This window comes from Mercenaria mercenaria, chromosome 18 (assembly GCF_021730395.1).
Source record: "Mercenaria mercenaria strain notata chromosome 18, MADL_Memer_1, whole genome shotgun sequence".
In the NCBI taxonomy this organism is placed as follows: domain Eukaryota; kingdom Metazoa; phylum Mollusca; class Bivalvia; order Venerida; family Veneridae; genus Mercenaria; species Mercenaria mercenaria.
Window position 1 is genome coordinate 15,814,112 of NC_069378.1, and position 52,381 is coordinate 15,866,492.

A 52,381-nucleotide genomic window follows, 5' to 3' on the forward strand; every position below is an offset into this window, starting at 1 on the left:
GACATTCATTCACTTTAATTAGTGATGCCGATGCACTCGAACATAATTACGCGAATTCTAAGTCGAAGCCACCTGCAAGACTTGAACGTTGGAAAATGAAACTACAAGCTTATGATTTTCGTGTGAAATACAGATCTGGAGAATCAAACATGTCCGATTATTTAAGTCGACATCCAGATGCTGCCAGTTCAAAACAGTCAAAACAATCAAAACATGCGGAAGAACACATCTCATTCGTTGCTCATTATTGTTCCAAAGGCAGTAACAATGAAGGAAATTATAAGTGCAACGCGCGATGACAGTGATTTACAAACAGTCATATTAAATGTCAAAAGTTCGAAGTGGAAAAAATCGCAAAACAGTGTAATTGATACATTTGCAAGATGCAAAAATGCTCTGACAGTAGTTTATCTTGAAGATGGTGAAGTATTACTTCATGAATCAAAGCTCGTGATACCAAAATCATTACAAGATAAGGTAATTAATATAGTTCATGAAGAACATCAGGGTATTGTGAAAACGAAACAGCTATTACGCGAAAAAGTATATTTTCCGGGAATAGATAAGCAAGTCGAAAAGAAATGCAAAAGTTGCATACCATGCCTTGCTGCAACGAAAACAAATTCGTCAGAACCATTGAATATGATTGAAATAACGGAATATACATTTCAGCATGTTAGCTTGGATTTTGCAGGACCTTTTCCGAATGGGAAATACCTACTTGTTCTGATAGACGAATATTCAAGGTTTCCAATAGTAGAAATTATTAACTCAACCTCTTCAAAGACAGTCATTTCTATATTGGACAAGATATTCTCAGAATTTGGAATTTGCGAAGTTCTAAAATCAGATTATGGTCCGCCAATGAATGGACACGAATTTGCACAATTTGCGAATTATATGGGATTCAAACATAGAAAAATTACTCCATTATGGGGCGAAAGTCTATACGAATTTCAAGATATTGTGTCTATACAGATTTGAAAGTCGTAAAATCTGTACGATATCGTGAAAGTAATTATACTGCATGGAATCATTATACTGTTTTCATTTTCATGATAAATACATGTTGAAATTTGGTATTTAGAATTTAATTGTTTTACCAAACAAATAAAATAAAAAGAGTGCATTACTGCAAAAGGTTCCTGACCACCATTTTTTTCTGATATTTTGTCTATACAGATTTAAGTTGTCTCTTTAAACAGAAAAATATGTATACAGTATGTATAATATTGTATCATTGAACTTGAGAAGACAAGTGTCTATAAAGATTTGACAAGTCTCGTCGTTTATACTGATAACTGACCTGTCCTTAAATGCGTCTATACTGATTTGTAAGGTATTGCAAAGTTATATGTACTATATTTCATCCTGTATGATGTGTCTATACAGATTTCACTAGACTTATCTGGGTATGTCTGTACAAATTCGACTATATCTCACTCGGTCTGATGTGTCTATACCAATTTGACTATATTTCACGCCAGTATGATGTATCTATACAAAATTTGCTATACTGTGTGATATGTGTCTATAGAGATTTTGACCAGACTTCACCTCAGTATGATGTGTCTATACAGATTTTGACCAGACTTCACCCCGGCATGATGTGTCTATACAGATTTGACTAGACTCAACCATGTATGATGTGTCCATACAGATTTGACTATACTTCAACCTGTTATGATGTGTCTATATAAATTTAACTATACTTCACCCTGTATGATATGTCTATACAGATTTGACTATACTTTCATCCGTACAAATATGCCCAATCTTCATCCTGTATGATGTGTCTATACAGATTTTGACCAGACCTAACCCTGGTATGATGTGTCTATACAGATTTGACCAAACTTTAACCCTGTATGATGTGTCTATACAGATTCGACTCTACTTCACTCTGTATGATGTGTCTATACAGATTTGACCATTCTTCAACTCTGAATGATGTGTCTATACAGATTTGACTCTACTTCACTCTGTATGATGTGTCTATACAGATTTGACCATTCTTCAACTCTGTATGATGTGTCTATACAGATTTGACTCTACTTCACTCTGTATGATGTGTCTATACAGATTTGTCCATTCTTCAACTCTGTATGATGTGTCTATACAGATTTGACTCTACTTCACTCTGTATGATGTGTCTATACAGATTTGACCATTCTTCAACTCTGAATGATGTGTCTATACAGATTTGACTCTACTTCACTCTGTATGATGTGTCTATACAGATTTGACCATTCTTCAACCCTGTATGATGTGTCTATACAGATTTGACTCTACTTAACTCGGTATGATGTGTCTATACAGATTTGACTCTACTCCACTCTGTATGATGTGTCTATACAGATTTGACCATTCTTCAACTCTGTATGATGTGTCTATACAGATTTGACTCTACTTCACTCTGTATGATGTGTCTATACAGATTTGACCATACTTCAACCCTGTATGATGTGTCTATACAGATTTGACCATTCTTCAACCCGGTATGATGTGTCTATACAGATTTGACTCTACGTCAACTCGGTATGATGTGTCTATACAGATTTGACTCTATTTCAACTCGGTATGATGTGTCTATACAGATTTGACCATACTTCAACCCTGTATGATGTGTCTATACAAATTTGACTCTACTTCACTCTGTATGATGTGTCTATACAGATTTGACCATACTTCAACCCTGTATGATGTGTCTATACAGATTTGACCATACTTCAACCCTGTATGATGTGTCTATACAGATTTGACTCTACTTCATTCTGTATGATGTGTCTATACAGATTTCACCATTTTCAACTCTGTATGATGTGTCTATACAGATTTGATTCTACTTCACTCTGTATGATGTGTCTATACAGATTTGACTCTACTTCAACTCGGTATGATGTGTCTATACAGGTGTGACTTTACTCCACTCTGTATGATGTGTCTATACAGATTTGACCATTCTTCAACTCTGTATGATGTGTCTATACAGATTCGACTCTACTTCACTCTGTATGATGTGTTTATACAGATTTGACCATTCTTCAACCCGGTATGATGTGTCTATACAGATTTGACTCTACTTCAACTCGGTATGATATGTCTATACAGATTTGACTCTACTCCACTCTGTATGATGTGTCTAATAGTATACAGATTTCACTTTACATCAATGGATATTATGATGTGTCTATGCAGATTTGACTTTTCTTCCATCTGTACAAATTTGCCTAATCTTCTCCCTGTATGATCTGTCAATAGAGATTTTGACCAGACTTCACCCTGGTATAATGTCTCAATACATATTTCACTGTTCTTCAGTCAGAATGATGTGTCTTTACAAAAGTTACTATAAACTCCATCATGTACAGTGTGTCTATACAGATTTCACTAGTTAGACTTCACTCAGAATATGTCTATACAAATTTGATTTTACTTAACATTGTAGTATATATCTATACAAATTTTACTATATTTCAACCTATATGATGTGTCTATACAGATTTCACTGTACAGGGTTTTTTTCTAGCTAATTTGGGAACATAGCCTATAACCCCAAAATTGGGAATTTTGATGCGTAAATGTTTCGAATTGGGAAATATTTAGTCCCATAGGATATAGTTAAGATGTGTTTAATTAAGCACTTTCTCATACACTTGTTTCACATTGTACAACCTCTTTTAACATACTTCCATTACAAAATTGTCCATAATTTGGTCAATGTTTGTGCAATTTTGATGAAATATTTTTCAGAATGTAGATTGGGAATTTTTGCACTCATTTGGGGAAAAATACATACTTTTTGGCATTGGGAATATAGCCGAATAACGGCTATAAAAACGGCCGAAAAAAAATCCTGCTGTACATCAATGGATATGATGTGTCTACACCAATTTGCCAAAGTTTCACCCTATATGATGTCTCTATACAGATTTGACTATACTTCAACCTGTATGATGTGTGTAATGTTTTTGTGGGTTCTTAATAGGATATAATCTTGTATAGTCATTAGACTAGAAAGAAACAAGTCACTTTGATAGTTACTAAATCTATTCTAATTCTAAAATTCAACAACATAACAAATATATTGGTATCAGAGAGGCAGTTACAGTAGGCGGGGCTTATCATAGCAGTGGGCAGCTTGCTGACCAATAGTCTTAATACATTACAATGTGTCTATACCAATTTGCGTATACTTCATGCTGTATAATGTGTCTATAAAGATTTGACCAGACTTCACCCTGGTATGTGTATACAGATTTCACTGTACTTCAGTCAGAATGACGTGTTTATACAAAGTTTACTATACTACACCTTATATAATGTGCCTAATAGTATACAGATTTCACTAGACTTCATCCAGAATATGTCTATTCATTTGACTTTACTTTACACTTTACATTGAATTTATGTGTCTATATATACAAATTTGACTATATTTCAACCTATATAATGTGTCCATACAGCCTTCACTGTACATCACTACTGGGTATGACATGTCTATACCAATTTGCCTGCATGGACTTCACCCTGTATGATGTGTCTATACAGATTTTGACCAGACTTCACCCCAGTATGTTGTGTCTATATGAAATTTACTATACTCCATCTTGTACAATGTGTCTATACAGATTTCACTAGACTTCACTAAGAATATGTCTTTACAAATTTGATTTTACTTTACATTGTATTATGTGTCGTCTATACAAATTTTACAATATTTTAAGCTATATGGTGTGTCTATACAGATTGTACTGTACTTCACTCAGTATGATGTGTCTATACAGATTTGACTATATGTCAACCCTGTATGATGTGTCTTATACCAATATGCCTAGACTTCACCCTCAGGTATGATGTGTCTACACCAATTCCTAGACTTCAACCTGTATGATGTGTCTATACAGATTTTGACCAGACTTCACCCCAGTATGAAGTGTCTATACAAAATTAACTATACTAAACCTTGTACAATGTGTCTATACAGATTTCACTAGACTTCACTAAGAATATGTTTATACAAATTTGATTTTACTTTACATTGTATTATGTGTCTATACAAATTTGAATATATTTCAACCTATATGATGTGTCTATACAGATTTCACTTTACATGATGTGTCTATACCAATTTGCTTACACTTCACCCTGTATGATGCACATGTGTCTATACAGATTTGACTGTACTTTTTACTTGGTATGATGTGTCTAGACTAGATACAGATTTCACTGTATGTTTGTTTTTCTTTTAAATTTAATTTAATGTTAGACTGACAGAATTATAGGTCATATATCAACTGAAGATGTTTATGTGCAAATAAAGTTCTGTCAATGTGCATAGGGCTTCTTGCTAGGACTTGAACCTAGAATTCTTACAAGAGTAAGTGTGTTTCTTTACACTACAAGAAGTGATCCCTTAGCAACAGAGACATGTATTAATTTAAATATTCAATATTACATGTATGTAATCCTTCATAAATAGACACACTTACTATAATTTAATACTAAAACAATTAAATTTGATGAATTGGTATCCCCCGCCGAAAGGGCTTGTGGTGAGGAATGGCAAAAAATATATCCGACAAAAAGTTAAGGATGTTACTAAGAAGCAAATAATTTCATTAGTCAAAATCATTTTAACAGAAAATGAATGTTTTTTTAGGAGGGGGAGGAGGGGGAGGGGGGGGGGGGGGGCGGCACGGGTGACAAGGTGAGGGTACAAAATTTCACATGTTGATTATAAATATTGATGGAAAATTAAAAATGATGAAAAACAAATTGGTTGGGGATGGGGATGCATGATCGGGGGTGGTGGGCAAGACTGAGTGGAGAGTGAGGTGGAGGAACGGTACAACTTTGCATGCTGATAAATATTCATGGAAGATTTGAAAAGAAATAATAATAAAAAGGAATGATTTTTTTTTGGGAGGGGGAGGGGGTGTGACCAAGGCAAGGTGGTGACCAGGTGTGGGTACAAAACTTAACATGTTTATAATAAATGTTCATGGAAAAGAATGAAAGAAGTTTAATGAAATTCTACCAATTGGTTGGTTTGTTATGTACAAATCTGTAGATTTTTAAACAATTAAAGGGCAATAACTCTAAGGAAAATTGACCAATTGAAAAAATAAAATGACAGGCATCATTGAAGTATGTTGGTTCATATTTATTTCAAGTTTCATGAAATTCTACTAACTTATTACTAAGAAATGGCTATAGACGTGGATTTTTCATTAAATCAAGGGCAATAACTCCAAGGGAAATTGACCAATCCAAAAACAAAATTTGACGGGCATCATCGCAGTATGTTGGTTCATGTTTATTTCACGTTTCAGAAACTCTACCTGCTAGTTCCTGAGAAATGGCTGTGGACGGACGCACGGACGCTCGGACTGACAATGCCATTTCAATATCCCCCTCCCGATTTCATCGGCGGGGGATAACAAACAGTTAACGCCTGATGGCCTTTTGGCTGGATTTTCCGAATTAGATGGTAATGAGTTAAAGTTCTAAAGTTTCAAGGTCCTAGGTGAAATACTTGTACAGATATTGAGTGCAAACAATTCTCAATGTTTAGATCACAGCAACCTTTGACCAAGTGACCCAGAAATCTATAGAGGTCAGGTAAACATCTAGAACAATATACGTATGAAGTTTCAAGGTCCTACTGGAAAAATGCTTGTCCAATTTTGAGTGGAAACCATTTTCAATATTCAAGGTTTCTTGAAGCTTGGATACGGTAAATAGTTGTTGAGACAAGAGCTGACATAGGAGACAGCACGCTCGACTAGTTCGATGCTGGATAGTGAAACTGGGCACATCTGAGGAAGCTGGAGCTATCACGGGAGTGTTTAATGACTCAAATGGCAGATGAAGATGTGGCACAAAATAGCATGAGTCTGTGTCAAAAATATTTAGTAATAAGAGAGATGAAGATAAAGTGTATTAAAACGCTAAATAAGTATAATTCTAAGCAAAAGAGGGCATAATCCATGAAAAATGTGTGCAAGGATTATGCACCTTGTGTCACATGATGTGGGTGATAATGTGGAACAATCATTTTAAGTCTGAATTAAATTCATTTAGTTATAACTGAGATAGAGTAAAAGTGCACCAAACCTTTAACTTAAAATTTCAAGTAAAAAGGGGCATAATTCATGAAAAATTTGTGCCAGAGTTATAGACCTTGAGACATATGATGTGGGTAATGATGCTGAACAATTATTTTAAATTTGAATCAAATCCATACAGTTATAACTGAGACAGAGCGAAAGTGCACTAAAATTTTAACCTGAAATTCTAAATAAAAAGGGGGGTAATTCATGAAATATTGGTGTGAGAGTTATGGCCCTTGTGCCAGATTATGTGGGTGATGATGAGGAATAACTATCTTAAGTTTAAAGCAAATCCATCCAGTAATTACAGAGATAAGGAGAAAAAAGAGAAAGTGTAAAAAAGTGAATGAACAAAAAGGTTTAAAAAAAGGTTAACATGAGACTCATTATCCCATCCATTCGCCCAGAGAGTGACTGCAAACACATTTTCTTTGAACAAATCATCAAAGATAACATGCGCCTCGCCCATGGCTCGATCTCACCACCAACCAATCCGTAAATCTGCACTCATTCTATTGAGCTATTAAAGCATCTGGGCTATATATTATTGTTTAAACCATATTAAATATATTGATATAGCAAAATTGTAGGTAAATACATACGGAAATGAATAAAAAATAAAATGATTCCATAAACTCTCAGCAGTTGTCATTATTTATATACATTAACTTATACATGTATACTTTGATTGGTAACATGCTAAAAAAATAAACTTACTGATTTCACTTAATTTCAATACAAATTTGTTACTCAATAGAAATTTATCTTTAAGATTTCATTTTCATTGATGTTTAAGGAACTCAATAACAATGACTTTTCTGTAGGAGTAGTAAATTATTTTGTCAAACACCATCTTGTCGCTGCCTTTCAAATATCAGTTTTTGTATCACGGTCTAACAGAAGTCCAAAATTATGAAGGTGCATTGGCAGAAATGCGAGTGTACAATCGTTTGAGATTCTACAAAATATCCCGTAATCATATAACTGCTGTTATAGACGCAATAAAACAAATAAAACAAATAAAACAGAATTATTAATTGAGCTTTTGTTGTCAACGCGTCCAGCGTACATTGGACAAACAATACAGTATTTGTAAGTAAGACCTAACGATCCAATATGTAAAATACTGCACGGACCTCAGTTTTGGCGCGCTTCGGACAGACCATTATTTACAGATTGGATAGTTTCCGTCTTATATCGTTGAAATTGGCTTCTGTATTGATAACATATACAGCTTATGTACCGCTTGGTAAAGATATTATTGTTAGTCATAGCTTGAGTAAAGCTCAACAGAATCCTCAGGCGCGTTGCGAGGCATCAGGTATTGGAAAAGCGCGAGACATTGACGGGGTGGGTATGGGAGGGGTGAATTGCAAATTGCACCCTAAATGACACTATTTCCTTGCAAATAGATACCATTTAACAAATTATATCAAGACGTTATTTTACCAAGAAGTTCTATTTTAGCATTGCTTGAAATAATTCTAAAAGTCACTGAAATTTCAAACCGTTACATTGTCTTACAAACTGAAGGCATTCCTATTATTTGTAAAATGGAACAACAGTATCAATAGCTTAAAATGAACATAGCTCAAGAGACTTTTGACCAAAAACCACTTTGGAAAGCCAAAACTTCGTGGAGGATGAGTCATTTCTAATGTATGACAGATAATCTGATTAATCTGATTATTCGTTTTAGTTTTTATCCTATCTCGAGGTTTAGGAATCGTTTAATTTATCACCTAGACTTGAATTACTTCACAAAGTATTATATTCAAGAAAAAAAAACAGCTTTTGATATATTATCTGATTCACAATTATTTTTGACTGCGCTCATCCAAGGCACAACTGCACTTTTTGGAGATTATTAGATTGACCGGTGCCTCAGAATACGCCAGTTCTGCTGTACTACCAACTGAGCTTATAGGTATGTCCTATACGTGTATCTTTATGATAAATCCTTCCTCTCTAGCAAAATGTGCATTTGCTACCATTTTTGCTACTATTTTCTGTCCATTTCCGTATCAATATAAAATCTACTCTTTTTGAATTCCTATATTACTACCCACTCAAGAATAAACTGGTTGAGGACCACCAAATCCGGACGACCACCAAACCGGACAGTTTCGTAGCTGCTAAATTTTGCTGTATTTTTAGCAATCTTTTATAAGTCAAACACACATTTGATTTTTAACAATGATGTGGAATTATATCTGACAAAAATAACTTATTGAGGAGGAAATTTCATTTTTTGATTTCGTCATTCATACTGAAGCATGAAACTATCATGGGGGATTTGGAAATCCGCACTGCATTTCTTACTATCATATAGCAGTTTTCCATACAAAAAAATCTGAATAAAATTTATATCTTTCAGGCCAATAATGAATACTTTGACTCATTTTCACATTACATATCAAAATGTCATCAGTACAGAGGTTCCTATAACAGTTGTAAAAAAACTGTCCAGATATATGGTACTGCCAAGCAGTGAAAGTAAGTAGTTTAGTTGACCCTACATTCGGCCCTGGAAAGGGCATTAGTCATTCGTTAGGGGTAAACAAATTAAGTCTTCTTCTTGAGGGTGCACCTAACTATGTTCATGTGAAATTTCACAGTTGTAATGAAGGAAATGAAAGAGAAAATGGCGAAAAACCTCTAAGGGCGTCCGGTTGGTGGCTCCTTACCAGTAAATGTCTATATATTGAAAATAACGCTAAGTCTTGCAGTTCCAATGCCTGATCTGTGTAATATTGATTTCTGAATCATTTCGTATTAAAACATAATACCTACCTACTTTGTTTGGAGAAGTTTCACCCTAAACAAAGAGTTTTGTCTTACGCATTATTTTTTCACAAAATATCTTTCCTAGTACACCAAATTGGTTTGAATTAAAAAAAGAGAGAAATGTAAATAAATGTATACACGATCATGGTCTCTGAGGACAAAGTACAGGCATGGTCCCAATTATAGATGGAAAAAAGTGCTAACAACCAAGGGCATCCAGTATAGAAATAGAACTCGGCCAGATTACATACTTTAGCCCGGTTCATTTCTAGTACTTGGGTGAGAAGGTAACTTAAATTTTATAGACAGCACAATAACATACTATCTGCAGCAGTTAATTGTTTATTTGCAAAATATTCATCAACATTCTATGTACATGTGATAAGTTCAAACTAACAAATGGGTAACATGTTGTATTTATCAAATTAATCATACCTGTTTACCGTCTTGCAAGACAAAGAGCTAGAAAGCACATAAATCAAAGGTAGTTTACATCACAAGTCTCTGGTATATGTATAATGTATAAAGCTGAAGGAAATTCCATTTAAAATGACAGGACAGACGAAGGGAAAAATGAGATGAAACATTCTACAAATATCTGAAAGAATACAATGCTTTGAGCTTTACGTTATTTCTGCTGATACATTCAGACATTTTTCATTAAAACATGGAATAAACAGAACAGCAATGATTATACATGTACCAACTCATGGCAAGAAAAATAACAATGATGTCATAAGAAAAAAATGTAAATAATAATGAAATATAGTGTCAGAGAAGTTTGAATCTATCAAACATAGATAAATATTTTGTACAGATTTGTTGATGTAACAATTTCTTTGCTGCACTGTTTAATATTTCTATAACGTTCTCGCCGTAACAATGTAGACATTATGCAAGAAAGTTTGTATGATTGTATGAAAATTATCAGACACCTGAAGCACAATGACTGTTACATTTTTTTCAGTAACTGCAGAAAGGTTACAGCATTACCAAATGTTTGAAAACGCAACAGTAAATACAAGAGCTAACTGAAAGCATGCTAGTATAGCTTAAATGCTTGGAGTTTTTTTTATTCATATTAACGCAATTAAGAAGGCAAGCGCGAATATGTCGGATAAAAGCTGTTATGAAATTGTACTTTTCTACTCTCGAAAAACGTTTTTGACGAAGACAATGTATAAAAGAAGTTCCACATATAGATACGTGTATGAAGTTTTTCATATTCCATTACTTCTCATCAACAGTCTTGGTCATACCTAGTCTACTATTATTTTGCTTGGTAGCGTTTTATGCTTGTGAAGAAATATCTTCATGGTGAGATAGTAGTGCAGTGATATGGGAAGCACGCTGTTAATATTTGTTCATAAATCCAAGACGAATGTTTGGACGCTGAATTTCGAACTGAAATATACATAAGAATGTTACGTATAAGAAACAAGTGTAAAATAAAACAGTTGCGTTTACACTGTCGCTTTTCTGGAGCAAGTGGTGTAAATTAATGACGCTTTCATGCACAGCTTGTACTGTTGCAAAAGTCCTTTAAAATGAGAATTATGAAATAAGTATATTATGATGAGGAAACGAAATACATTTGTAATAATGACAAGTTTGAAGAGAGGGACATCCAGCTATGTGATTAATTGCAAATATTGTACAGTAAACTGTAAAATTGTACATCTTTATTTTCTGTTATCAAATAGCATGTCTTTTCATTAAAAAAAGGTCGTATTACACATGTACAATCAATCACTTTACCTGGTTTACTATTAATAGAATCTATGAATAAGTTGACGCCTTATAAAAATGTAACTACAATGAAAAAACCATTAGCTACCTTATCATCATAATGCAGTTGATTACTTAAACACATAAGTTGTTTTATCTTGTATAATGACTTACAACAAATACATATATATATGTAAGACATATGATAAACATGTTTTAATGTAAGGCATCTTGTGTATTTAAAAATTGTAAAATATATTATACGACAATGTGATTTTGGTAACACAGGGTAATTCTCTTTAGCATTTAAGGTGAAACACAAACAAGACATAGTTGAATGGTTCTTTTCTATTAAATCGGAAGAAACTTCCTGCCATATATCCTGCAAATTGTGCTAAAATATTGCTTGTGTCTAAACTTATAAAGATAATGCGGTAATTTTTGTATTGATATTAAACGCGTTAATTTCTTTTTGCAATTTGAATTTGTTTAAATGAAACATTGTAAGTAATTCTGCAAATTTTGTAACGAATTTGAAGACTAAGACCATACTTCCTAAGTTGCAAATATCTAGATTCATTTTGGTGTTAAATTGACACAACCTTTTAGCAAATGTAGAATAAATAAGTCTTTCAAAGATTTAAAACGCATTCTTACAGAATATACTTAAAGGAATACAACGATATTAATCTACAAATCTTATATTAATCTATAAATGCATATTTCTGAAAAGCTCCACCGAACGAAAATACGTATTTTGTAAAAGTAAACTTTTTTTGTTCTTTTTATACCTTTGATTCCGTATCAATGTTGTCATAAACAGACGGTCCTGCTGAATGACTGCTGTACGTTGATCCATCCCGTGCTCTTGATACTGGATATATATAACTTGAAGGCTGGTATATGTATGTCTGCAACGAATGTTTAAATTTCACTACAGTAATGGCGATTATACGGACTGAAAGTTATATAAGAAATACAATTATACGTATATTACAAATGTACATAAATTCAACAAATAAGATTTAAGAATATTATATTTTTGCAATCACTATCAGCCTGACCCTAACTGTACAAACGTATATAACTACATCTGACAAGGAAATATAGAATGTTTATTTATATCGGTTATTCTGGTGCAATGTAATAATTTTGTGAAACGTTAATTGAATGAGGTGGAAAATAAGAAAGACATAAATTTTATTTATTTTTATTTTTATTTTCGCACCGACACAATTTTATGTCATATGGCGACTTCCAAGCTTTAATAGTGGAGGAATACTCAAGGTGTCCTTCCGTGCATTATTTCATCACGAGCGGGCATCTGGGTAGAACCACCGACCTTCTTTAAGCCAGCTGGATGGCTTCCTCTCATCAAGAATTCATTGTTATATATTTAGCCATTCACGACGAAACTAGTCTGTGACTTTTCTATTTAAATTTAAGAAAATCTAAGCAAGCTTGAGAAGTCATTTTACACTTTTACGATATATATATATATATATATATATATATATATATATATATATATATATATATATATATATATCTGTGCGTGCTAGAATTTCTCTTGTGTATTTTGATGATTTGTTCACATGAATTATCTCTATTTGTAATAATGTTTACTGCGGACTTGCAGCCTCACGTATGAGAAAGCTCATTGTAATAATAAATTCAAATACTTCTATTAATGCACAATGTCTATAAATTCATTGTATCCTCGTGATCTAGTTAATATTTAGAAAGAATATATAGCTTCTCTTTCCCAGTCAATCAAAAGTATTAAAATGTCAATGTTAGACACACAGTTCGTGAGACGTACAGATCGTACGTCAGAAATCAGTAAAACTGAAAATCGTAACATACCGCCAATTTTGTTTTGCAAATGACGAGACATTAATAATCGTCGTTTTTATGTTAAAACGTACTTCTTATTGTCATAGACTACACTAAATATATCAACAAGATGTCCAAATGGTCCTAAAGTGTGTACCTGTGGAGGTCCTTGACCTCTAATAAGTGAACCATCTGAACAAAATGGAGAGAGGTACAAGCAAGGATGTTATAGAAAAGGCAGATGAAGATCCATCAAGAGGCTAATGAGACAAGGTGTTGATTTTTTTCCCGTTTTAAAAACTGAGAGATGACCATATAAGGATGCTACAGCCAAATAAGGCAATGATCCATTTAATAATTCATAAGAAGAATTTAAGCTCTGGTGGTCACTACAAGGGACAAACAAAAACACTTAGGAAAGATGACCACACAAGGACACCAATTTAGATGAAGACCCATCATCTGATTCATAAGAAGAAGTCGTTTAAAGTTTTTTTTTCTAATTTAAGCGCTAGTAGATAATAAAATCTGTTAAAAGATCCTTTGGAAGCAAAAACTGCAACCAAGAAGAATAATAGCAGACTCGGTTGGATTGAGTCTGTTCATGAGAGGTAATGACATGTGCAACACCTCTCACGCCCCCTAGCACCGACTTAAGCGGAACTCGTTTACACATATAAAAAAGGCCAAGAAGAACCACTTAATCAAAAATTTGAGAGACGACTATATAAGGATGCTACAGACAAAATGAAACGAATATCTATCGTCTTTTTTTTTTGAGGTCATTTAAGTGTGTTTTTTTTCTATTTCAGCTTTGGCGGTCTCTAAAAGAGGACAAGCGAATCCGGTCAGAAAACTCTGAGAGAGGACCATAAATAAAAGTTACAGACCAAATTTAGTGAATTCATGAGAAGAATTTGTTTTGTTCTTCTTTCAGCTCTTGTGGTTACTAAAAGGTGTCAAACGGAACCATTTGAGCAAAACTGAGACAGGATCATTATAAAAAAATGCTACAGACCATACTTTATTGAAGATCCATCTGGTGATTTGTTGGAAGATATCTTTTAACGCTTTTTCTATTTTTAGCTCCGGCAGCCCATAAAAAGAACCACCAAGCAAAACCATTTGATAAGAAACGAGATAGGAACTTAAAAGGATGCTACATACAAGGCTTGGTAAATATCTTACAAGTGCTTCATAAGAACAAATTTTAAATTGTTTTATTTCTATTTTAGCTCGGCGGCCGCTAAAAGAAATCAAGCAAAGTCTTGAGAGGGACCAAAACAGAACGCTACAGATGTTTGGTGAAGACATATCAAGTGGTTCATCAGAAGAAGTTTTTAAAAAGTATTTCGTTTCCTTGCTCTGGTGGCCCTAAAAGTGACAAAGCGGAACGGCGAAAATACTTGACGTGATATATGAGAGGAACGCGTTTTTAGTGTTTTTAATCGAGTTTGGAAGAGGTCTATGCCAGGATTCTACTAAGCATGATTTATGTAATTCTGATCATTAATTTAGTTTTAGAAGAGAAAATATTTATGTAAAATGTTGACGCAGGACGATGAACGCCAGACCATTCACCTGTACTTAGTCTAATAGCTCACCAAGAACGTAGTTCAGGTGAGCTAATAATGTATTTAGACGTAAATAGTATATAACTCATATACATGTATATAGTATTAAACAAACCTCTTCCCCTCTGTTGTCTTTCATAACCTTGTGTTCTCGACCCTGAACATATTTTGTGTCGGGTAATCCTGACTCGTATTGATTTTCGGAGGCATGTATCCTAGGCCGATGCAGAAATCCATTGGATGAACGAGAGTCATTCATCCTATCAAGGCGTAGATCGTCCATACTAACTGATTTCATATGGCTGACACTGTCATCTCTGAGGAAAATCATGACATAATTATTCAAAACAAGGAAACTAAATAAGATCAATATCATGCCCAGCTTAGCTCTAATTTTGTATATAAGGCAGTATTTAAAACATTTCAACTATTGATATTATAAAATAAGGAGACAAATATATGTTACTAATTACCTCTGTTTGTTGTTTCCATTTGACTTTCGTTTCAGTGCAACAACAATAATTATGACAACTAGTATAGTAAGCAAACCACCTCCCGATCCTGCAGCTATAGCAATTATGTAGGTTTTTGACAAAGCCAACTTTTCATTTTTATTCTCACAGTACTGTCCACTGTAAGTGTATTGATCGTCTGTTTTACACCTTTAAACAAAATATGAAAACGGTTTTACGTTAAACGTCTTACGTTTCATATTCTATACTCATTTATATTTTGTCACATATCTGGTCTGTAGGAAGTCATCACCATTAACAGCATATCAGGAAATTAGACTTTTCTAAATAATTTGTACTGAAACAAAGTTTTAATACTTGAAAGTATGTCGTGTAGCAAAGTAGCTGTCTCGTGAACAGAGTATCTAAAATAAAATGATGGCGGCAAATGTAATGTTTAGTAAGCGTCTGAAAATCAGTATTGCATTTTTTTAAAAATATTTTTTGTTTGTTTTGAGTTTAATGTAACATCAAAGCAATATATATCATATGGAGACTTTTCCAGCTTTTTGTGGCTGAGGAATACCTTAGATGCCCCTCCAAGCAATATTTCGGGCATGGGCTCAGTGGGCACAATAAACAGTCTTCTATAGATTTTACTCCCTAAGCCAGGTTTAGAAAAAAACATCATTTCTAAGTCAGCGACAATAACCACACTTAACGTTGAAAAGACAATTAGTCTGTAACGTGTACCTAACTACATATATGAGCTGTTTTTATGTTGAATATTTGCATGATACATGTATACTCAATTCGACTTGCAGACTGACTGACCCCTTCTGACTGTCTGTACTGACCTTTGATGGTCATCTTAACAAAACAAAAATGGCCGTTTATGCATATACTTTCATCTTCGTATTTAAACGCACTCACTAAGGTGCATTTTCTATTTTTTCTTACAGACATTTAGCCGCATTTCAGTAAATCAGTAAGCTCAAACACAAAAAAGCGCCGTAAACTAAAATTATGAAAACCAAAACTACCATTAAAATATTCTCGAAAAAAAAAAAGAATTTTGTGTTCTATTTCTTGCGTAGAATAGATGACAAATTTAAAGATAATATTACATATATATAAAACGAACTTTGTGGGATTATGCACAACTGCATACCTTAAAATGTACTTAAAATATGCAGAACTTTCCTTTTCAACTTTTCCTTTTTATCGTCAGAGTGGCAACGACCTAGCTTTTTGATGTAACTATGCATTTCTACTAGCATGTCTTTGATAAATTAAAAATTTAGCTAACCAGTTTTTATCAATTCAATTACTTGTCGAATATAGCTTGAAAACAACCTAATGTATGTTAATATACATAACAAACCATTTAAATAGGAATGAAAAACCATCACGTGATCATTAAGTACACGTGATAATAGAAGCATCGTCTGGTGTTTCAAAAATAAACACGGTTACAAATATAACACGAGAAAATGAATTTCAAACCTGCAAATAGGTAGTTCATGTCTGTCATCTAATAAACACAGGCCATCATTCTTACACATATTCCAACTTGAACAGACATGTTCACATGTCACAACGGTAGAATCTGCGTGGGTACATCTGTATCCGTATCCACAGTCGGCCGAGATGCATGGATCTTCTTTTCTCAGCTTCTCAAAAGCTTTAATTCAATAAACAAAACAAATTAAACTCAGTCTGTATAGTAATTTTATGTCTTGATAAATACAACTTGGTTCGAAATCAATATAAATAATCTAAACTTTGATAATAATGTAAAGGTTGCCACGTTATATAATAAGGTTGTACACAATACTATTTTGCTTGAACATCCTATCAGTAAGATCAGTATAGTCCTATCAAGATTACGGGACTGAGTTATATGGTAAACAAAATGTATCTTGAATTGTACTTAATGGTGTTTATTTATAAGCATAATGGCATACCTGTAAGTATTGATTTATTTTCTGATTTCATAGTTTCGTTGAAAATTTTAACACCATTTAACGAATTCGTTTTATTCTGTATAGATGTCTTTGCCAAAACACTACGGGGTTTAAGAACAACTGCATAATCGCATGCAGTACTTCCATTTCTGAAGAAAATAAGATAATTAAGTCAATTATTCTATATCAACTAAATTTTGATAATAAATGATAATATGTAAACTTAATAAAGAAAGATGTTGGACGTGCATTATTACGATCATATATAGCAAGAAGAAACCCATAGATTTGCCGAAAAATAATCATAGCTTATCTAGGCACTCATTACATATATAGTTACGGCATTATAGTGAACCATCGAATTCAAATTTTATTGTCAGGACATGTTGCCACAATGCGTAACATTAACATGAGTCAGGTGCCACAAAATATATTGTGTGTACGGATATATTATTACCTAAATCTTAGAACATCTACTCTAAGAAAATCATCCATAGACTTATACGTGATCTCAAGCTGAAAAAGAGACAACAAATTCTAAATGAGAGCTCCGGTGTCAAGTTTTAGTATTCAAACTCGAACATCACAATTTTAAAAGCAATGCGACTTATAAAGCAAATTAATGTAATTCTTCATTAATGAAGTGTATATGAATGAATATCACGTCCAAATCCATTTAAATTTTAATACACATGGTGTTTGAATGTATTTATACTTTAAGTCTTTACAAAATCAAGAGTAATCTTTTCTTTTGAGGGTTCTGCACCATTTTGATGCATAATAATTGGACTTCGTGTTTCACAATGGTCTGTGATAAATACGTCTAACATTACGAAAAGACCTCTACCAAATTTTAAGTAAATCTAAGGGAGGGTAATGCTATATCCAGAGGGGCAATATCAGAAGAACGTTTAGATTCCTTTGGAACTTGACATTGACGATAAATCAACAGAGTGTACAATGCTACTGTAATATAGACTATTGACAAGTGCAAAAAATCTAAACTAAATTTAAGATAACAACTTTAATGGTTCAGGTAAGACAGTGAAATATTTGATAGCCCCTTCTGACTTGACTTTTAAGAAAGGACGAGTATAAATTGTACTAACATAATTTTATGAGCGTCCAATTTAAAGTGAATTCGGGGTAAGGCAAAGTATGTTACTGCCAGGACAAAACATTTTCATGTGACCCGTCCTGACCTTTCGTTTTGAAATAAATTGGCCTTTCCTTTTAAAATAAATTGACAGTTTTCATGACTCAATGTTCTGATAATAAAACCCGAACAAGAAGGTGATTGGACAATGACAGACAGACAGACAGACTGGCAATGTGAATCCTACAGAGATTTCGCCAATGGTACAGTCGTAATTATATGTGATAAAATCATTATTTTCAAGATTGTATATTTATATTGACCTTTGCAATAATATTCTCTTCTATCTTTCATTTTAATAGTATATACTCTAGAAAGTGTGTTTATGTCCTTTATATTACGAAATAATCAATTGATCGAAATGGTTAACAGTATCTGTATATTAAATATCAATTTGGCCGTTTTGCGAACAATGTCCAATGACAAAAAATCTCTAATAAAACTTTATATATTATCTTTTGTTCAGTATTTTAATTAGTCCATAATAATTAAAATGTTTATATCGTTTTACTTTCACACACACACAAAAAATGTATTGAAAGTTAACCTTGGGAGCTTTCATCCATCTACTATGGACTTCATCAGCCAATGTGCGGTAACTGAATACGGCCCCCGTCCCCGTTCAGCGCCGGCTTGTATGCTCTGATGTACACCGCCTCCTTGACCCCCTTTCAAACCAAGAAAGTCAAGAATACGCACGGATTCCAGTGAGGCAGCGTGACCTGGGCTGTCTTGGTGTATGTGGCGTGATACCTCGATACTAGAATTAGGTCATCTATGTTCCATGGATTTGCTCTCAGTGTTCGTTTCTTTTCACCTATGTAGTCCTTGTTACTTTGAAACTTTTCATGTCCTTCACATTTATATGGTAAATTGTGCCGCTGATTTCTTGTTTACTTGTTTTATCCTTTGGTTTTATAAGGATTTGTCTAAGAGTGCGCTGTGGTTTAAAACACACATTTATCTTGTGTTTATTAATTTTTTTCTTCAGATGTTCACTCTTTCCTTTCATATATGGGAGGATGACACTTCCCTTTGAAACTTATCAATCCAATGTTCTCCTTCTACTTGGGTCTTTCTTCTTCAACGGATGTTTCTTAACTTTGTTAATTGCCCATCTTGCGTAATTGCACACATTTAGGGCTTTGTTCACATGTTTTATTTCAGCCTTTAGATCTCTATGATCTGATGTCACCACTTCCGCTCTTTGGTGTAAAGTTCTTATAACTCCAAGTTTTTGTTCTTCTGGTTGCGCTGAGTTAAAATCCAGATACTGATCAGTATGTGTTTGTTTCCGAAATACTGTTGTTTTTAAATGACCATCAGTGAGTCTTATAGTGTTCGTATCTAAAACAAAACCAAAGTCCCGTTATCCTCCTTTTCTATGGTGAACTTAATATCCGGGTCAATACTGTTGATGTGATCTGTAAATTCATCAACATACTGCCTCAGCTGCTCGGTATGAGTGTCGTCCACATAGCGGAACCACCAACCACCGGAAGGTGTGGTGCTGTTGAAAGTTGCAACGCCTCAAAATGTTCCATGTATAGGTTGCATACTTTGGGGATACTGGCGATCCCATGGATGTTCCGTGAATTTGGAGGTAGTATTGACCATCGTACATAAAATAGGTGCATTTTAGGCAAAGTTCTAACAGTCTAGTTACCCGATCTGCTGATAGGGGTATTCTCTGAGAAAGGGCGGTGTCTGTAGAGAGTCTGTTCCTAATGACCGTCAATGCCTTGTCCACGGGTACACTTGTAAATAGTGCAGTTACATCATATGAAACCATGATCCCATCCTCATTCACCGTTTTGTCTTTAATAATCCCTGCTAAATGTTCTGAATTCTTAATGTGATTTCTAGTTTTCTCTGCAAGTGGTGACATAACTTTTGCAAGGTATTTGGCGCTGTTGTACGTAATTGATCCTATACTGCTCACAATGGGGCGCAAGGGCATGTTGGGTTTGTGCACCTTGGGTAGGCCATAGAATTTAGGAGGAGTTTCCGTGGTCGGATAAAGTTGCTTACTTAAAATAAAATCAATTTCTTCATGTTCTCCGAGATCTTTCAGGTAGTCTGACAGTTCTTTCTTGTATTTAGTGGTGGGGTCTCTAGGTAACTTTTACACGTATTTGAATCTTCCGACATGGACTTACATTTCTCTTTGTAAGTGGATTTGTCAACTACGACTGTGCACCGGCCTTTATCGGCGGGTAGAATGACAATAGACTGGTCTTTCTTGTAAAGCCTGTGTCTCTTCCTTGCTAATATTGGAAGGGGGCTTCTCACTTCCCTTCAGAGCATTCACTACCTCTGACCTCAACTCATCTGCCTCACTCTTTTGTAGGTTTCTGCAGGCCGACTCTGCGGATGTTACTATGTCAACCACAGACACCTTCTCTTGCGAAACTGCAAAGTTAAGGCCCTTACTCAATACAGATAATTATGTATCAGATAACTTCCTTTTTGAAACATTCTTCACCCATTTGTCAGACACTAAGCCTTTCTTACCAACATTATTTCCTTTCTGGTTTGATTTCAAATGTTCAAATTTCTTAATTTGTCTCTGTTTACTTTCCTGGTGTTCAAACATCTGAGAAATACTGTAAGTCTTTCCATTTCTAATATAATAATCTTTCTAATGTTAATCTTAATCCGCAATCAATGTAAAGAAGATCAGTTGGCTGATGAAAGTCCATAGTAGATGGATGAAAGCTCCCAAGATTAGCTTTCAATATATTTTTGTGTGTGAAAGTAAAAAGATATAAACATTTTAATAATGACTGAAACCACACAGTTGAATTTTCATTCAAATAGTACATAATTATAAACAATTACAAACACCAACTACTATAAGTATTATTTTTGTTAAAAAGAAAGCCAGATAAACACATGAACTCCCTCGTCTTTACATAAACACAAATGATTGTAAACTTATATTCATTAAGCATATTAAATGAAATCACTTAACTACGTTTCTATTGATTATGTCATGTACCTTTAATTTGAATTCTCTCTTGTATTTTTTATATAGGATCGATGACTTATCTGATAGTTCTGGCTTGAACTTTTTGTTGATACTAACAACAAGTGGCACTTTTACTGGCACTGTATCTGAAAATACGCGTTTAGAACAATAGAACGATACATACAAACTGAGTAATAATGGTAGCTAGTCATTAGTTAAAACTAGAAACAAAGTCAATTTCGTGTGCTCATATTTTCACTAGACTCTTTTCAATTGCTTTATTTAGTTTCCAATATTTTAGTTATTTTATGTACATACTATCTGTATAATTTAGACGTATGAGTAAATTCTAAGATAAATAGCTTAACAAACCTTTGAATATAAGGTAAAATAATGTAGATGCATAAATTATAACTTAACACAAATGAACCAATTGCATCAGTTATAGATATTTAGCAATTTCAAAGAATGTTACTAAATACTGTACTACATAAACACGTCACAAAAACTTATTTGATAGTACGACTCTTGAAATTCAAAGCAGACTGAGAACCGTACTGAATGATACAACAACTACAATCTGATTTTTGTTGTACGCCAACCGCCATTTTAAAGCGTAGTTACACAAATATACAAGAAATATACAAGCCTGATCTACTACTGTTGGTGACGGAACAGTGTTGTTATTTAAATATTTCGAGATTTTTAACTAATCCGTGCACGAAGAAAATGTAACAATCTGGAGAACTTCATATTTATTACCCTGACGTACATTGTAGTTCTCTGACCACAAACCTAGATAATGAAGTTCAACATGTTTTATCCTTTCGTGATTTAACACACGAACAATAATATTTTGTTGACAATATGTGTTTATACACAAATCCGCCATATCAAAATATACCAAGCACTTTTTGTCCGTATACAAAAAAGATGGAAAAGGGAGGTATGTACACTCTAGACATAAATGTAGGAACCAGACAGTGAAGTTCTCATTGAATCATCTCTGCTTTAAACATTTATCACTCATCAGTCAAGAAGGAAGATCAATTTCAACCTCTTAATTACAACTGACGTATGCGAGATAGTATGATAATTGGATGTACGAATGTTTTATACATACTGAATAATATTAATAAAATCTGTAAAAAGATCCTTTGGAAGCAAAGAATGCAACCAAGAAGAATAATAGCAGACTCGGTTTACACAGTTGTTGCCGGCCCGTTTGTCCATCCAGACGTCCCACAATTCTAGTATGGAGTTTATCTCAACAATCGCTAGTTGGAATTTAGCAAAGGAAATTTCTCTCCTAAGAGGAGATGTGAATAGCATCTTCATTTTTATGTCTGATGATTTTTCGCTGAGTAATTGACCTGTGTCAACATTAGCCCATCCTGGTCCGGAGTAGCGGCCGTTAGCTGGGATTCAGGAGCTGAAGATGCCCATATTGCGATATGATGATTTTTTCACTGAGTTATAGCCCTTTCATTACTCAATATTAATGCAGAAAACTATTGCATCATTTTTGTCCGGAAAAGTTCTCAGCAACCACTAGCTAGAATTCAATAAAACAGTAAAGCTTCACTTCCAAGAATGTCTTCATGTTTCGGTCCGATGATCTTGCATGATGTTTTCATCATTGAAAAACTATAGTCCTAACTTGGTTCGGAGATTTTCTCAGCAACCATTGGCATAAATTCAGCAAAATATCATCGGAAAATTCAATCTCACAAGGAGATACGCATTTAATTTTCAATTTAAGGTCCGATAATTTTTCACCGAGTTATTGCCCTTTTATCTTCATATTTTGGTCGGGTAAGTTTTTACTGTGGTATTGTCCTTTGATTATTCAACATAGTAAATTATCAGCAACCACAAGGGTGGAATTCTGTGAAAATTCGTAACGAGTTTCATTCTCAAGAGGAGATGCGGCTTTTGTCTTCATGTTCCGGTTCGAAGATTTTTCACTGATGTTTTGCTCTTTGGTTATTCAACTTTGGTATACATGTACTATATCGCCATCCTTGCGATTTATTTCTCAGCAACACCTGGCTGATACTCATAGAAAACCTAATTCCCAAAAGAAGATGCGCATGTGTTTAGCGTGCTTTTTCTCAACAATTACTTGCATGAGTCATAAGATTCTTCTTTGGAAGTTTTACTTCTATTGTCCGTAAAGATTATATTTAAGAAATAATAAATATCTGCCTATATTTTATCAGTTAATAAAATATGGGCAGGAGTTCGGATGCGTAATATTTAAATCACGAGTGCTCAGCATGAGTGATTCAATATTCGCATCCGAACGACTGCCCATATTTTATTAACTGATAAAATTATTGAAACATATTTATTATTTCGATTCTAACCACGCAAATTCTTCGCATTTTACAGCACTACATTTTAGCTTGATATGTCATTCAGCTGGCCATATGCTTTTATAAAAAACTTCCCACGAATGGAAAGCGTTGCATAAAACGGAATTTTCCGATATTCAGTAAATCTTATTAGTATTAAGTAGTTACTGCTTTGAAAATGTTATTTTCAATAACATCTAAGGTCGGATATAGAAATCAGAAGTAAATACTTCATTCAATGTTTATATATGGAGTTTCTAAAAATAGTACACGTCAGCTACATGACGGCACTGAATCATACACGCCAGACCATTGCGGCGGCGTATAAACACGTAAACACTTTAGTCTGGAAGATTGGAACATGAATTATAATTTATTTACTGTCTAAGTAGAATCTAGTTGACATTTGTGGTGCTTACAACGCAGAAATTGTAAACTATATACACGACCAGACATAGATGCACTGGTGCTGAAGTTAAACTTACCGGGCTGAAACATTTTCTTACGGTAAAAATATAAACAAATAAATTCATCAGTTTGAAATTGTTTGTTTCAGAAAATTTGATGTACTTTTTAGTACTACTACATAGCACTGAAAAAGTCGAGTATTTACTCTGCATATAACGGAAGCAGAGTAGAATCTCACAGTCGTGTTACAATCGTAGGGTGGAATGGAAGAGCTATATTTTATCGTAGATTCATGTATAGGCGATTTCGCTATATGTTTATATAGCAACTGCTGCGGATCGTGTTAGAATATGTGATAATATTTAAAATAATATTGCTGAAGTAATTACAATACGTTCACAACAAGTAAGACCATCTCCAAAATATTTCTTTATTTATCGGAACTTGATTAAATGCTTCAACGTTGCGGGAATTCAACAAACTGCCATATCTGCGATTAAGACTCAACAATGTATGTCCTATATGTTGATCAGTTTCCCTACTGCTTGCCGCGTTTCTCTAGCACAATGTTGAGTATCTTTTCCGACGAGGCCTATTATAAGCATGCTGTCATAAACCATTGGTTGTCCGATTTTTTTCGTTCATATAACTGTTAACCTTTCTTCTACGAAGTGTACGAAAGTGGTTTGCGAAGTAATGCATCTTTTGGCGTAGTTGCACATCACCATGTTTCACGCTTCTTGTACATATCTCTTATATGCAGTGGTAAGAAACACGATATGAGCAATAACGAAAGCGGAATTGAATGGAAAATATTAATTAAATACTTCCACCAAATACGTAAACGCTTTAAACGTGGACAATTTTAGCAAAAGGCAACTTCTGGTAAACTTTAATTCAGCAAGTCGACTTTTGTTTCAATAATCTCAATCAAAAGGAGTAACTAAATCATTTAAACTCACAGTATTATTTATGCCGTGTTATTTAACATAATTATTACACATATTTAAGCATATCCACACACGCACAAACATGATATGTTGTTTCGTATCAATATTTAGTCTGTCACGTCATCCTTGCAAACACTTCTCACAGTTTGTTGATTTTATTACAGACTAAACGACCGCCACTGATACGTCTACAGTCTGTCCTGAGTGACGCGTTCATCATCTCTTGCATCATGATATATAGGTATCCTACTACGTTAACCTCAGCAGCGCAGACACTCACGTACAAAACACACACACGCACGCACGCACGCACACCCACACCCACACACATAACTAACTTACATAGATAAACAGACAAGTAAGATATAACCACGCTATAGGGCACCGTCCAAGACACACAGGAGCACAAGCACAAACACGCACACACATAAGCAGGAAAAAAACAACAATCTGGCACCGCCTAAAGATTCCGGCAGCCAAATTTAAGGTGGGCATGATAACGTACTCATAGTAAAAGGAGAGGGGATGCAAAAGCAAGGCAGCGCAAATGCAAGGGAAACGGTCAGTAACCTATATAAATGAAACTGGGGGTTTAAACTCGTTTAGGGCAGGCCAACCTCACATTTACTCTATTTTCAACAAGTTAGACAACACAATGTAAATTGTATTAGGACCGGTATTCTATTAGGACTCGGCACCGGCGACGATTACTGATTTGATATTTCACTTTTAAAGTGCCTCATGTAAATACTAAGATGACAATGTATTTTCTGCAACTGCGGTGCTTAAACCGGCGTGATAGTGATTGTTTTTCTATGACTTTTAAAGGTGGAGACATTTCAAGTAGAACGATGGCTGTGACATTATCTTGAATAAGAGACTAGCAGAAAAATTTGTATATTTGATATATTGGTAACGTAATAAGTAAGCACAGATAGTGCTTGACTCCTTTTTCATTGTATCATTGCTATAATTATGGTTTAATTGTTTTAAATTATAAGATTTAGATCATTTATGGACTGGGTTAATTACAGTGTTAGATGGATCCCAGCATCACACATTACATTATATACAATAGTTAAAGGGAACAAACTATTTGCTAAAGCAAGTAACCATTATAAAATATTAAATACTAACTTGGACCAATCAGAAACAAATTCTATAAATAGCACCAATCAAAGCCCACTCCTGTCTAGTATAAATAAGTAGATGTATGGCAATGAATTCATTCGGTGTCCAGAGATTGATGTAGACACATCGAGAATTAAACTAAAACAATTATCCCATTATCTTGATGGGGAATTTATTGCAACTACAGTGTCAGGACGGATAAATTACTGAAAAGAAGACGTTTGAAGTAGAGTTGCAGAATTCCAACAAGGTTTCGAGCTATAGGGCCAGCACATAGGAGTTTTACCTTAATGGTAGTTGAATGCTAAAAACGATAGGTGAGCATCAGAAAGCTGAGGCAGAGACGTAGTGTTTGGTATTCTACTAAGATAGTAGGAGAGTTCCAGCTTATAGACGAAGTTCGGCGTTATTGGCAAAGTATAGCCAAGGCATCGGGGTTATTGTTCCGTCTCTTGAGAAGGAAAACTTTGATTCGGTAAGTCACACTTGACTGAGCAATTGACCTCGAAAGCTGTTGTCATTACAAGCTGACTAATCTAACTCCGTGACCTTAGAAATAACCTCTGACGTTAAAATTATTCTTTCCTAATAGAGGCGACTCTGACAGAACACGCTCCGCGGATAACATAGGATGATTGATTGATTATTTCCTCCATTCTTGAAGAGCATAACATATGTGCAGACAGATAGACATATATCAGCCAATTTACGTGTAAACAACAAAATAAATATTATCGTTACCTTCGAATACATGGTCAATTATGAATATGTGAAAACAAACCCCATTGCGACCCTCTAATTATGCGCAACAAATTTACGCAACATGTGGAAATAGATTGACCGGGTCAAATGTGTATAGCCAGTGTATTCTTATTGCCGTATTTTCTCAACTGAAAGTGGTAACGTATTTACTTTGTTGTTAGGTTTAACAATTTATGTTAGCGTAAATACTTACTTGACATTTTTAGACAGTATAAAACAACATAGTTTTTTATTCCATTTTTTTTTTGTATTTTGGTAAAGAAATAAACACACTCTTGGTGCAAAATGCAACGCCCCCAGGGGCGCTTGAAAAATAAGGAATGTTTCTTGTGGACGAAAGTCACAACCTGGAATGGATTGAACAATTTTTTTCCAGCCGAGCTCACGGCAGGCGTCATTTACCTCCCAAGCATCCAGTCTAGACCAATATAGTTGGAAACAGTACCAAATTAAAGTAAATCACCCAGCACTGAACACTAGTCGGGATATCAGCCACAACCGGGATTCGATCCGGGTCCGGTAATCGAACGCGGATCCCTGGCGTTGTAGGCTTATCTACTAACCACTGCGTTACTGACCCCTGATTAAACGGGAGAATACGAAATGTCAATAAGATAAAATGGTCTTGTCCTTGTGTCCGATGTCACTGATGACCAATATTTTAAATAGACATTGCAACCAAAATTTTACACGATGGTCATTATATATTTATATAGATGTGCCCTAGAAGGAACTTTTGCAATACTTTAACTTGTACCTATACGGTAGTTGAATGCTACATGAGAAGCATATAGGCGCTAAGCATCCAGGAGTCAGGGCAATCTTATCAAGTTAAAGCTTCAATTAAGAGGACATAGGCTGAGGATCCATGCGATAGGACTCGTATGTTGTTGGTTCAAAGACACTGTCTGACGGGAACTTCAACAAAAAGACCAGTCAAGTATAGTGTCTCCCGCCTATAGGAGTTTGAGCTGATGTCATTAGTTGAAGGTTGATAGTTGAAACATTGAATGATTTTTGCCTGATCCCTGAAATTATCTAGCTCATAATTGAAACCATTTACAAATCATTTGCACACGAATCATTTAGGCAAGATAGTCAGAGGAAAATTTTATATACAAAATATTTGGTCTCAACAGTTATACGTTTTAACAAAGGACATTCTACATCGTTTGTCAGCTAGTCTAAGACATAGTCACCTTAGCGATTGGACCCATTTCATTGTTCAAGGTACTGAAGGCGTAGGCACTTCCCTGGGTCACTTAACTCGTATCCTGACAATGTGGAACTATATATCTTATGCTGACTGTAGTCTTTTGAGAAAGTGGTTGACATTCAGTGCCGTTCAGCCTTGTACAAGGCTAGTGAAGCAGACAAACGATTCAGCATGAACTTCATTGACACAGTAAACTTACCTCACAATGTTCTTAGTGTTTACGCTCGCCATGATCAGTCGATCAAATAGTCGTTTCGCGTTCAAATATGAATATACTGCAATACCAAATGCACTTTTGTGCGTTTTTAAGTTTAGTAGTGTAGAATTCTTATTTAGCTATAAGTGCAAGACTGATATCAAATTACAGAATGTAACTCTAGAGCCTCGTAGGAATAATCATTTACAAAATATGTTTAATCTGAAAAGACAGGAAAGGACAAAAGCGCTTCGGGTTAGTAACCTGTGAAACGTAACGATGTAAAATGAAGCCAACCATCACAAACAATTATCAGGTAATTACTTTATAAACGTAAATCTCACCTGAGCGTAAAACTTTCGCAGTGTCAGTCGGAAGGGAGGATATGTGTTCTGAAGTTGTTGACGTCGTCCTCGATGTAGTAGAAGGAGTTGTTGACGTCGTGCTCGATGTCGTGGAATGAGTTGTGCTCGATGTAGTAGAAGGACTTGTTGACGTCGTGCTCGATGTAGTCGAAGGACTTATTAACGTCGTGCTCGATGTAGTGGAATGATTTGTTAGCGTCGTTCTCGATGAAATGGAAGGAGTTATTAACGTCGTGATCGATGAAGTGGAAGGAGTGGCTAACGCAGTGCACGATGTCGTGGAAGTTATTAACGTCGTGTCTGATGAAGTGGAAGGAGTAGCTGACGCAGTGCTCGATGTAATGGAAGGAGTTGTTAACATCCTGCTCGGTGAAATAGTAGGAGATATTATCTTCGTGCTCCATGAAGTGGAAGAAGTTATTAACACAGTGCTCGATGTATTAGAATGAGCTATAAACTTCGTGCTCGATACGATTGAAGAAGAAATAGACGTCGTGGTTAATGTAATAGAAGGAGCTATGAACTGCGTGCTCGGTGTAATTGAAAAAGAAATTGACGTCGTGCTCGAATTAATATAAGAAGACATTGACGTCGTAGTCGATGTAGTGGAAGGAGCTATGAACTGCGTGCTCGGTGTAATTGAAGAAGAAATTGACGTCGTGCTCGAATTAATGAGAAGAAGAAGACGTCGTGAGTCGATGTATGGAAGGAGCTATGAACTGCGTGCTCGGTGTAATTGAAGAAGAAATTGACGTCGTGCTCGAATTAATAGAAGAAGACATTGACGTCGTAGTCGATGTAGTGGAAGGAGCTATGAACTGCGTGCTCGGCGAATTTGAAGAAGAAATTGACGTCGTGCTCGAATTAATAGAAGAAGACATTGACGTCGTAGTCGATGTAGTGGAAGGAGCTATGAACTGCGTGCTCGGTGTAATTGAAGAAGAAATTGACGTCGTGCTCGAATTAATAGAAGAAGACATTGACGTCGTAGTCGATGTAGTGGAAGGAGCTATGAACTGCGTGCTCGGCGAATTTGAAGAAGAAATTGACGTCGTGCTCGAATTAATAGAAGAAGACATTGACGTCGTAGTCGATGTAGTGGAAGGAGATACTAACTTGGTGCTCGGCGAATTTGAAGAAGAAATTGACGTCGTGCTCGAATTAATAGAAGAAGAAGTTGACGTCGTAGTCGATGTAGTGGAAGGAGCTATAACTGCGTGCTCGGCAATTTGAAGAAGAAATTGACGTCGTGCTCGAATTAATGGAAGAAGACAATTAACGTCGATATCGATGTAGTGGAAGGAGATACTAACTTCGGGGCCCGGGAATTGGGAAAGAGAAATTGACGTCGTGCTCGAATATATAAGAAGAATGACGCGTGCTCGACGTCGTAGTCTATGTAGTTGAAGTGTGCCATTAACTTGTTTTGATGAATAGAAGAGTAAACGACGTCTACTCGATTTATGGAAGGAAGAAATTAACATCGTATTCGATGTAGTTTGGAGGAGATATTTGATTCGTGCCCGAAGAAATGGAAGGAGAAATTGACGACGTGCTCGATGTAATAGAAGAAATAAATGACGTCGTGCTCGATGTAGTAGGATCTATTGTTGACGTTGTGCCCAATGTTTCTGAATCAGTAGTTAACGTCGCGGTTAATATACTGGAAGGGAGTATTGACGTCGTATTCGATGTAGTTCTCATAGTCGTGGAAGGGGATGTCGAGCTTAACAGTGTTGATAGAAATATTCCTGAAAGAAACGCATTTAGATTTTGTTAAATAAATACATTTAAATGTACTTACCTATAGAATACAAAACTTCGAGGCAAGTGTATGCCTGTCACACCTCAAAGGGCATTGGTCATTGACCATGATATAAAGTTTATATCGATAGAAAAATAGTGACTCTTATCGCATAGTGCGGCAATTTTCCTTTGATCTTTGCAGCATGTTATACATAGTAACACACATTATTACTACAAAACTGTGCTGATATCTTACAAAACTGTTGCGATATATATCAACACGGAAATCTCTATGGAGTTTCATAAGAAAAAAAGTGTTCCGATATATATCAGCACAGTAAAACTGTTCCGATATATATCGGAACACTTTTTCTCTATTGAGGTCCTATCAAGGGCGTATATTTTTTTCCTTTCAAAGAAAAGATGATTTTAGCTCCAATTTACAGTTCACAGAGAAAGAATTGTCACAAACACCTACATTTATAAAGTAAAAGAATAAATAAACTAGAATATTTCAAAAACTTGATAGTTATTGCCAAATTCAGAAATACATGAAATATATGAAATTCTGAGATTTCTCAAATGTTTCTTTTTCTTTGATTTTTTTACAAACAAAACAACAAGTTTTACAATATGTCTGGCCAATGAAATGCAAAGATTTAAAACCAATGCAGAAATTTGTTGGGTACTTTTATCTGGGGAACACATTTTCTAAAACAGAAGTTTTAGTGTTTCAGTCAGCGAGGCGCAGAAAGGGAAACAAAATAGTTAAAATAATAATAAACAAATTTAAATGAAAATGATATATAAATTTTAATGATAAACTATGCGATAAAACAGTTATAATATGTAGTGCTCGTGTGTTACCAGGATATATCAGAGCTAGGGGTACATCTCGTTATTTTTCTCTTCACATATCTGTCTCGGCCTACCGGCCTCGACGATATGTGCAGAGAAAAATACCCTCGATGTACCCCTAGCTCTGATATATCCTGGTAACACACTCTCACACATACTATAACTATTACTTATCGGACATATTCATAATTAATGTGAAATTACTGGATAGGGATTTGCTTTGAATGACATTTTTGTTTGGAAACGAGCTGCTTAAAGGCCAATCATTATGTAGACGTCTATTGGGTTTCATAAAAAAAGGTAAATGTATAAATACTATAGTCTGTCCCACATAATTTTGGACCTCAACTTTGGGTTGATATGAAGAAATGAAACGGGATCAAAGAACATAAAACACTTTTTTGTGAATAAAAAAAAGCCACCCTCGAGAATTTCAAGGATTTTTGAAACAATCGTCTGGTTTTCCCGTGCGACTAAATTTCAGTTTCTCTATGGGAATTCGCTGTTGTTTATTTCTGGTCGCCATTGCCAAATATTCTCTATTTTGGAGATTTTCGGGAAATTTCACGTGTTATTCCGTGGGGACGTTTCACACTTATTTTTTACACTTAGCTATTTTTCCTCCCGTAAGAAACAGAAAGGGTTTGAAATAGAATTTACAATTTAGTAAACAAACGAAATTTTGAAAAATGTAAAAATGAAAAATAGAAAAAGAACTTACTTTGCACGAAAGAATCCGGCCATTAAGTATTCAGTTATAAATTCCTTTAATCATTATTCCATTTATCCTTAAATCCTTCCAAACGATGTCCAGTTAAATGCACAATTTTCAAAGTCAGAAGTTTTACACTGGAAATCCATCATCCGAAAATTGATCCAGTCAATCTGGGGCAGTCTTTCGAAGAATTTCAGGCAAATAACTGAACTATGCATTTGAAACAATATCTTTAATCACAGTATTTTCCAAATGCATAATCCAGGAAGAACCTGTACGATACAAAGACGTCAACTGCTTCAGCCTCATTAGAATATAGCCTTCTACACATTTAAGCAGCTCGCCATGACACAACTTTCAAACGCTAAATTCCAATTATGTCATACAATATATGACGTCACTACATATCTCGAGCGATCAATTGCATAGGCGGCAATGTCGGCTCTCTTACGCATAGCTACCCCAACACTAATTAATTAAGTATAATATTGAAGCTAACTGAGTCCCAAATTTAAAGAGGATAAAGCAAATTAGCTGTAGACTGTGCCAGTCTGACTACGTGGATAAAATTTAAATCAAAGGCGGGAATGATTCAGTTTGCTTTAAGTTTAAGCCCAGACCTAAATCTTAGAAAAATAGTTAATTCGTTTCCTTTAACATATCGATACAGCTACTTTAAAAGAAAACGTGTAAAAAGGGATTTTTCTATCACCGACAAAAACAAACAACCTTGACGTTACCGGTTACGGAAGGTGCGCAGGCCAGGATCCAGGGCTGGGCCACCATTTCATATCTGTATTTCAAAAATTTCAAGGGGGAGAGCCCCTGCCTCCCACCATGCACTCACACATCAAGAGAGGTTAAGGAGTAACCCCTCCATTATTAGATCTATATTAGACCAAAAACTGCACCGGAAGCAACCATATTATGCCTGTATTTCAAAGATAAATGCACCAGAGGACACCATTTCATACCCCTAAAAAAACAGAAATAAATATTTTAAGGGGGTATGTGTGCGAACAGGGTCATAATGTTTTCAGATTAAAAACCATCCTAGGTAATGTAGATTCCTATGAAAAAGTCAACAAAATGAATCTGGCCATTGAATTACTGGATAGGCGTATTAGTAATTGTTAACAGAGAATTATCAGCATGTAAATTGTCGAATAATGGTATAGTAGGCCTACACAACTTCACAAATTTATATATTGATAACTTAACTGACATAAAATTCATTTGGCATAACTGTTGCAAAGTTTTTGATACCTGAACTTTCGATTTGCATTTCTCAAAATTGCAAAAATGGCACTTGGTGCATTGTGGAAATAAGGCGACGATGTGACTATATCACGGCTTATGTACATGACCGCAGTGATATTCTGTGTAGACTATATGTTGCATTAGTTACAAGTTGTGGCAATTGATATCGTCAGTTTTGCCAGAGTATATTTTTGTAATGAACTTGATGGGTAGATGTATTTAATAAGCTAGTTATACACAGTACGGTAAAGTCCATGCAAGTACGAATTTTTCGACTGAATATCTATATAAAGTTTGAATTGCTACAAATCATTTTTTAAGGAATAACTGTTTGTTTTTGTTTTTTCGGTGTTTTTTATTTGTTGTTGTTGTTTTGCGTTCAACGTGTTTTTGGTTGAATTTTCAATATTGCTATGTACTGCCCCGTTTGTAACAGAAGTAACTGTTTCGTATACGTACTTCTTGGTGAAAATAAAACACAAAAACGCGTGTTTTATATCATCGAAAATGAAAGTAACTGACGCGCTTGAACATGTTTCTTTTATCTAGCTGAAGAACAAAATACCCCTTCAAAAGGTCATATGAGCCGCGCCATGAGAAAACCAACATGGTGCATTTGCGACCAGCATCCGCGCAATCTGGTCAGGATCCATGCTGTTCGCTAACGGTTTCTTATTGCAGTAGGTAGTTGACCAGATTGCGCGGATGCTGATCGCAAATGCACTATGTTGGATTTCTCATGGCGCGGCTCATATATTTATTTTGTCTATAGGTCTAACATGCCTATCAATAGCACAAAAATGTTTAACATGCCACTTTGGATTTCACTGAACGGCCGAGCATGGGAAATAAAGACGCAGGGATGGAATTGAAAAACTGGTATTATGTTATTATAAAGAATAAAGGCAATTATTAATTTGTTTAACGTAGTCCCTTATATAGGCGGTTGTCTCAAATTGAAATATATATATTTTAAATTATTAATTGCATTGAGGAATAATGTTTTACCTTGATCGAACGGTCACAAAAACACGGGTGGTAAACGCGCAATCCAATTCCCACTGGGAATACGCTAAAAATGGGTTGCGCGAATTCCGGTGCTGGTGTTGCGCATCAGTATATACAAAATCGAGGTTGGTGGGTTTTCGTTTTTCTAAATAATGACACATTTACGAGTGTTTAGAAAAAAAAAATGCTATTCGACACAAAAATGAATAAAGATCATATGTGTGAAATACCAACTTATTAATTTAGGAGTCAGCTCTGTTATCACGAAAACTCTGCTGGCTCGAAGTGTCAAAAAACATGAAATCATGAAAAAAGCAAATTTTCTATCTCTTGTGCCTTCTTTATGGAAATGTGACGCTTCTAATGATCAGAAATGTGTAAAACAGTCATGAATATTACATACACTTGAATGAAATGTTGCTTTTTGGGGAAAGATTGGCAAAACATAATCGGAAATGGGGTTGCGCCCCGGGAATGGAGTTGCGCGTATACATTATATACATTATGATGTACATGAGCAACTCCATTCCCGATGCGCAACCCCATTCCCTATGATTCTTTGTCAGATTAGGCATATGAGGTCATAAACTTCCATTTTTTGTTGATTTCATACTTTTTTCACACTTCGTGTCGCCTGAGTTTTTGTGATAATAGAACCGACTCATAAATTACAAACCAGATATTTTACACATATAATGTATTATCATATTGTGTCGAATTGCATTTTGCTTTTTTCGGGAAAATTTATTCTTGTCTCATACTAAGCAAAGTCATAACTTCACATACCTCAATTTCGTCTTTTTGTACGCGCAACACCAGCACCGGACGTTGCGCAACCCATTTTAAGCGTATTCCCAGCGGGAATTGCATTGCGCATTTACCACCCGTGAAAAAATAGTGAGCACCAGTCAGTACACAAACATGTATTCGTGCTATTTAAATACAACCTTTTAACAAACGGTTATCATCCGAACCTTTGATACGAAACCAAGAATGAAAATGAGTTAAATGGGTTGCGCGCATCTCCGCTGTACCCACCTATTACGATATCTACGGCTGAACTTGCCTTGAGATATGTATTTATTTTACGTCGATGCTAACGAGTAAGTACAAACACATTTTCAGAAAAAAAGCTGCAAACCTGAAACGGAAATAACTTTAATTTGAAGTAAAATGTTAATTCAGGGTCTTCCGTACAAGAAAATACTACAAGTTTTGGACAGAGTTTGTTTTAATTTTCTATGTCTTTATTCAACAATAAATGACGTCGCTAACTGTGAGCAAACCCCCAAATGGCGTTTGTATGGACGCCGCCATCTTGAAATGGACGTCGCGTAGTTTTGCAATGCAAGTCTATGGGGAAAAACATAAAATCTTGATTTTTAACTTCATTTTACATTTTTTCCAAAAAATGAAAAAGGTGCCTAGAGATATTAACCGTCTCGTATTAACGATGTCATTTTTGACAATTTTATATATAGTATGAATAAATTATCGGAGGTCCAAAATTAGGTGGGACAGACTATAGTAGTTCACCTTGCTGGTAGGTACTTGTAAAAAATGTTGTGAATTACATTTTAATTGTACCCCGACATTTAGGTTTGGCATGTTTGCATAATATTTCTTTTGAAATAAAAGTATTTGATTCATTTTCAAAACTTCCTAATATATACCGATGAAATCTTGTTCCTTTAGACTTCATTCAATCATAATTAATTGGAATCCATGAAATATTAGTTACGATGATTTTTGCACGGAAGAAAAAATATCTACAGTTTATACGTAAATTGAACCTCTTACAACTGTAAATCAACATATTTTCCATTAAATGATTACATTGAATCAATAGGTCCTTATTTTGGTAGGTACTTATCCACAAATAGAAATCAGCTAGTTCTAAGCGGATTTTACAACATTGTTGAATTATTTCACGTGTAAACATTTAAAGTTAATTTGAACATAAATCTTATCGTTAAGATGCCCGTTCTAGTAATTAACACACAGGCTGCAATTTTTGTATGATACGACTTACGATCCAAATCTTATTCTCCGTTTTTTCGAAAAAGATTACTTTAGTATATGAATAGCTGTCTATCAGATATGTAGAACTACTTCAAACACATATGATTTGGTCTGAAAAATAAATATGTCCAGGCGGGAGTTTAATCTCAGGAGTTAGATCCAAGTATATACGAATACCTCTCCACAAAACATACCACACTAAGTGGTAATTACAGCGAATTCTGGTGTATTGAATAATTTGAAATCTGTTTAACCACAACTGTAATATTTGATATTTCAAACGTCTTTACATATTTGTAAAGTGTGTTGCTCTACGTTCTAATTATATTTAGCTTACCTATCAGTGATCTTGTTTTTATACTAGGCATCTTTCAGTTACTTTTGACACCTGCAAAATATAAAAAAATAGTTTTGCGCATCTGAACAATAATTGTGCTTAGTTTTTAAAAACAGATTTTAAATATTTTTGCATAGAAAAGATTACTCTGCAAAATCTAAGTTCCGATTAGGATACATTTGCGACAAAATGTAACGAAATACTAACCATTGTACGAAATTAAGGTTTAGTCAGGATTTGGTCATTTTAATATCATTGTTGCAACGGAAAATAAGAGGACCAAATGGTCATCGACCGCTGGCTTAACAGGATAAGACATGGATGACCCGTCATGGGTAACATCGGTGAAAATTATATCTAAAATCAAGCATAAATTACTCACAATTAAGAGCGTAATTTCTCCCTTATATCGAAAGTTTCAATACAGTCCAACTTTCTCGAGAGACCACGTTTATTAAGAGGCAATTTGCATTAAGAGACCATTTCTTTCAGTACCCAGTTGTTATAGAACAGAGTATTTTGTATTAAGAGACCATGTTTTCAGTACCCAGTTGTGATATTAAAGAACAGAGTATTTTGTATTAAGAGATCATGTTTTCAGTACCCAGTTGTGATCTTAAAGAACAGAGTATTTTGTATTAAGAGACCATGTTTTCAGTACCCAGTTGTGATGTTAAAGAACAGAGTATTTTGTATTAAGAGGCCATTTTTCAGTACCCAGTTGTGATGTTAAAGAACAGAGTAACTTAAGCAGCCGGACATCTGACTTTCAAAATTGACTTTTTGTTTTATTTTCAACACATCATAAGCAGATGTGCCTTTAGAAGCAAGATGATGTTGCTCCCGAAGTTGACTGCTCAATGCAAGTTTGACTTTAATACCAAGTTTACAATGACAAATGAACAATTTAAGGCTTTGTTAAAATGACTGCATCAGTTATCAAATAGTCCTTATGAAGTAAACAGCATTCAGGGAAACATCATGATTTAAGCAACATACATCCGTGCGTAACAGCAATGCAGATTATTCTGAATTACATTTTTAGCTCCACTATTCGGAGAAAAGGGGGGCTATACTATTCGCCCCGGCGTCGGCGTCGGCGTCGGCGTGACCCTTCTTGGTTAAAGTTTTTCGGCAACTTTTGTTTTTCTGTCATATCTTTGTTACTATTGCTTATATCTTACTGTAACTTCACATAAACATTGTCCAGTATACAAACAATGTATGTGTAGGGGCTGAGCCTATTATACCCGAGGTCAAGGTCACCAAGTTGTTATACTTAGGTTATTTTTAAGGAAAAAGTTTTTCGGCAACCTTTGTTTTTATGTCATATATTTGTTAATATTGCTTATATCTAACTGTTAATTCAAATAAACATTATCCAGTATGCAAACAATGTATGTGTAGGGACTAAGCCCATTATCCCCAAGTTCAAGGTCACCAAGGTGTGATACTTAGGTTATTTTTAAGGTTAAAGTTTTTCGGCAACCTTTGTTTTTCTGTCATATCTTTGTTACTACTGCTTATATATTACTGTAATTTTACATAAACATTGTCCAGCATACAAACAAAGTATGTACAGGGACTGGGTCTATTTTTTCCAAGGTCAAGGTCACCAAGGTCTTATACTTGGGTTATTTTTAGGGTTAAAGTTTTTCGGCAACCTTTGTTTTTCTGTCATATCTTTGTTACTTTTGCTTATATCTTACTGTAAGTTCTCATAAACATTCTCCAGCATACAAAAATAGTATATGCAGGGTCTGGGCCTATTATACCCAATGTCAAGGTCACCAAGGAGTTATACTTGGAATTATTTTCATGTTAAATTTTCCGAAAGCTTTGTTTATAGACATATCTTTAGTACTTTAAAAGATAAATACTTGAAATTAAAAATATTTGTTTATAATCATCATCTGCATGTGTGGTTACATACCCCATAACTCTAATTGTATTTTGACAGAATTATGCCCCGTTTGTACTGTAACATTTTTTTGCAATCTTCGCTTTCTGGATATTACTTTAATGCAATATAAGATAAAGACTTGAAACTTAAAAAGTATCTTTATCACCATCATCTGCATGTGTGGTAACACTTCCCATAACTCTGATTTTTATTTTTGACCACATTATGCCCCTTTTATACTTAATTTCTTTAAACAAACTTCATTTTCTGGACATAACTTTGGTACTGTATAGGATAATGATTTGAAACTCAAAATATATCTTTACCATCATCATCTGCATGTGTTGTAACAATCCTAATATCTCTAATTTGTGTATTTGATGGAATTGTGCCCCTTGGTGTATTTTCCTGTTAAAGTAGAGGTCTCTTATTCAGACATATATTCATTTTACTGTCAAATCCCCGAATAGTGGAGTGCGCTGTCTTACGGACAGCTCTTGTTGGAAAGCAGATCAATAACCTGTTTTATCGAAAAGTACTTTTAAAATCACAATCTATCAATGTGTTTATTTGTACCATAGGCTTTTCTAAACGTTTTATTTAAAATGATGTTTAATTTTAATGCGAAAGTAAACATGTATTAATTTACAAGTCCTATCTAAAATAGCAAGTGTAAACTAGAAATATATGCAATATAACGAAAACAAAGTTCAAAACATGCAAAAAAGGCAACGACAATGACAAAAAGTAAGATGTATTTTAAAGTTTCAAGATTATGGCTGCATTTATGATTGTGTAACAATAACCATGATACAAGGGCACATGCACGACTTCTACGGGTATCTGAATGAAACCGTCGAATGCAAGAAGTGGCAAGCCAGTCGTTTAAAAGTTGTCTCAGACTCTGGGTATCCTTCTTAGAGTAAACATGACAGATGAAGTAATTGTCTGTGATTAAGAAATTGTCAAATCTCGATGGGGGAACTTGCTAAATTGTAACTGACTTGTTTAAAGAATGATGCAGTTTGGAATTGTCGGAAAACGGAACTGAAAATAAAGTTACTATTATGAATATGTATCACCCGATGGAGTATTATAAAACATTAGTGAGGCTGCTAAGTGTTTCGGCAACCCGGACACATCTTGGTACTTTGGTTCAACATCCACTTAAAAAGCCAGGTGTACATTTTTACTTCAATCCTCTTGAAATGAATACCACTACTAAATCAAAGTGAATGAAGTATTCCATAAGGCAAGGATCGCTCCAATGAGACTGAAGTGCGATATTTAATAAAGTGTCTTCTTGACCAAATTAATGAGGGACATCATAAAATACACATTTCTGGCACTGCTTTGTTTAACGGCAAATGTCATTGCCTGCAGCAAATATCCAGGTATGGCCTTTACATGTGTCATTCCGGTAAATGAGATCAATCCCAGGAGACTCCCAAGCAAGAAAGGTTTGGTCAAGTCAGGGAACGTGCTCCAACAATTCCAGAAGTCGTTGGACTTGCGGAAAACTATCTTCATTGGACCAAACAAGCTGTGAAAATGATTGAATAGCTCACAGGTTAAAGTGTAGCTGACATTACTGAAGCATGTTATATTTGTTTTTGTTTTTGGTATAACGCCGTTTTCTCAACCGAATTTTAGTTATGTAACGGCTGGGAGTTAACCTAACCAGTGTTTCAGTGTTTCTGGATTTTGTACCAGTATAAACCTTGTCTCTGCAAGTAATTGCCAACTTCTTAACATGAATCAGAGTTGGAAGATAATAAATTCAGACACAATCATTATGTTTTTTATCAAAACGTCGCGGAGAACATACGCCTCGCCCAAGGATCGAACTCACAACTCTGCGATCCACAGATCTGCGCTCTCCATAAGCTGGCTGCATGTTCTAAACGCTTTTTTACCATTTCTTTATCATTAAAACCCTAGTTCTTGTCCATCTCGACATTCAACTCGGGTATCTACAATTTGATAATAATGATAATGATAATGATAATGATGATAACGATGATGATGATAATGATGATTATATAATAATATAGATATGAATAGAATTTAGAGGCTCTAATGCCTATATAAATTGATCACATTAAATGATATCAGACAGTACAAATTGTAATGTATTTTTCGAGAGCAGATATGCAAAAGCATAACAATTGCATGTATATGTAACAAATTTGAACCATATAGAAATGACCACTAAATGCTGTTACAACATAATGCATTCTGAGTCAGTTCTCAATACATGATAGGTCAATTTGCAACGCTCAAAATAAACGACGGGGTAATAGGGAAGAGGTCATCATTCACGTTTTGCCAAGTCTGTATTAATGACGATGTTGACATGTTAAAACCGTTTCAACAATGATCTAGTTGGTAAACGTTATGCGGACAGTTTTTCAACCAGTCAAAAATAGTATATATTATGAACTTAACGCTACAAGAGAGCTGATTAATTAAAGGCGAAAGGTAATAATTTACCCTGTCTGCTCCATGGGAAACGTTATTGAAACTCCGTGGCCGAGTGGTTAAGGTCGCTGACTTCAAATCTCTTGCCCCTCATCGATGTGGGTCCGAGCCTCACTCGGGGCGTTGAATTCTTCATGTGAGGAAGCCATCCAGCTGGCTTACGGAAGGTCGGTGGTTCTACCCAGGTGCCCGCTCGTGATGAAATAATGCACGGAGGGGCACCTGGGATCTTCCTCCACCATTAAAAGCTGGAAGGTCGCCATATGACCTGTCATGTGTCGGTGCGACGTTAAATCCAAAAAAAAACTTGGTATGTAGAGTTAGGAGACACATCCACAAGACAATATAATCGATTCGCACTGACACCTGTGTACATAAGTTATTTTCATGTGCTTAGGAGCTTAACGGCCTGAAATACCTAAACATTTGGCTTTGTTCTGCCTTTTTTTTAATAATGACGTTATCTGAATAGAATGTGTATTAGATTTTTCATAAGCTGAACTTTACACAACTGCTTATAAAGTCAATAAGGAATGAATATTATTTTACACACTTATTAAACCCGATACCGAAGTTCACGTATCCGATAATTGTAGATATATGTACGAAGTTTCGGGTTTTACAAGTGTGTAAAACATACAAAAATATGACATCTGCGAAGTTTCCACTTTTCTCTAATCTATTACTTGTGTTTCTTTTTATAGTCATTCATATAAATGTAGATCTAAAAATTATTTCAAATCTCTGTACTGGCAGTATCGATAAGAAGTGAAAAGTAGTCCAACATCGGGAGCAGCACAAACGTTATCCGAATAAATTTCTTTTACACACCTGTAAAAAATTCTGTTAGCCAAACAAATTGAAGGAAACGTCCAAAAACGAAACAATGGCGACTAACCCTAAAATTAAATAAACTATATAGTATAGAATGCAACTAAAACAATAATAGCAGATTCGGCTTTATCGAATACTTTTATGAGAGAAAATGAAGGTTTAACTTCTCTTAAAAAATCATACACCTGGTTCAGCGGATTCTATAAATATACAGACTTTGGGGACCTTCGGGGCCAAGAGGTTCAGGTTGTCAGTTTAAAATTAATAGTTTTTATTAGCTCACCTGAGCACGAAGTGCACAAAGGTGAGCTTTTGTGATCGCCCTGAGTCCGTCGTCCGTCGTCGTCAGTCGTCCGTCGTCGGCGGCGTCAACAATTTGACTATTAACACTCTAGTTGTCATAATTTTGAGCCAATCTTAATGAAACTTGGTTAGAATGTTACCCTTAATAAAATCTTGTAAGAGTTTGATATTAGGTCATCTGGGGTCAAAAACTAGGTGACCAGGTCAAATCAAAAGAAAAGCTTGTTAACACTCTAGAGGTCAAAATTTTGGGCCAGTCTGAATGAAACTTGGTCAAAATGTAACCTTCAATAAAATCTTGGACGATTTCGACATCTGGTCATCTGGGGTCAAAAACTAGGACAGCAGGTGAAATCAAAGGAAAATCTTGTTAACACTCTAGAGGTCACAATTTTGGTCCAATACTAATGAAACTTGGTCAGAATGTTACCCTTAATAAAGTCTTGGACGAGTTTGATATTGGGTCATCTTGGTTAAAAAACAAGGTCACTAGGTCAAATTAAAAGGAAAAGCTTGTTAACACTGAAGAGGCCACATTTATGACTGTATCTTCATGAAACTTGGTCAGAATGTTAATCTTGATGATCTTAAGGTCCAGTTTGAATGTGGGTCATGTAGGCTTTGACCTAGGTCACCAGATCAAATCAAAGGAAAAGCTTGTTTACACTGTAGAAGCTTCATTTATGATAATATCTTAATGAAACTTGGTCAGAATGGTAATCATGATAATCTCAAGGTTCAGTTTGAATCTGGGTCATGTCAGATCAAAAACTAGGTCACCAGGTCAAATCAAAGGAAAAGCTAGTTTACACATTAGAGGCCACATTTATGACCATATGATATTATATCTTAATGAAACTTGGTCAGAATGTAAATCTTGATGATCTTTAGGTCAATAGGTCAGGTGAGCGATACAGGGCCTTCATGGCCCTCTTGTATGAGGAAACCGTCCAGATGCCTCGCAGATAGTCTCATTTGTACTACTCGGGTGTCCGCCCGTGCCTGAGATGATGTTCAAGATCCTAAAGGACCAAACAATTTAAACAACAATGTGTGGTACGAGGAGACCTAATGACCACTACACTGCACTTAAAACTGTTGTTTTGATAGATACTAAAGCCTATGAGAAGATCATTTTGAGGCATCGGATGTAATTAAGCATTTTAATAGCAAACTCGGAGTATCTTCATTAGTGTCACAACTCACAATGTACCACTGGCTTATATGGATTTCTACTACACAGATATTCGATGGACCCAAACACCCCAAGGGACACAAACATTTAACACTTAATCAAAGTATGAGGAGACATTTTAGCGGTTGACACTTCAAACACTTGTTAGCATATTGGTAAACTGCGCTCAAAATACCTCCCTCAACACACCAGAATGAAATCAAACTAAAATTTGTGAAAACAGTAATTTACAAAACGAAATTGAAGTAACGTGTGTGGGTATCTTGAAGCCAGAAAATGTTTTTTCCAGAAGTACAAATTTGTAAAAAAATAAGCTGTGGATACAAGTTAATTGGTTAACTGTACGTTCACTAGAAACAAAGACACACTACAGAAAATCGATAATCGATAGCTTGTTTAGGAAACAATTGTTCTAAAGTCTTAGTTGACAGTACCTATGAAACAGGAAAGTTCTTCGAACTAGAAAATATAATGAACATTTCTTGTGAGCGTTTTTGCAAATATCTGGAATAGTTGAAATACGCAATGAGTTCTTGAAGACGTCACACAAAGGATGACACAATGTGATAAGATATAATCGGCACATGGAACAAAATGACTGACATTGAGGCAGCTTTTCAGACATATTTCCTATCAACAAAATCTTTGAAAGTTTATTGTACCTTTGTGACTTGGTACATAATGTCTAATTCAGTTCTACTTTTGTCTATATGAAGATACTGTAATAGGTTTCTGCAACATTTAGGCAAAACTCTAACAAGCGCTCTGCGTTTCGAACCTGGGGCCAGTTGTTTTGAATTAAATGTTAAATTTTGATTCAAAACACTAGTCTTGGTGGGAATCACTAGTGTGATGTTTTGATTTTATTGTAAAAAATTGTCAAACTTCATCATTCTTAACTCATACATTTGTTTTTCTTAGTCTTCTAAAATATCTAAAACTAACCGTAAAAGTTATCAACAGTTAGCTTAATCCCCTGTTAAAGTTTCGAACAACTGGGCCCTGATGAGACTTAGTATATAACATTTTGAGACCAAGATCGGGTATCAAGAGTTGCATTATAGGTCAAGGCTTAAACAATATAAGAAAACATCTTGGGAATTTTACGGGACTTTAATTACCAATAGCCTTGGAGACTGGCCTGTTTTAAACATTGATTTACATTAGATAATAAGGTATAGGCTTCTTTTTCAATACATTCCATTTGTGACAAAGAAACATTAAATTAGGAAGATATTTCTGTATTCGAGAGGTACATCCCAACCATTGATATATTGACAAATATGTGTATTTCACAAACGCTTAAAATATAACCCCTCAGATGGGGTCATAATTTATTATTATATAAATTTTAAATAATGTAGAACGAATGAATTGAAACAAAAAATAAACACTGCTAGAGCAGTTTAAGTTTCGAAAGCAGATACACAAGAAAAATTAAGCATAATATAAATTTCTTGACGAGGCTAATACTAATTTGTTAGTGCATTTAGATTACAGTCATATTTAAGATGAAAAGTTTATCTCGTAAATTGTGTGCTTATTTTTAACAATACGCGATGACGCAGTATTAATTTCAAATTAAGAGATTTATATTCTGACCTGTTGTCCTTTTCTTTCTTATATCCTTTAAAAATTAAAACGTTCCTTCTTAGTCCTTGCACTAAATCAAAACCACAATCTCGTAATTAAGTTTTAAAACGTATTAACACACTACTTTTATGTCACTTTGTTATAGGACAGCCGTAGATATGGGCATTTTATAGAGATAATTTCAGATAGGTCGTGTCGATAATAGCGATAAATATTTGATCATGTCTTTGTTGCAGTATACATTTCACTTTAGACCATAGCTGAATGTTATACACAATCATCCACAACTAAAACAATTTAAACGCATTATATTCCTCACTATTTTGGCAGAATATCTCTTTTTTTAAGTCGTGTAGACACAACCAAATATCAAACCATTTAAAGATAACGTACAAACAAACATAATAACTACAAATTGATAAGAGTCTTAACATTACATTGAGTGATGTGAAATTGTAGGTCATGGAAAAATTGAATCAAGAAATTTCCTACAAATATTCAGTCTATAAGATTCTATACCAAACACTCAAGATCGGCAATCGCTCTATGTAAAGGCATTGCGTTATCTTTAAGCTTTGCTTGTCAAATAATTGATGGAAACTGGATTAATAATAGTTTCTTTTAGTTCTTTTTGCCAGCAACACTGTGTAAACAGTAGTATGAAGCAGTTTAATTGTAACAGAATAAGATGATACTGAATTTTATAAAGAAATTATGTTTCGAAATTTCTTATCAGTGGATTATCGGATTCATGTCTGTGTTGAATGTTGTATCCTAGATATACAAAATGTATCTCAAGAGTCTTTACAAAGCCTTGGTTTTATTGACAACCGTGAATGACAGATTTGCTTGATATTTAGAAGTAAACGAAAGGATCTGCGCTAATAATAATTTAATATAATCTCACAACCACAAAGCGTTGTATTAGCCATGCTTGCTGTTGATATGCATGAAATCAGGATAAAACAGTACATAGCTTTAAACACTTAAAAGCTACACTGTCATTTATTTAAAGGCTTATAATTCCTTTGTTCATAATGCGGCTGCCACATTTTTTATCATGAATATAAAATATAATAACTTCTTGTTAATCTATATTTTGAATAATTGTTTTCTCTAATGTTTGTCAAAAGTTTGAATATTGATTAACATTATAGTACAAAGTTTTATTAAATGCACTATGTACGATTACCTCCATTTACAGCTCTAACTGAATAAGTTCATGTGCAGTATTTCAAGTAGTGCCTTTATAATCCTTTCTAATCATGTAAATAATTGTAATATCTATTTATCATTTGTTTTAAATACAAATATTTAAAGCCTCACGGGTCTTAAATCAGTTATCACTTTTATTAATATTTTTGAATACGAATCTTAAACTCTAGGTTTAAGGTAAATATGGTAATGTAACTGAGCGTAATAATTTCACGTCTACCAAGTTTGAACTAAACTATAAAACGAATATTTTCATTTGCAATTTCTGTACAAATCCGACATGCGTTGGATATAATCTGACCTAAAATAGTGATATTCTATATGCTAACTTAAGAGCTGATTCGTATTTGTTGCCAAGCTGAATTTCTAAATAACGTCAGAAAATAGATCTTGTAGCCTTTTACATTCAACAGACCCTTTTAGCAGAATGAAGCTGAAATAAATGAATGCGTGAAAAGAATTCCCTGAGCAGAAAGGACCGGGCTAAATAACGAAGTGCCGTTTTCCGTCAAAAGGCGGATTCAGCTCAAATCTGCAAAGAAATAAAAGGATATAAAATACTTTTCTCTTATCCATTGCTTACGTCTTGTCTTATAGTGAAACATATATCCCTTAACACCAGATATCTTCAGGTAGTTTGAAATTAACATGCTAAGGAGTGCCACATTTATGCGAGACATTGGTTCTATTATTCCGTCATAATTCTGAAGAGATGACTTTAAATGATTTATCTCGCAGTTTTCAACGTATTTTTGCGGACTTTTTTAGTTTAAGTATATCTTGCCCCATCATATCGCTTTTGATACCGATAACATGCAAGACTTTGTAACATCAAGTTGATAAACTGAAAATCTGAAACTACTGATGAAAATGATTATCAGTAATATTTTCAAATACATCTGTTGATACAAGATTTATAAATAAGCTATTTACGAGCTAAACTCTAATCCCACTAATTTAAGTGAACAGGACAACATAGAATTGATATATATATTTCTGTGAGCACGTTTTCGTTAGCAGATCACTGTCGTCGTCGGCATCACAAATGCATTCCCCGAGACAGCCACATATTTCCTAAATTAACTATGAAAAAAAATCAACAAAATTATTGGGGAGTCACTATTTTGCAACTGTCAAATGTCTAATTTTTGCTATACAGTTCTTTCCACTATCCAAATAGCTTAGTAACTGTAGCGTGTCCTATTCTGATTCTGTGCATTTTTGGATCAAAAGCATTCAAGCGTGCATGTCATTTTAACTATGACACAACGGATGAAAGTTAATCAGGTTTAAAAGAATATGTATTTTCTATAACTATTATAGTATTCTAGTAAGACAGTAGTAGCAAACTTGCTAAAGGAGAAAAAAGAAATAATAAATATCAGTTATTTTCAATAGCAATAAATCATTGATCAAATGTGAGAAAAGCCACTGATGTTCTGATATTGTAAATGTGCAAAATATAGCAGTCAGCACAAAAAACATTCGTCCGTTTTCTTCGTAATCACTGTAGAACTGTAGATCTGTACTTGTTTTGATGTTAGGTGTTGTTTTGTTATCAAACGGAGTACTTAAGGAGTTACTGTGTAACGCATACGACGAAAACGTATTCCCTAAAATGTTCATAAGTTTTCATTCTATTCAAAAGTATCTAAAACCAGGTGTTTTCCATGTCTGAATAGATATAGTATTTATACCTACAAGTGGTATGCCATTAATGTAAATACAGTACCTTGAAATTTAAAAGCTGAGAAATCTACTTCCAAGTAATTCAAATTACCAAAATTATTTCAAAAGCTTGTAATAAATCATTTTTGAAATTTTTTGTACATGTATACATTGTACATGAATGATATTTAGATATGACAAATACAACATATCTTGCTACAGATATACCTTTAGCAGAAAAACTAACAACTGCTTATTTATATTTATATAAGCCTATTTCTGATTACAAAAAAAAAGATAAAACACAACGGCAGGGATATATGCGTTTGATTACTAACTTTAGTATCACTAACATAGACTTTAGTATCACTAACATAGACGTACGGCAATGAAATGAATAATTACTCAGCTTATGTGTAACATTGCAGTAAAAAAGTCTCGATTTTGAACAGGTGTCAATTCTTCACATGATACATAAGTAAATTTGTTATTATTTGATCCCTAGTACTGTACTTAAAAAATAAGAAAATGCATTACCAGTTTGTTTGAGCAAGGTTTATAGGGTAGGATTTACCCGAACGACTGAAAGTTTAATTACATTTTATACACAAATATTACTTTCATACGAGTTTTGAAAGAAACAATCAGCGAAAACCTAAAACACTTTTTACGTTCAATTGACTGAAAATGGGGAATAAATGACAAACACCTTGAAAATATACTTGACAAAATCAGATCCAAACCAAGGGTTTTATCTAAAATAAAAACCAAGAATAGATCAGATGCTCAATCATTTTTGCATGATTCAACAAATGTGAATGTTGTTATTGATACAAGATTACAAACTTCAAAGATGCCAATCAGAAATATTTACTGGATTTAAATGTAAAGTGATCTTAAATGCGTTTTCCTTTATTCCAAATTCTATATCTTGATACATAAAACTTGATGCACTCAAGAACTGAGACGTCTGTTTTCGGTTAGTATAATCTGTAGCTGTCTTATTTCATCCCACACAAGAGATGTCTTACTGGTCCTGTTGAATATAACGGCATAGCCTTCCTTAAAACAGCCAAACGTGAATAATATGCACCATTTCATTTTCAATAGTGTCATTATTACTACAGTTTGAATAATATATACATTGTAGCCTTATACCTTTTCACACCATGTGTATTAGTTTTTACTATATAGATATTTCTACCAATTGACATCAAATGTCATCCGCGTTGCTGCATGCACATTAAAGGCAGAATTTTGGGTTTGATCAATCAAAAAGCGATTTAGTTACATCGCCATTTTAACTCATACACCAAAAAATATCTCAAGTATACAAATAAAAACATAGATATCTACAAAAAAGATTCTCTTGAGGCAATGAACGCAACTGTCTCCAGTAAACGAAATGTTCAACATCTTTCATGCTTCCTAGCACCAGCTTAAAGGATGGGAAAATTTAGCAACACTAAAATAAACTTTAAAAAAAAGTAAAAAACCAGCTTTGGAGAGACTTTTTTACGATGTACTGAAGGACTGCTGATATGATGGTTACTAAATTCTACAACAATAATGTTTGGAAGCATAGAAAGCAACGAAGCACAATACTAGCAGACTTGGTTTGTTTGGGTATGTTCATGAGACGAAAGTCATTATATTATATCTCTATTCTATGTGATGTTTCCTGGTCAGTACATTTAATCTTCTCTACTATATCTCAACATTTAAAACAAGTACGCCTCTTGAACACGTTAATGTAAGACACATTTCAATTACACAAAAAAAAAAATAAAAACTATCTGAGGACAGAACTCAAGGAAAATAACTTCATAAAGCAGAAGGATTTAATCAACAAATATGGTGAAAATCTAATAGATCCAGTGCAATATTAGTTATTTGATATTTTTAGACTTTTGATAAAGAGCAATGTTTCTCTTATCAATAGACTACACTGCAATTTTAAACACGCCGTCAAGGTGACATTCATTACCTGAAGTGATAAATATTAAAAAATCTGGAACAAGTTCATACGCTCGTAACATGGAAGACGTGATTTCCGCAAGTATACCATATTATACATATGTGTCGATAATTATGTCCGTCTTTACAATATAAAATAAAAAAAAATGTAATTGATTGCTTTGAAATAATGTGCATATTTAGTCACCGAAATGTTTCCTTTTATTACCGTCAAAATATGTAGACTGGTACTTCATAATTTCTTCTGTTGAAATGTAGAGGATGTTTCAAAGAGATGACAAACACATATATAATTTGACATTATGGTATATTACTGCCAAAAAGAAGAACACATGAGTTGAGTGTTGGCACGTCTGGATTTACTGATGTATAGGAAGGGCAATACCGACATAATAATGTTCTTTTTCTACTAAGTTGAGAACCTGTTTAGAAATTACAAAATTTTCTAAGCTAATTTGATTTATAAAAGGGTTTATAATGATTTATGAATACAAAATTGTACAATGTATTTTCATTGTACCAGATGAATATAAATAAATGGTTGGCCTTCGTAAATATGCGTTTAAATTTGTACGTTGTCCTACATTTAGTTACGAACTAAATAATCAAGTTGTTAATTACATAATTAAAATAGTTCAATATTTTCAAGTGTTAAGTATCATTGACTACGAATCCCTGCCGGCTTGCGGAAAGTCACGTTTTCCCAAACAGTAGCTACAAAGGTATTTAATGCAACTGGATGTTTCACCACCTAATCTATAAATTCATTGCGAATTAAAACACAACAATAACAAGCAAACGTAATTTTGATACATCTTGAAATGCCTTGAATCTATGCGTTAACCTGATATTTATGGTAGGAATATACACGTGTGATTCCAAAAAATAGAAAATGCAGACACTCCACAGGTCGCTCATCACGACAAAAACGAAAATGTTGCAGGCTCGGTTTGATTGAGTCAGTAGAAATACAAGCTACCGTCAACGTCCTCTAGCCGCAAGTTGAGCAGAACTCAACATTTACACATTCTACAAATACAAAAAAGCAATTTAGAGACATCCGCAGATGTGTATGATGCACATGGAACATTCAATGATACATTAGCGTGTAATTCCATGAACAGGAGCGTATGGTTCCCAGTTAGAATAATTGGTTTGCCCTCAACGACAGAACAATGGGCAGAACTAAAAAACTGGAATTTAAAGCATTATGAAAAGTATCGCTATATAATTTTATACGCAGGCGATATAAATATGTGTGTGTGTGTTAGGGTTTAACGTCTTTTTCAACAATTTTTCAGTCATATAAACGACGGTGTCTACTTGTAGCAGTGAGCACAATGCCCAACTTTATAGTGCTGCCTCATTGGAATATCACGCCGTAGACACGTGGCATGATACCCCACCCAGCCACATTATACTGACACCGGGCTGACCAGTCCTAGCACTATCCCCTTAATGCTGAGCGCCATGCTAGGAAGCTGCCAGTATCATTTTTACGTCTTTGGAATGCCGCGGCCGGGGATCGAACCCATGACCTCCCGCACTCGAAGCAGACGCTCTACCACTAGGCTGCCAAGGCGGTTAGGCGATATAAATAAGACGGTTATCAGTTCGGATACTTTCAAATACTGATTAAAATCTTAATCAAACATGAATGAAGTTAAATGTTATTTATATTAATTTATATTGTAAACGCCCTTATTGATACAAGATAATTATAAAATTCAAATGAGTGAACACCAGATTTGTGGTAAAAAATTGCCTTTTGAAAACATGCTGAAATTGTAACAAAACCCAATTTATGATCGTCGCCTACGCTCAGTACGTTTATTAAACATTAAAGCTACAGTAAACAGTTGGCAGGGACGACGTAGGGTAGGGATATCATATACCCCCAAGTGCCTGTGGTTGAATAAGGAAACAATCGAAATACACATATCCGCAAAAGGATGTGCTCAATATGTCAAGGAAGTGCATAGATACCTTGTTATAAATCAAACCAATATTTTATCGCCTATCATTGTACTTTGATGACAAATAATTTATATTGTACCACAAACATTTGTAATTTTCAAGTGTAACTTTCCTGATTATGTTACAACTTGCACGTACTATTATTGCAGAATTATTTTGAAAGGTGTCTATGACTAATTGCTTCAGGTCGGTTATTCGGCAAAGGTAATTGAGGTAAATCTTGCCCATTACAACTTAATTGTTAGTTTGACTTTAAAAAAGCTGAAAACATATATCTATCACATTAACTTTGAACTTGACATAAGAAAGGCACGCCCT

The 52,381-nt window shown here is 34.6% G+C and overlaps 1 protein-coding gene and 1 long non-coding RNA gene across 2 annotated transcripts; both read right to left on the reverse strand.

Moving 5' to 3' along the window:
- Positions 1–10,237: 10,237 nt before the first annotated feature.
- Positions 10,238–29,638, reverse strand: LOC123538823 (uncharacterized). The gene is made up of 9 exons (XM_053530328.1): positions 28,951–29,638; positions 21,617–21,732; positions 17,917–17,975; positions 17,460–17,608; positions 16,999–17,176; positions 15,514–15,702; positions 15,156–15,357; positions 12,422–12,541; positions 10,238–11,306 (listed from the first exon to the last, which is right to left on the reverse strand). Exons 1-9 carry the CDS (start codon positions 29,555–29,557, stop codon positions 11,256–11,258), a joined length of 1,671 nt encoding a protein of 556 aa, XP_053386303.1. The 5' UTR covers positions 29,558–29,638; the 3' UTR covers positions 10,238–11,255.
- Positions 29,639–30,493: 855 nt separating this feature from the next.
- On the reverse strand, positions 30,494–45,573 carry LOC128550692 (uncharacterized). The gene is made up of 3 exons (XR_008368376.1): positions 45,236–45,573; positions 36,918–36,968; positions 30,494–30,722 (listed from the first exon to the last, which is right to left on the reverse strand). It is a non-coding gene; the product is annotated as an uncharacterized LOC128550692 (long non-coding RNA).
- Positions 45,574–52,381: the final 6,808 nt, after the last annotated feature.

Excerpts from the sequence above, each read along its gene's own strand:
- LOC123538823 (XM_053530328.1), bottom strand. The coding sequence starts at position 29,557 with ATGTCTTCTTATATTAATTCGAGCACGACGTCAATTTCTTTTTCAATT. Across the intron at positions 17,609-17,916 it reads GTAGATGTTCTAAGATTTAG|AAATGGAAGTACTGCATGCG; the intron begins GTAATAATATAT and ends TATTTTCTTCAG. Across the intron at positions 11,307-12,421 it reads ACATTGATACGGAATCAAAG|TTCGAAATTCAGCGTCCAAA; the intron begins GTATAAAAAGAA and ends TGTATATTTCAG.